At 40.1% G+C, this 60,948-nt stretch overlaps 14 non-coding genes across 14 annotated transcripts; 4 read left to right on the top strand and 10 right to left on the bottom strand.

Moving 5' to 3' along the window:
• The first annotated feature begins 876 nt into the window (after nt 1–876).
• LOC131702273 (small nucleolar RNA U3) lies at nt 877–1,091 on the top strand. The gene has a single exon (XR_009309425.1). It is a non-coding gene; the product is annotated as a small nucleolar RNA U3 (small nucleolar RNA).
• Nucleotides 1,092–6,466: 5,375 nt separating this feature from the next.
• trnas-aga (transfer RNA serine (anticodon AGA)) lies at nt 6,467–6,548 on the top strand. Its single transcript has one exon. It is a non-coding gene; the product is annotated as a tRNA-Ser (tRNA).
• Nucleotides 6,549–6,714: 166 nt separating this feature from the next.
• On the bottom strand, nt 6,715–6,788 carry trnai-aau (transfer RNA isoleucine (anticodon AAU)). The gene has a single exon. It is a non-coding gene; the product is annotated as a tRNA-Ile (tRNA).
• Nucleotides 6,789–7,081: 293 nt separating this feature from the next.
• Nucleotides 7,082–7,163, bottom strand: trnal-cag (transfer RNA leucine (anticodon CAG)). The gene has a single exon. It is a non-coding gene; the product is annotated as a tRNA-Leu (tRNA).
• Nucleotides 7,164–8,279: 1,116 nt separating this feature from the next.
• On the bottom strand, nt 8,280–8,494 carry LOC117434575 (small nucleolar RNA U3). The gene has a single exon (XR_004549073.1). It is a non-coding gene; the product is annotated as a small nucleolar RNA U3 (small nucleolar RNA).
• A 3,864-nt stretch (nt 8,495–12,358) lies between these two features.
• Nucleotides 12,359–12,440, top strand: trnas-aga (transfer RNA serine (anticodon AGA)). The gene has a single exon. It is a non-coding gene; the product is annotated as a tRNA-Ser (tRNA).
• A 166-nt stretch (nt 12,441–12,606) lies between these two features.
• On the bottom strand, nt 12,607–12,680 carry trnat-agu (transfer RNA threonine (anticodon AGU)). The gene has a single exon. It is a non-coding gene; the product is annotated as a tRNA-Thr (tRNA).
• A 293-nt stretch (nt 12,681–12,973) lies between these two features.
• On the bottom strand, nt 12,974–13,055 carry trnal-cag (transfer RNA leucine (anticodon CAG)). Its single transcript has one exon. It is a non-coding gene; the product is annotated as a tRNA-Leu (tRNA).
• A 1,116-nt stretch (nt 13,056–14,171) lies between these two features.
• LOC117434565 (small nucleolar RNA U3) lies at nt 14,172–14,386 on the bottom strand. Its single transcript, XR_004549070.2, has one exon. It is a non-coding gene; the product is annotated as a small nucleolar RNA U3 (small nucleolar RNA).
• Nucleotides 14,387–18,173: 3,787 nt separating this feature from the next.
• On the top strand, nt 18,174–18,255 carry trnas-aga (transfer RNA serine (anticodon AGA)). The gene has a single exon. It is a non-coding gene; the product is annotated as a tRNA-Ser (tRNA).
• Nucleotides 18,256–18,421: 166 nt separating this feature from the next.
• On the bottom strand, nt 18,422–18,495 carry trnat-agu (transfer RNA threonine (anticodon AGU)). Its single transcript has one exon. It is a non-coding gene; the product is annotated as a tRNA-Thr (tRNA).
• Nucleotides 18,496–18,788: 293 nt separating this feature from the next.
• On the bottom strand, nt 18,789–18,870 carry trnal-cag (transfer RNA leucine (anticodon CAG)). Its single transcript has one exon. It is a non-coding gene; the product is annotated as a tRNA-Leu (tRNA).
• A 1,118-nt stretch (nt 18,871–19,988) lies between these two features.
• On the bottom strand, nt 19,989–20,203 carry LOC131702268 (small nucleolar RNA U3). Its single transcript, XR_009309422.1, has one exon. It is a non-coding gene; the product is annotated as a small nucleolar RNA U3 (small nucleolar RNA).
• A 2,255-nt stretch (nt 20,204–22,458) lies between these two features.
• On the bottom strand, nt 22,459–22,673 carry LOC131702272 (small nucleolar RNA U3). Its single transcript, XR_009309424.1, has one exon. It is a non-coding gene; the product is annotated as a small nucleolar RNA U3 (small nucleolar RNA).
• Between the last annotated feature and the right edge of the window lie 38,275 nt (nt 22,674–60,948).

Raw genomic sequence — 60,948 nt, 5'->3', positions numbered from 1 at the left:
CAGACTTTTGACATAAGCTATAGTAATATTACTACTGTGTTTGTTCAGAATATGCGTGAATCCTGAAAACGTCTTGCTAATATGTGAACAAAGCCAGCATTCACTTTATTGATCACCATGTGGATTATCCGCTACTGGAACACAGATGATTGTGTTAAAGATGTGAATAGACTTTCAATGTACACGTTTTAGAACTAAACGTTTGTTGAGACAGTTCAAGCGCTGTAGCAGTGTTTACCTATTTCATGGATGTTTGCCTTTTCGTCTTACTCTGGAAAAAATAATAAAAGCAATAGAAAAAAGTAGGCAAAACAATTTTTGAGAACCGCATTTGGGTGAAAAATGAACATTTTCAAAACACATTTGTAAAGGCATTGGATTCTATTATGGTGTTTCCGAGCTGTTGAACGTTTCTCATTATATACAGGTTTACTGGCTTGACAGAAAGGCGATTGACAAAAAGAATGCCTCGTCCCTGCGTGGGATTGAAACAGCAACGTTTTGGTTAAGCCGAACGCGCTCACCGATTACGTTGTTTTATTAGATAACACCCTCGGAGCCCAACAGAACACTGTATGCATATAACTAAAATATTTACGGTTCAAATGGCAATCGTATTCATCAGATTTTAAGCACACACTTGGTGGACTTTACACTGCAAATGAGGCAACTGGCTCGTACTTTTAAATCATACGAGAAACTTGAACCCAATTAAGCTTTTAACCGCCTGCAGTCTGGAATGAGTTTGAAATGTTATTGTAACACCTCACTGGGCTACAGCAATTGCATTATATGAAAGTGCTCCTGTTTATTTGTCACCGGCACAGCTACCGGTGCCACTCAGAGTTGGAGGGAGACGGTCGGCCAGTTGCACATAAAACAGTACTTTCAGGGATCATTTTTATAGTTATTTGCTAGCGAAATGCATTTCTAAAGTGTTTGGACTCGCTATCCACGAGGAAAGGTGAGAGTGTTCGTTTTTGAGCATGAAGGAGACAGCGAGTGTTGTTTTTGGCTAACTGCTCGCTGTTATTGATGACCGCTCCAGTGTTCCTTAGGGGGCTGGAGGAAGCGGACACGTTCTGAGTTGGTATCTTACCAAAAGGTACAAAAGACAAACTACAGTTGCAAAGCACTGCTGCTTTTTCGATAATTGATTAAAACTATCAAACAGACTGAAAACACGGATCGCATTAATTGCGATTGGTTTGATAAAAAATAGGCTTACATAACAGGTATTGTGTATAGACAATGTCATATACACAGAAATGAACACGGACAGTGTTTATTAAGGGCTGACTCATTTATATGTTTGAGAGATCTAGGTGTACTGGACAAATCTACTGGATTTTTTTCCATGTCGTAATTGTGCCGCCTGTGATAATGCGTTTGCGTTTTACAAGCCATACAACGAAAAAAGAGCAGAGTGTCTTACAAGTGATGACCTGTGCTTCAACGCATGTCATTTATTTGTTTTTTTGTCCTTGCCATTTGCAATATGTTGGTAAAACTACTAGACAGTTACGATTGCGCATTAATGAGCGAGCATAAAAGTAGCTAGACATTTTGTAGATGCCAAACATTCCGTTTCAGATCTGAAATACCGTGGCAATCAAAAATATTTCATACCCGAGGAGGTGATAATCTCGATCAAAAACTATTACAATGTGAATCCAAATGGATCTTCTATCTCCATACGGTACAACCCAAGGGATTAAATGAAGAGCTAGGATTATGATGTTTTATGTGATATAATGTGCAACCATACTTGTCTTTCATAAGAGCTGAAAATAAATTATAGCACTTTGAGATTATGTCTGTTATTAGCAGATTGTTTATAAACGTACTCAAATATGTTACAACTTTTCTGTCTACGAAATATATCTGTAACATTTATGTAATGCCTTTGTGGTTTTTTGATGAAGTTCATTTGCTAACAGACTGTTCTGATTTTGTTTCAAACCGTGAAGCGATCGCTCTGTTTGCCGTATATTTTCTTTCTGTAAGAGGAGTGTCCTTGTGATTCCATACAGAATGCGACAAAACGGGTCGCCCTCCTTAATAGAAACAGAAAAAGAATAAGTACACGCACACGCCAGGTGATTTACTGCGTCAGACATTGGAGGTTCAGCAGTGTGCTGCAGTGTTGTGCAAAGTTGTCGGTGTAAGTCAGGATGGCCAAGCGGTCTAAGGCGCTGCGTTCAGGTTGAAGTCTCCATGGAGGCGTGGGTTCGAATCCCACTTCAGACAACTCTTCTTGTTAATTTATTTCTAAAACGTCCACCGAATGCTTGGAAATTTTACTTATTTTTCTTGTTAGTATTCAAATCACAGGTTTTTAAATGAGAGAAAGTCACCGCAAGCCCGCACCCTCGCCACTTTCTTCACACTGTTAAACTGCCTCATAAAGATCAGGCCTCTAATTATGCCTTTCCAATACTTTGAATGTTTTATTGTTCAGTTTAACATATCTTGGTAGAATCAAAATGTCCGCAGGACTTGTTTTTCTCGGGTTTTAATAACAAGCTTCGTGTGTGGCCAGTTAGCTCAGTTGGTTCGGGCCTAAACCGCCCTAAACCATTTCCCATTCATTCTCTATGGTAGTGCTAAACCACTGCAGATGTAATACTGCTGCCGCCGCTACACGGTTTTGGCGCTGTTGTGCAGGTCTGTGCCTAAACAAAAGCTCCCGCCTCGAACTCTGCAGAGTGAGTACAGTGAGTGAGATATCAACAACATAACATGCACGCATAGCTCGGAGTGAAACATGTAAGAATGTGGTTATTGTTGTTGTTGTATGAGTAAGTAAACTTAAAAAGGAGCTATTCTAACTATATTTATATAGCGAATAAAAACGTAATATATAAAGATATAAAAATCCTTAATTTCTGTATACTGCAGTTTAACCTCCTCTGAAAAACACTATATAAATATTTTTTTTTTCCCAATTTGAAATGCCCAATTATTTTTTTTTTTAAGGCTCAGCTCACCGCTACCACCCCTGTGCTGACTCGGGAGGGGCGAAGATGAACACACGCTGTCCTCCGAAGTGTGTGCCGTTAGCTGCCCGCTTCTTTACACACTACGAACTCACCGTGCAGCCGCCTCAGAGCTACAGCGTCGGAGGACAACGCAGCTCTGGGCAGCTTACAGGCAAGCCCGCAGGCGCCCGGCCAGACTACAGGGGTCGCTGGTGCGCGGTGATCCGAGGACACCCTGGCCGACCTAACCCTCCCTCCCCCCGGACGACGCTCGGCCAATTGAGCGCCGCCCCCTGGAAGCTCCCGTCCACGGTTGGCTGTGGAATAGCCTGGACTCGAACCGGCGACGTCCATATATAAAACATATTCTATATACATTTTATATTCTTAAAAATCATTCTTCTATAAACATCACAACTTTCTCACGTAGCTCGGAGTGACAGGTAAGAATGTGTTTATTGTTATTATTGTTAATTATTATAGGAGTGAGTAAATGTCAAAAAGGAGCTATTCTAACTATATTATATAAAACTAATATTGTTTCCAAATACCGTTAATGTGGATTGAATGTGGTTATAACTGATTTTATATTATTATTATTTGTTTGCTTAGCAGGTGCCTTATCCAGGTTGACTTACAGTTACAATTGTAATTGCAATACTTTACAATAACTTAAGTGCAAGTATAACCATGTAAATATCGTTTAAAAAGCATTATAGACAGTGTAGGTAACTGAAAGTTTTAAAGTGTAAATATAGTTACAAGTAAAAGCAAATGCAATATAATTACAATTAAAGCAAATGCAACCTGGGCAGATACAAAGAAGTGCCAATCAGACAACTGCAAGAACAAAACAAATATTTGCTGGCTAGCTTTTCTGTGTGTTTGATTTATAGTAAGTTCCTAACCAGTGTGAAGAGAGTTTCTTAATGTACAAGACATGTCATCTCACACGAGGACCACAAAGCAAAGCTCAACAGTTCAGGCAAAGCAAACAGCGCAATGATATCTCTTATTTATACAACAGACAGAATAACTTATACAACTTATATAGTAAACTACATCACGCTGTTTCTGTTTTTTCCTTTTATCTACCAGCAAGTCCATCTCTAGGGTTGGGGTTAGAGTTATGTTTAGGAATATCTGAAGGAATTCATGTTATGTCTGTTAATGTACTGGCCACACATTTTTTATTTATTATTTTAACCTGTTTGTTTTTATCAAAATTTAAAAAAGAAAACAAACCAAGAAAAATAAAAAAAATAAAAGTCAATCAATATCGGATCCAGAAGATTAATTCTAAATACTTGATAAAATAAATAAAAAAGGTGAAAAAGAATAATATATATATATATATATATATATATCCAAAAATATATAGTGACATATAAGAGGAAGTATAAAATTAATGGACCTTAATTAACCACTCTTCAGATTTAATCAGTTTCAATCTTTCCTTTCAACTTTTAGATTACTCAGTATTTATATGTAGCATTATATATTTTAATTCAAAAAATGAAATATAGATATTTAGTATCAATGTTTAAATAGCTAATAAGACAGGGTTCAAACAGAGAGACATAAGGGAGACCACATCACAAAGAATCATATCAGTAACACAAAGGACTTGGGGAAAATTAAACAGTGACAAAACAATAAAAATAAAAATTCACACGAAAAAAACAAACAAAAAGTGTTCACACCAAAAAATATATATAAATGTTACTACTAAGTTCAAAATATCAAATATAATCAAAGTGATAAAAAAAAACAGTGAGAAAAAAAGAAAGGGGATAAAGGAAATGTGAAGGGAATTATTAACTGACAGAATCCATATAATCCATCTCCTCTCAGGAAATCTGTTTTTCATTTAAACCTAGCTTTTCTATTTGTTTGATTTATAGTAAGTTCATAACCAATGTGAAGAGAGACACGATTTTGCTATCGAGACAGCATTCTTTTCGTCAATCGCCTTTTTGTCAAGCCAGTAAACCTGCATGTAATGAGAAACGTTCAACAGTTCGGAAACATCACAATAGAATCCAATGCTTTTACAAATGTGTTTCCAAACTGTTAGTTTTTCTCCCAAATGCGGTTCTCAAAAAATGGTTTGGCCTACTTTTTATTATTAGTATTACTTTTTCCAGAGTAAGAGCAAAAGGCAAACATCCAGGAAATAGTTCAACACTGCTACAGCGCTTGAATTGTCTCAACAAACGTTTAGCTCTAAAACGTGTACATTAAAAGTCTATTAACATCTTTAACACAATCATCTGTGTTCCAATAGCGGTTAATCCACATGGTGATCAATAAAGTGAATGCTGGCTTTGTTCACATATTAGCAAGACGTTTTCAGGATTCACGCATATTCTGAAAAAGCACACTAGAATATGGTAATGAAAGGACAGGAAAATTACTGGTTTATTGGCTCTGGTCTTGTCTCATCACCTTGATTACTGTCCGTAAGAAAGTGGCATTAATCAAAAACCTAATTATGTAAGGTTACTAATGCGCAAATACGCAACATATTTAAACTTCTTCACAATCTTAAATCTTCCCACATGAATTTCAAATACTTACTGACAATTACGGCCCTTTCCCAATGTAACACTCGGCTGTGTTTGAACACCATCGATGGCTTGGATATGATGTATTAAACCACGATACTATTGTTCCCACTTTCTTTAGTACTACCAAATGTGCTTTTCGTGTCAGCCGTTGTGGCCTCATGGATACGGCACTAGCCTCTTAAGCCGGGGATTGTGGGTTCGAGTCGCATCTGGTGTGTGTTTTTGTTATAGCAGGCTGTGTGGTCTAGTGGTTATAGAAAAAAAAAAGGCTTGTAACCAGGTGGTCCCCCGGTTCAATTCCCACCTCAGCCACTGACTTATTGTGTGACCCTGAGCAAGTCACTTAACGTCCTTGTGCTCCGTATTTCGGGCGAGACGTAACTGTAAGTGACTCTGCAGCTGATGCATAGTTCACACACCCTAGTCTCTGTAAGTCGCCTTGGATAAAGTCGCCTTGGATAAAGGCGTCTGCTAAACAAATAATAATAAAAATGAACATAATTATGGTATGTTTTATTGGCATGTGATATTTTGTAGATCTTGTTATCTGCTAATTCCGCTCACGCTAGCCAGAACATGCTCGAGTACTCTGGCAGCAGCCATGAAGCAAGTCCGTTTTTCAGTTGAAATAAATAACTACTTTGTTTTTGTGTACGGGGGTGTTTTGAAAATATCTTTTAAATAGCTACGTATTTTGAAATAAAGATGTATTCATTATTATGAACGTTAACAGAAAGTATATTGTATTTACATTTCCCACGTCTGCTTGCCTTGTACAAATCGGACAGAGTTTCAACAAAGGCATTTGACTTCGGTTCATTAGTTAGCCTATACTGCCATCTACAGCATTACAGCGGTTGTCGTTTACTTCTTTTGACTTCTTTGGGATATTTTCACAAACAACTGTGTGAGCATGTAGTCGTGGCCGAGTGGTTAAGGCGATGGACTAGAAATCCATTGGGGTTACCCCGCGCAGGTTTGAGTCCTGCCGACTAGGTAAGCTTTGTTTTTAATTGTATGTGTTCATTGTTAATATATGTTTAAAGCTGAGGAAGTCTGAAATATTACTGGTTGTACTTCATACCGCTGCGGTTCATTTTGTTAAAGAATGTTCATTTTGGCACCATTACAAATGCTGTGGTTTCTTTAAAGAAGAAAAGTCATGGTCCATACGGGGATCGAACCCGCGACCTTGACGTTATTAGCACCACGCTCTAACCGACTGAGCTAACCGGCCACACACGCAAAGCTTGTTACTAGAACCCGAGGAAAATAAGTCCTGCGGACATTATGCTTGTTCTACCAAGATGTAATGTTAAACAACAATAACACATTCAAAGTACTGGAAAGGCATAATTAGAGGCCTCATCCTAATGAGGCAGTTTAAAAGTGTGAAGTATGTGGTGAGGTGAAGGCTTGCGGTGACATTCTCTCATTTAACGACCTTGTGATTTGAACACAAACAAGAAAAACAAATCAAATTACCAAGCATTCGGTGGACGTTTTAAGAAATAAATGAACAAACAGATTTGTCAGAAGTGGGATTCGAACCCACGCCTCCAGAGAGACTGTGACCTGAACGCAGCGCCTTAGACCGCTCGGCCATCCTGACTTACCCCGACAACTCTGCACAACACTGCAGTACACTGCTGAACCTCCAATGTTTGACGCTGCAGTAAATCACCTGGTGTGTGCGTGAACTTATTTTTCTGTTTCTATTAAGGAGGGCGACCTGTTTCGTCGCATTCTATATGGGATCACAAGGACACTCCTCTTACAGAAAGAAAATATACGGCAAACAGAGCGATCGCTTCACGGTTAGAAACCAATCAGAACAGTCTGCTAGCAAATTAACTTCATGAAAAAAAACACACAGGCATTACATAAATGTTACAGATATGTTTCGTAGACAAAAAAGTTGGAACATAATTGAGTACATTTCTAAACAATCCGCCAGTAACAGACATTATCTCAAAGCGCTATCATTTCTTTTCAGCTCTTATGAAAGACAAGTATGCTTGCGCATTATATCACAGAAAACATGACAATCCTAGCTCTTCATTTAATCCCTCGGGTTCTACCGTATGGAGATAGAAGATCTATTTGGATTCACATTGTAATAGTTTTTGATCGAGATGATCACCTCCTCGAGCTTGAAATATTTTTTGTATGTCACGGTCTTTAAGATCTGAAACGGAATGTTTGGCATCTACAAAATGTCTAGCTACTGGTGAATGGATATCTTTTCTCCTAATTGAACTTTTATGCTCGCTCATTAATGCGCAATCGTAAGAGTCTAGTAGTTTTACCAACATTTTGCAAATGGCACGGACAAGAAATCAAATAAATGACATCAGTTGAAGCACAGGTCATCACTTATGAGATACTGTACTCTTTTTTCATTGTATGGCTTGTAAAATTCTTAGTTTCAGACGCATAATCACAGGCGGCACAATTACGACATGGAAAAAATCCAGTATATTTGTCCAGTACACCTAGATCTCTCGAACATTTAAATGAGTCAGCCCTTAATAAACACTGTCCGGGTTCATTTCTGTGTATATGACATTGTCTCTACACAATGCCTGTCATGTAAGCCTATTTGTATCAAACCGATCACAATTAATGTGATCCGTGTTTTCCGTCAGATTGGTAGTTTTAATCAACCATCGAAAAAGCAGCAGTGCTTTGCAACTATAGTTCGTCTTTCTTACCTTTTGGTAAGATACCCACTCAGAACGTGTCCGCTTCCTCCAGCCCCCTAAGGAACACTGGAGTGGTCATCAATAACAGCAAGCAGTTAGCCAAAAACAACACTCGCTGTCTTCTTCACGCTCAAATACGAACACTCTCACTCTTCCTCGTGGGTAGCGAGCCCAAACACTTTCAAAACGCATTTCACTAGCAAATCACTATAGAAACGATCCCTGAAAGTATTGTTTTATGGGCAAGTGGCCGACCGTCTCCCTCCAACTCTGAGTGGCACCGGTAGCTGTGCCGGTGACAAATAAACAGGAGCACTTTCATATAATGCAATTGCTGTAGCCCATTGAGGTGTTACAATAACATTTCAAACTCATTCCAGACTGCAGGCGGTTAAAAGCTTAATTGGGTTCAAGTTAAAGTACGAGCCAGTTGCCTCATTTGCATTGCCTGCCTTCCTCCTTTGCACTGTGACGTCTATCAAATGTGTGCTTAAAATCTGAATACGATTCCCATTTGAATCGTAAATATTTGGTTTCCATTTTAGCTATATGCATACACACTGTTCTGTTGAGCTCCCAGGGTGTTATCTAATAAAACACCATAATCGCTTAGCACGTTCGACTGTTAACCGAAATGTTGGTGTTTCAAGCCCACGCAGGGATGATGCTTTTTGCATTTCTTAATCGCATTAGAAAATGGCACTATAATACGTTTTTATTTCCTCCAATTACACTGAAGAAAAAATGTGCTGTTTTTCTAATTCAAAAAAATAATTAAGAAAAAAAACCTAGTCGTGCTGTTTGCAAAAACCCGGTATAGAAGCAGGGACCTTTACAGGCTAACGCTCTCCCAACTAAGCTATTTCAGCTTGACACGATTTTGTTATCGAGACAGCATTCTTTTCGTCAATCGCCGTTTTGTCAAGCCAGTAAACCTGCATGTAATGAGAAACGTTCAACAGTTAGGAAACATCACAATAGAATCCAATGCTTTTACAAATGTGTTTCCAAACTGTTAGTTTTTCTCCCAAATGCGGTTCTCAAAAAATGGTTTGGCCTACTTTTTATTATTAGTATTACTTTTTCCAGAGTAAGAGCAAAAGGCAAACATCCAGGAAATAGTTCAACACTGCTACAGCGCATGAATTGTCTCAACAAACGTTTAGCTCTAAAACGTGTACATTAAAAGTCTATTAACATCTTTAACACAATCATCTGTGTTCCAATAGCGGTTAATCCACATGGTGATCAATAAAGTGAATGCTGGCTTTGTTCACATGTCACACTACTTAGTTAGGACACTCAGAACCCCCAAAATATATAGTCGCCGACTACGCCACCTGGTGGTAAGCGCCAGGACTAACTAAAAATAAGTTTAAACCTATAATTAACAAAATCAATAACCCACAATAAAACACAAGTTCGTTAGTGATAGTTGGGATATGGACCAGTAGCAACACCACAGAGAGACAGACAAGGCTTAACTCAGTTAAAACAATATTTATTAAATATTTAAATAAATATTACATAAAAAATTTAATTAAAACAAGAAAAAGCAAACACCCACTGGATGGCTAGGGTGTAAAAGTAGCAACACAATAGGCACCCACTAATTAGCTAGGGTGTAAAGTATCAAGAAAAACAGAAAAGGAAAGAAAAAAAAAAGATTCCCCCACAATGTTGCCAGCACCAACAACCTCTTCAAGAGGAGGGAAGGAAGAGCGGAGGAGAAGCACACGATGGTCAGTAGCAGCACCCCAATCACCAAGCAGGTAGGTCGGGAATTCTAAATAAATATAAAAACAAAAAGAGAGACAGCAGCAAAACCCCAAAACATAAAAACCTTGCCTTCTTCACGGTAACTAATATACAATAATTAAAACAGAATAAAATACTGGGTCATTTGCTCTAGAATAACTTATGACACGCCTACAGAAACACCAAAGAACTCCAACCACAATCCAGCAGCAATAATCAACAAATAGCTATATTGCTATAGTACAGTACCAAACTAAAACATTTAGTGGTTCACTTTAAAGTAACATATTCCACACCCACAGAACGCCAGAGGACTCCAACCACAATCCAGCAGCAATAATAAAATAAAACAAACAGCAGCTATATCACAACAGTACAGTATTTCCTTTTCTCTTTCTTCCCCACCAGTCACTGTTTCACAAGTTTCAGGCAGGCTCCGATAATACCACAATGCATTTATAGCACAGCCTACTAACAAAACAAGAAAAACTTCTTGCCACTATACCCGAAACCAATTGAAGAGAAAGAACAATAGCGGCTGAAAGCGAAACCAACCCCAGCAAAACACCGTCAGCTTCGCAACAAAATATCTCCGATCACGGTAAAACGTCCAACTCTGCATCTACCAAACGTCCCTGCTTCAGCTGTCCCAAGCAAAACTGAGCTGCGCTCCCGATCTCCGGATACGCTTGCCTTTTATAGTACGTGGTCCTTAACCCAATAAACCACCACTTAAAGAGGTTAATGGCCCTACGCTAAACTACAACACATTGAAATTATTAGTCGCAGGTTGACAACGTCACTGCACCTTCAGCATCACAGCTACAACAGCAATGTGAAAAAATAAACAAACAAATATTAAATTCTCAATAACAAAACAATCCATCGTGAAAACATAAATCAAATAAATCCTACAATGTGATTGTGTATACTACAACTCAAATATAAAAATGAACAAAAAGGGTTCTAAAAAAAACGTGCACATTTACTTTACGATCCCGTAGCCGACTCAGCTGTTGGCTCGCAGCACGTAAAGAAGATAAAACACAGGTATGTCCATTTCTTTTCGTTACCAAATTACGATATAATAGTGGGGTTAATAGATAAATATAGACTACAAAGACAGTGTTGAAACATTCTTTTCTTTAAAACTAATATATGGCAGCTGACAGGGTACTTATTCCTTTGTATTCCTGCCTCGTGCAACACACATATTAGCAAGACGTTTTCAGGATTCACGCATATTCTGAAAAAGCACACTAGAATATGGTAATGAAAGGACAGGAAAATTACTGGTTTATTGGCTCTGGTCTTGTCTCATCACCTTGATTACTGTCTGTAAGAAAGTGGCATTAATCAAAAACCTAATTATGTAAGGTTACTAATGCGCAAATACGCAACATATTTAAACTTCTTCACAATCTTAAATCTTCCCACATGAATTTCAAATACTTACTGACAATTACGGCCCTTTCCCAATGTAACACTCGGCTGTGTTTGAACACCATCGATGGCTTGGATATGATGTATTAAACCACGATACTATTGTTCCCACTTTCTTTAGTACTACCAAACGTGCTTTTCGTGACCGCCCTTGTGGCCTCATGGATACAGCACTAGCCTCTTAAGCCGGGGATTGTGGGTTCGAGTCGCATCTGGTGTGTGTTGTTGTTATAGCAGGCTGTGTGGTCTAGTGGTTATAGAAAATAAAGGCTTGTAACCAGGTGGTCCCCCGGTTCAATTCCCACCTCAGCCACTGACTTATTGTGTGACCCTGAGCAAGTCACTTAATGTCCTTGTGCTCCGTCTTTCGGGCGAGACGTAACTGTAAGTGACTCTGCAGCTGATGCATAGTTCACACACCCTAGTCTCTGTAAGTCGCCTTGGATAAAGGCGTCTGCTAAACAAATAATAATAAAAATGAACATAATTATGGTATGTTTTATTGGCATGTGATATTTTGTAGATCTTGTTATCTGCTAATTCCGCTCACGCTAGCCAGAACATGCTCGAGTACTCTGGCAGCAGCCATGAAGCAAGTCCGTTTTTCAGTTGAAATAAATAACTACTTTGTTTTTGTGTACGGGGGTGTTTTGAAAATATCTTTTAAATAGCTACGTATTTTGAAATAAAGATGTATTCATTATTATGAACGTTAACAGAAAGTATATTGTATTTACATTTCCCACGTCTGCTTGCCTTGTACAAATCGGACAGAGTTTCAACAAAGGCATTTGACTTCGGTTCATTAGTTAGCCTATACTGCCATCTACAGCATTACAGCGGTTGTCGTTTAATTCTTTTGACTTCTTTGGGATATTCTCACAAACAACTGTGCGAGCATGTAGTCGTGGCCGAGTGGTTAAGGCGATGGACTAGAAATCTATTGCGGTTTCCCCGCGCAGGTTCGAGTCCTGCCGACTAGGTAAGCTTTGTTTTTAATTGTATGTGTTCATTCCTAATACATGTTTAAAGCTGAGGAAGTCTGAAATATTACTGGTTGTACTTCATACCGCTGCGGTTCATTTTGTTAAAGAATGTTCATTTTGGCACCATTACAAATGCTGTGGTTTCTTTAAAGAAGAAAAGTCATGGTCCATACGGGGATCGAACCCGCGACCTTGACGTTACTAGCACCACGCTCTAACCAACTGAGCTAACCGGCCACAAACTCAAAGCTTGTTACTAGAACCCGAGGAAAATAAGTCCTGCGGACATTATGCTTGTTCTACCAAGATGTAATGTTAAACAACAATAACACATTCAAAGTACTGGAAAGGCATAATTAGAGGCCTCATCATAATGAGGCAGTTTAAAAGTGTGAAGTATGTGGTGAGGTGAAGGCTTGCGGTGACATTCTCTCATTTAACGACCTTGTGATTTGAACACTAACAAGAAAAACAAATCAAATTACCAAGCATTCGGTGGACGTTTTAAGAAATAAATGAACAAACAGATTTGTCAGAAGTGGGATTCGAACCCACGCCTCCAGAGAGACTGTGACCTGAACGCAGCGCCTTAGACCGCTCGGCCATCCTGACTTACCCCGACAACACTGCACAACACTGCAGTACACTGCTGAACCTCCAATGTCTGACGCTGCAGTAAATCACCTGGTGTGTGCGTGAACTTATTTTTCTGTTTCTATTAAGGAGGGCGACCTGTTTCGTCGCATTCTATATGGGATCACAAGGACACTCCTCTTACAGAAAGAAAATATACGGCAAACAGAGCGATCGCTTCACGGTTAGAAACCAATCAGAACAGTCTGCTAGCAAATTAACTTCATGAAAAAAAACACACAGGCATTACATAAATGTTACAGATATGTTTCGTAGACAAAAAAGTTGGAACATAATTGAGTACATTTCTAAACAATCCGCCAGTAACAGACATTATCTCAAAGCGCTATCATTTCTTTTCAGCTCTTATGAAAGACAAGTATGCTTGCGCATTATATCACAGAAAACATGACAATCCTAGCTCTTCATTTAATCCCTCGGGTTCTACCGTATGGAGATAGAAGATCTATTTGGATTCACATTGTAATAGTTTTTGTTCGAGATTATCACCTCCTCGAGCTTGAAATATTTTTTGTATGCCACAGTCTTTAAGATCTGAAACGGAATGTTTGTCATCTACAAAATGTCTAGCTAGTGGTGAATGGATATCTTTTCTCCTAATTGAACTTTTATGCTCGCTCATTAATGCGCAGTCGTAAGAGTCTAGTAGTTTTACCAACATTTTGCAAATGGCACGGACAGGAAATCAAATAAATGACATCAGTTGAAGCACATGTCATCACTTATGAGATACTGTACTCTTTTTTCGTTGTATGGCTTGTAAAATTCTTAGTTTCAGACGCATAATCACAGGCGGCACAATTACGACATGGAAAAAATCCAGTATATTTGTCCAGTACACCTAGATCTCTCGAACATTTAAATGAGTCAGCCCTTAATAAACACTGTCCGGGTTCATTTCTGTGTATATGACATTGTCTCTACACAATGCCTGTCATGTAAGCCTATTTGTATCAAACCGATCACAATTAATGTGATCCGTGTTTTCCGTCAGATTGGTAGTTTTAATCAACCATCGAAAAAGCAGCAGTGCTTTGCAACTATAGTTCGTCTTTCTTACCTTTTGGTAAGATACCCACTCAGAACGTGTCCGCTTCCTCCAGCCCCCTAAGGAACACTGGAGTGGTCATCAATAACAGCAAGCAGTTAGCCAAAAACAACACTCGCTGTCTTCTTCACGCTCAAATACGAACACTCTCACTCTTCCTCGTGGGTAGCGAGCCCAAACACTTTCAAAACGCATTTCACTAGCAAATCACTATAGAAACGATCCCTGAAAGTATTGTTTTATGGGCAAGTGGCCGACCGTCTCCCTCCAACTCTGAGTGGCACCGGTAGCTGTGCCGGTGACAAATAAACAGGAGCACTTTCATATAATGCAATTGCTGTAGCCCATTGAGGTGTTACAATAACATTTCAAACTCATTCCAGACTGCAGGCGGTTAAAAGCTTAATTGGGTTCAAGTTAAAGTACGAGCCAGTTGCCTCATTTGCATTGCCTGCCTTCCTCCTTTGCACTGTGACGTCTATCAAATGTGTGCTTAAAATCTGAATACGATTCCCATTTGAATCGTAAATATTTGGTTTCCATTTTAGCTATATGCATACACACTGTTCTGTTGAGCTCCCAGGGTGTTATCTAATAAAACACCATAATCGCTTAGCACGTTCGACTGTTAACCGAAATGTTGGTGTTTCAAGCCCACGCAGGGATGATGCTTTTTGCATTTCTTAATCGCATTAGAAAATGGCACTATAATACGTTTTTATTTCCTCCAATTACACTGAAGAAAAAATGTGCTGTTTTTCTAATTCAAAAAAATAATTAAGAAAAAAAACCTAGTCGTGCTGTTTGCAAAAACCCGGTATAGAAGCAGGGACCTTTACAGGCTAACGCTCTCCCAACTAAGCTATTTCAGCTTGACACGATTTTGTTATCGAGACAGCATTCTTTTCGTCAATCGCCGTTTTGTCAAGCCAGTAAACCTGCATGTAATGAGAAACGTTCAACAGTTAGGAAACATCACAATAGAATCCAATGCTTTTACAAATGTGTTTCCAAACTGTTAGTTTTTCTCCCAAATGCGGTTCTCAAAAAATGGTTTGGCCTACTTTTTATTATTAGTATTACTTTTTCCAGAGTAAGAGCAAAAGGCAAACATCCAGGAAATAGTTCAACACTGCTACAGCGCATGAATTGTCTCAACAAACGTTTAGCTCTAAAACGTGTACATTAAAAGTCTATTAACATCTTTAACACAATCATCTGTGTTCCAATAGCGGTTAATCCACATGGTGATCAATAAAGTGAATGCTGGCTTTGTTCACATGTCACACTACTTAGTTAGGACACTCAGAACCCCCAAAATATATAGTCGCCGACTACGCCACCTGGTGGTAAGCGCCAGGACTAACTAAAAATAAGTTTAAACCTATAATTAACAAAATCAATAACCCACAATAAAACACAAGTTCGTTAGTGATAGTTGGGATATGGACCAGTAGCAACACCACAGAGAGACAGACAAGGCTTAACTCAGTTAAAACAATATTTATTAAATATTTAAATAAATATTACATAAAAAATTTAATTAAACAAGAAAAAGCAAACACCCACTGGATGGCTAGGGTGTAAAAGTAGCAACACAATAGGCACCCACTAATTAGCTAGGGTGTAAAGTATCAAGAAAAACAGAAAAGGAAAGAAAAAAAAAAGATTCCCCCACAATGTTGCCAGCACCAACAACCTCTTCAAGAGGAGGGAAGGAAGAGCGGAGGAGAAGCACAAGATGGTCAGTAGCAACACCCCAATCACCAAGCAGGTAGGTCGGGAATTCTAAATAAATATAAAAACAAAAAGAGAGACAGCAGCAAAACCCCAAAACATAAAAACCTTGCCTTCTTCACGGTAACTAATATACAATAATTAAAACAGAATAAAATACTGGGTCATTTGCTCTAGAATAACTTATGACACGCCTACAGAAACACCAAAGAACTCCAACCACAATCCAGCAGCAATAATCAACAAATAGCTATATTGCTATAGTACAGTACCAAACTAAAACATTTAGTGGTTCACTTTAAAGTAACATATTCCACACCCACAGAACGCCAGAGGACTCCAACCACAATCCAGCAGCAATAATAAAATAAAACAAACAGCAGCTATATCACAACAGTACAGTATTTCCTTTTCTCTTTCTTCCCCACCAGTCACTGTTTCACAAGTTTCAGGCAGGCTCCGATAATACCACAATGCATTTATAGCACAGCCTACTAACAAAACAAGAAAAACTTCTTGCCACTATACCCGAAACCAATTGAAGAGAAAGAACAATAGCGGCTGAAAGCGAAACCAACCCCAGCAAAACACCGTCAGCTTCGCAACAAAATATCTCCGATCACGGTAAAACGTCCAACTCTGCATCTACCAAACGTCCCTGCTTCAGCTGTCCCAAGCAAAACTGAGCTGCGCTCCCGATCTCCGGATACGCTTGCCTTTTATAGTACGTGGTCCTTAACCCAATAAACCACCACTTAAAGAGGTTAATGGCCCTACGCTAAACTACAACACATTGAAATTATTAGTCGCAGGTTGACAACGTCACTGCACCTTCAGCATCACAGCTACAACAGCAATGTGAAAAAATAAACAAACAAATATTAAATTCTCAATAACAAAACAATCCATCGTGAAAACATAAATCAAATAAATCCTACAATGTGATTGTGTATACTACAACTCAAATATAAAAATGAACAAAAAGGGTTCTAAAAAAAACGTGCACATTTACTTTACGATCCCGTAGCCGACTCAGCTGTTGGCTCGCAGCACGTAAAGAAGATAAAACACAGGTATGTCCATTTCTTTTCGTTACCAAATTACGATATAATAGTGGGGTTAATAGATAAATATAGACTACAAAGACAGTGTTGAAACATTCTTTTCTTTAAAACTAATATATGGCAGCTGACAGGGTACTTATTCCTTTGTATTCCTGCCTCGTGCAACACACATATTAGCAAGACGTTTTCAGGATTCACGCATATTCTGAAAAAGCACACTAGAATATGGTAATGAAAGGACAGGAAAATTACTGGTTTATTGGCTCTGGTCTTGTCTCATCACCTTGATTACTGTCTGTAAGAAAGTGGCATTAATCAAAAACCTAATTATGTAAGGTTACTAATGCGCAAATACGCAACATATTTAAACTTCTTCACAATCTTAAATCTTCCCACATGAATTTCAAATACTTACTGACAATTACGGCCCTTTCCCAATGTAACACTCGGCTGTGTTTGAACACCATCGATGGCTTGGATATGATGTATTAAACCACGATACTATTGTTCCCACTTTCTTTAGTACTACCAAACGTGCTTTTCGTGACCGCCCTTGTGGCCTCATGGATACAGCACTAGCCTCTTAAGCCGGGGATTGTGGGTTCGAGTCGCATCTGGTGTGTGTTGTTGTTATAGCAGGCTGTGTGGTCTAGTGGTTATAGAAAATAAAGGCTTGTAACCAGGTGGTCCCCCGGTTCAATTCCCACCTCAGCCACTGACTTATTGTGTGACCCTGAGCAAGTCACTTAATGTCCTTGTGCTCCGTCTTTCGGGCGAGACGTAACTGTAAGTGACTCTGCAGCTGATGCATAGTTCACACACCCTAGTCTCTGTAAGTCGCCTTGGATAAAGGCGTCTGCTAAACAAATAATAATAAAAATGAACATAATTATGGTATGTTTTATTGGCATGTGATATTTTGTAGATCTTGTTATCTGCTAATTCCGCTCACGCTAGCCAGAACATGCTCGAGTACTCTGGCAGCAGCCATGAAGCAAGTCCGTTTTTCAGTTGAAATAAATAACTACTTTGTTTTTGTGTACGGGGGTGTTTTGAAAATATCTTTTAAATAGCTACGTATTTTGAAATAAAGATGTATTCATTATTATGAACGTTAACAGAAAGTATATTGTATTTACATTTCCCACGTCTGCTTGCCTTGTACAAATCGGACAGAGTTTCAACAAAGGCATTTGACTTTGTTGAAACAAACAACTGTGCGAGCATGTAGTCGTGGCCGAGTTGTTAAGGCGATGGACTAGAAATCTATTGCGGTTTCCCCGCGCAGGTTCGAGTCCTGCCGACTAGGTAAGCTTTGTTTTTAATTGTATGTGTTCATTCCGAATACATGTTTAAAGCTGAGGAAGTCTGAAATATTACTGGTTGTACTTCATACCGCTGCGGTTCATTTTGTTAAAGAATGTTCATTTTGGCACCATTACAAATGCTGTGGTTTCTTTAAAGAAGAAAAGTCATGGTCCATACGGGGATCGAACCCGCGACCTTGACGTTACTAGCACCACGCTCTAACCAACTGAGCTAACCGGCCACAAACTCAAAGCTTGTTACTAGAACCCGAGGAAAATAAGTCCTGCGGACATTATGCTTGTTCTACCAAGATGTAATGTTAAACAACAATAACACATTCAAAGTACTGGAAAGGCATAATTAGAGGCCTCATCATAATGAGGCAGTTTAAAAGTGTGAAGTATGTGGTGAGGTGAAGGCTTGCGGTGACATTCTCTCATTTAACGACCTTGTGATTTGAACACTAACAAGAAAAACAAATCAAATTACCAAGCATTCGGTGGACGTTTTAAGAAATAAATGAACAAACAGATTTGTCAGAAGTGGGATTCGAACCCACGCCTCCAGAGAGACTGTGACCTGAACGCAGCGCCTTAGACCGCTCGGCCATCCTGACTTACCCCGACAACACTGCACAACACTGCAGTACACTGCTGAACCTCCAATGTCTGACGCTGCAGTAAATCACCTGGTGTGTGCGTGAACTTATTTTTCTGTTTCTATTAAGGAGGGCGACCTGTTTCGTCGCATTCTATATGGGATCACAAGGACACTCCTCTTACAGAAAGAAAATATACGGCAAACAGAGCGATCGCTTCACGGTTAGAAACCAATCAGAACAGTCTGCTAGCAAATTAACTTCATGAAAAAAAAAACACACAGGCATTACATAAATGTTACAGATATGTTTCGTAGACAAAAAAGTTGGAACATAATTGAGTACATTTCTAAACAATCCGCCAGTAACAGACATTATCTCAAAGCGCTATCATTTCTTTTCAGCTCTTATGAAAGACAAGTATGCTTGCGCATTATATCACAGAAAACATGACAATCCTAGCTCTTCATTTAATCCCTCGGGTTCTACCGTATGGAGATAGAAGATCTATTTGGATTCACATTGTAATAGTTTTTGTTCGAGATTATCACCTCCTCGAGCTTGAAATATTTTTTGTATGCCACAGTCTTTAAGATCTGAAACGGAATGTTTGTCATCTACAAAATGTCTAGCTAGTGGTGAATGGATATCTTTTCTCCTAATTGAACTTTTATGCTCGCTCATTAATGCGCAGTCGTAAGAGTCTAGTAGTTTTACCAACATTTTGCAAATGGCACGGACAGGAAATCAAATAAATGACATCAGTTGAAGCACATGTCATCACTTATGAGATACTGTACTCTTTTTTCGTTGTATGGCTTGTAAAATTCTTAGTTTCAGACGCATAATCACAGGCGGCACAATTACGACATGGAAAAAATCCAGTATATTTGTCCAGTACACCTAGATCTCTCGAACATTTAAATGAGTCAGCCCTTAATAAACACTGTCCGGGTTCATTTCTGTGTATATGACATTGTCTCTACACAATGCCTGTCATGTAAGCCTATTTGTATCAAACCGATCACAATTAATGTGATCCGTGTTTTCCGTCAGATTGGTAGTTTTAATCAACCATCGAAAAAGCAGCAGTGCTTTGCAACTATAGTTCGTCTTTCTTACCTTTTGGTAAGATACCCACTCAGAACGTGTCCGCTTCCTCCAGCCCCCTAAGGAACACTGGAGCGGTCATCAATAACAGCAAGCAGTTAGCCAAAAACAACACTCGCTGTCTTCTTCACGCTCAAATACGAACACTCTCACTCTTCCTCGTGGGTAGCGAGCCCAAACACTTTCAAAACGCATTTCACCAGCAAATCACTATAGAAACGATCCCTGAAAGTATTGTTTTATGGGCAAGTGGCCGACCGTCTCCCTCCAACTCTGAGTGGCACCGGTAGCTGTGCCGGTGACAAATAAACAGGAGCACTTTCATATAATGCAATTGCTGTAGCCCATTGAGGTGTTACAATAACATTTCAAACTCATTCCAGACTGCAGGCGGTTAAAAGCTTAATTGGGTTCAAGTTAAAGTACGAGCCAGTTGCCTCATTTGCATTGCCTGCCTTCCTCCTTTGCACTGTGACGTCTATCAAATGTGTGCTTAAAATCTGAATACGATTCCCATTTGATTCGTAAATATTTGGTTTCCATTTTAGCTATATGCATACACACTGTTCTGTTGAGCTCCCAGGGTGTTATCTAATAAAACACCATAATCGCTTAGCACGTTCGACTGTTAACCGAAATGTTGGTGTTTCAAGCCCACGCAGGGATGATGCTTTTTGCATTTCTTAATCGCATTAGAAAATGGCACTATAATACGTTTTTATTTCCTCCAATTACACTGAAGAAAAAATGTGCTGTTTTTTTAATTCAAAAAAATAATTAAGAAAAAAAACCTAGTCGTGCTGTTTGCAAAAACCCGGTATAGAAGCAGGGACCTTTACAGGCTAACGCTCTCCCAACTAAGCTATTTCAGCTTGACACGATTTTGCTATCGAGACAGCATTCTTTTCGTCAATCGCCTTTTTGTCAAGCCAGTAAACCTGCATGTAATGAGAAACGTTCAACAGTTCGGAAACATCACAATAGAATCCAATGCTTTTACAAATGTGTTTCCAAACTGTTAGTTTTTCTCCCAAATGCGGTTCTCAAAAAATGGTTTGGCCTACTTTTTATTATTAGTATTACTTTTTCCAGAGTAAGAGCAAAAGGCAAACATCCAGGAAATAGTTCAACACTGCTACAGCGCTTGAATTGTCTCAACAAACGTTTAGCTCTAAAACGTGTACATTAAAAGTCTATTAACATCTTTAACACAATCATATGTGTTCCAATAGCGGTTAATCCACATGGTGATCAATAAAGTGAATGCTGGCTTTGTTCACATATTAGCAAGACGTTTTCAGGATTCACGCATATTCTGAAAAAGCACACTAGAGTATGGTAATGAAAGGACAGGAAAATTATTGGTTTATTGGCTCTGGTCTTGTCTCATCACCTTGATTACTGTCCGTAAGAAAGTGGCATTAATCAAAAGCCTAATTGTGTAAGGTTACTAATGCGCAAATACGCAACATATTTAAACTTCTTCACAATCTTAAATCTTCCCACATGAATTTCAAATACTTACTGACAATTACGGCCCTTTCCCAATGTAACACTCGGCTGTGTTTGACCACCATCGATGGCTTGGATATGATGTATTAAACCACGATACTATTGTTCCCACTTTCTTTAGTACTACCAAATGTGCTTTTCGTGTCAGCCCTTGTGGCCTCATGGATACGACACTAGCCTCTTAAGCCAGGGATTGTGGGTTCGAGTCGCATCTGGTGTGTGTTGTTGTTATAGCAGGCTGTGTGGTCTAGTGGTTATAGAAAAAAGGCTTGTAACCAGGTGGTCCCCCGGTTCAATTCCCAATTCAGCCACTGACTTATTGTGTGACCCTGAGCAAGTCACTTAACGTCCTTGTGCTCCGTCTTTCGGGCGAGACGTAACTGTAAGTGACTCTGCAGCTGATGCATAGTTCACACACCCTAGTCTCTGTGAGTCGCCTTGGATAAAGGCATCTGCTAAACAAATAATAATAAAAATGAACATAATTATGGTATGTTTTATTGGCATGTGATATTTTGTAGATCTTGTTATCTGCTAATTCCGCTCACGCTAGCCAGAACATGCTCGAGTGCTCTGGCAGCAGCCATGAAGCAAATCAAATAAATGACATCAGTTGAAGCACAGGTCATCACTTATGAGATACTGTACTCTTTTTTCGTTGTATGGCTTGTAAAATTCTTAGTTTCAGACGCATAATCACAGGCGGCACAATTACGACATGGAAAAAATCCAGTATATTTGTCCAGTACACCTAGATCTCTCGAACATTTAAATGAGTCAGCCCTTAATAAACACTGTCCGGGTTCATTTCTGTGTATATGACATTGTCTCTACACAATGCCTGTCATGTAAGCCTATTTGTATCAAACCGATCACAATTAATGTGATCCGTGTTTTCCGTCAGATTGGTAGTTTTAATCAACCATCGAAAAAGCAGCAGTGCTTTGCAACTATAGTTCGTCTTTCTTACCTTTTGGTAAGATACCCACTCAGAACGTGTCCGCTTCCTCCAGCCCCCTAAGGAACACTGGAGTGGTCATCAATAACAGCAAGCAGTTAGCCAAAAACAACACTCGCTGTCTTCTTCACGCTCAAATACGAACACTCTCACTCTTCCTCGTGGGTAGCGAGCCCAAACACTTTCAAAACGCATTTCACTAGCAAATCACTATAGAAACGATCCCTGAAAGTATTGTTTTATGGGCAAGTGGCCGACCGTCTCCCTCCAACTCTGAGTGGCACCGGTAGCTGTGCCGGTGACAAATAAACAGGAGCACTTTCATATAATGCAATTGCTGTAGCCCATTGAGGTGTTACAATAACATTTCAAACTCATTCCAGACTGCAGGCGGTTAAAAGCTTAATTGGGTTCAAGTTAAAGTACGAGCCAGTTGCCTCATTTGCATTGCCTGCCTTCCTCCTTTGCACTGTGACGTCTATCAAATGTGTGCTTAAAATCTGAATACGATTCCCATTTGATTCGTAAATATTTGGTTTCCATTTTAGCTATATGCATACACACTGTTCTGTTGAGCTCCCAGGGTGTTATCTAATAAAACACCATAATCGCTTAGCACGTTCGACTGTTAACCGAAATGTTGGTGTTTCAAGCCCACGCAGGGATGATGCTTTTTGCATTTCTTAATCGCATTAGAAAATGGCACTATAATACGTTTTTATTTCCTCCAATTACACTGAAGAAAAAATGTGCTGTTTTTTTAATTCAAAAAAATAATTAAGAAAAAAAACCTAGTCGTGCTGTTTGCAAAAACCCGGTATAGAAGCAGGGACCTTTACAGGCTAACGCTCTCCCAACTAAGCTATTTCAGCTTGACACGATTTTGCTATCGAGACAGCATTCTTTTCGTCAATCGCCTTTTTGTCAAGCCAGTAAACCTGCATGTAATGAGAAACGTTCAACAGTTCGGAAACATCACAATAGAATCCAATGCTTTTACAAATGTGTTTCCAAACTGTTAGTTTTTCTCCCAAATGCGGTTCTCAAAAAATGGTTTGGCCTACTTTTTATTATTAGTATTACTTTTTCCAGAGTAAGAGCAAAAGGCAAACATCCATGAAATAGGTAAACACTGCTACAGCGCTTGAACTATCTCAACAAACGTTTAGTTCTAAAATGTGTACATTGAAAGTCTGTTCACATCTTTAACACAACCATCTGTGTTCCAGTAGCGGGTAATCCACATGGTGATCAATAAAGTGAATGCTGGCTTTGTTCACATATTAGCAAGACGTTAGCTGTAAACAAAACTACCACTTGAGGGTGCAGTGCATAGAAAAGGAATAAACATTGAAGCTTCCTTTCCTGTGTTCTGGTCCTTGGATGATCATCTGGGAGGGTGGTCGGTGTCACAGAATCTCAAAAGAACCTGTAGAAAGTGTGGAAAACGGGTGGGTTAACATTAGCACACATAGTTAAGTGTTTGGTTTAGTATCACCTGGTCAGCTCTGTACCTCTTTGGTGCGTTAAAGCATGTGACAACAGCACAACATGTTTGCAATAAACTTGCATTGCCATACATGGATCAGCATGTCTGCAGAGCAGTAAACTTGCATTGCCTTACATTGATCAGCATGTCTGCAGAGCAGTAAACTTACATTGCCATACATGGATTTGCAAGGCTTTGATTCTTTGCAGGACTTCTTACAGGGAGGGAGTTGGTCGAACCTGAAGCCAAGAGACGAGCATCGCAGCCCACATCCCCGTCTTCTTCCCAGGTGCACAGACGAGAACAAGTAGGCAAAGTTCACCTGGAGCACATTGTTCCTTGGCACCAGCTCTGCATGTCTGCAGTGTCATGTTATGGCTAAGTGTGTCTGCCATTAAAGTTGGGCAATCTTTTGAAACTGGTACAGAGCTGCTGTGTGGCATAAAGAGCACAGCGTGTAACCTTTCAGCACAGGTACAGAATAAAACAATGCGCCACACAGAGCGCTGGAATGAAAAACATGAGATTGCAGGGAAAGACTTGGTTTTCTTGTATTGAAATCAACACATTAATGAATGACTCATAGATCCAACAGAAATATTTTCCTAATTTTCCAACACGTGCACTTTGTATTCATGTTATTTTTTTTTATTTTAATTTCTTTACATTGTAGCATGATCTCTTAGCAGGGTACAGGCTGGTGCTTCCTGTCAAAGCTTGATGGATGAACCTCAATAATATTCAACTAAAGATCTGATGCCCCAATCACTCAGCCCCTCCTGGTCCTCTCCCAAACAGATGTTGCCAATCTTGCCTAACCATGGTAAAATGTGATCTGTTTTGTATGATCTAAGCTGGAATTAAGCCCTTGCCTGTCAATTAATTAAGGATTGTTGTCCTACAGTGATGGCAGGGAAGCATTTGAGTTCAATCATGAAATATAAGTTTAGTAGTCTCCAGCCTTCCTATAGTTTTCTAAATAAATACTTTGGAAGTGGATGACCTTTTTAATTTTTGTTTTAAAAAACTGCTAGCCTTCAAACCAAACAGTTTGTTTAAAGAAGGTACACTTAGAATAAACTTAAGAAGTCAAGCACAGTGGACAAACGTTTTGGCCAGTGCCTTCATCAGTGTAGCTTGCATTGAAAGAAGACAAGGAAATGAAGATCTGGTGCCTTGCCAGTTTTCTTCTCTTGTGGAGGGAGTGTTTTCCTCAGGCTTGTTCTGTACACAGAAGCCCATTCGACACACTTATTCAGGTTGCTCAGAGCTTTTCTTTAAACTAACTGCTGCCTTTTCCAGTTATGCTATCTTGAGCACCACAGATCCAGTGTTTGCATTTCAGTTTACTGCACTGTAAAGTGCAGTACAATAACTTAGTTTGTTACTGTGGTTAAACACATCCAGAACTCAAGACCATTGCAGTTCCTCCCAGTCAATATAATCATTCCTCCCAGTCTGAATAATCATTCTCTTGTGGTTCAAGTAACAGCTGATGTCTGATAGAGTATATACTGTATCTGCATAGGTAACAAAAATAACTTCACACCACCCTCAAAAAGGTTTCTCTGTGCAGTTTTCCCCATGGTTTTATTATGCATTTACAATAGTTGTTTTGTGTGTTTTTTGTTTTTTACTGTGGTATGCTTTTATAAGGGCATATCCATTTGGGACTTTCTCAGCTTCTCTATAAACATATCGGACAGAACCCAGGGGGGCAATGCACTTCTCTGAGAAATCTACCAGAGAATCTATTGCACAAGTCAATGAAATCAGAACAAGGAACACACTCTTTATCTTCAGAAAGAGGATCATAAATCTAATACATCTTAATGCCATGACTGTCGAACATCAACTCAAAAGGGTGGATTGTTATTGACATGAACACATTTACTGTTTGGAGCAAAAACAACATTTGAATTAAAATGTGTTCAAGCTAACGCAAATGTTAAGCAAACTGTAATAAAGCCCAAAACAACACAGCCGCTTCAAAAATAGGAGGCTCGAGACAGCCTCCTGTTTTCACAAAGTCATGATCATATACCTGAAAGAGAGATCCACCCAGAACATCACAAAGGAGGTGATGGGGGGGAGAATAAAAACAGTGTCAGATATGCTGAAAGATCTCATTTAAACCTGTTTATGAGAAAAATAATCTGTTGGAGATGTGTTTACCCTTCTTCTTGCATTATTAATAAAATAAACTTTTTCAGAGGGTAGTGCTCAGGTGGCACAGTGGTAGCTAAGGGTGTTTGGTTTATCTAGAGATGCAGCTATCATTGGCTCTTTCTTACTTACTTTATGCTCTCTTACACATAACTATCTGATAAGCTCTCCACTTTTGTCTGTGCTCAGCTATAGTTGCAGCAGATCACCTTTCCCTGGCAGTGAAGTGTCTGAAATATAAAGTCAATAGGGTGCAATATTTTGTACTTGTCTATAGTAGTTGCCACTGCAAAATTGTGTGCTTTTTTCAAAACTGTTTTGGGTGGTTTGTCATGATAAGAGTTTACTAATTTGGAGTAAGGTGTCCTCAATCGGTTTAAGGTATTCTCGGTTGCTTTTCAAATCACTGAGGCGAGCCAATCAGGTTGTAAGATTTTCATCAGGACTGCCAGAAGGCTTCAGAAGAGATGGCGTCCAGTCCACCTGTTCTGAGCGTATTGGAGTGCTAGTCAACCCCTCAAGTCATATTAAAAACATTGTGCCTTTCATGTCTGCCATTTTCTATAGGCAGCTCAGACATCCTTGTTCTGTCACTGACACACAGAAACGTAAAGTAAAGCATTCTGACAAGATGGAGAACGACACTGTGAAAATACTTATAGAAATTAGATAAATGCACTGCCTATTAAATGTGTGACTAGAAGTTCAGTATACAAATAAAATGTGAATTTGTATAATACTTCTTCTTAAAGAACATTCATATTTTAGTGGTGTTCTGGAAACCTTCAAATTTAGGACCACACCCTGCATGGAACCCTGCATACTCCAGGATGTATTTCCTCAGAAAGACCAGTTTGTTATTTCTTTATTTATATTATCAAAGCACCGTTCAGGCTAAGAGAATGGTTAATAAGCACTGTTCAAAAAGCGATCCTTTAACAGTTCTGAAAGCTTTGTGAATAGAGACCAGTGTGCCGGATATCCTCTGTTCTCCACTCTCCCTCACTGTCTCCCGACCCCCGCTCCCCATTCCGGCTTGTTATTACCCTGCACAGAACCAATAGCTTCTGTAAAACTTTATCAGCTCTCCAGCATTTCTGCTACTGTTTTAATGAGTTATCCCGAGGCTAGGGTGAGTAAACTCTGCTGTCTCTCTCTGGTTACTAATTTATGTGAAGTGGTGTGAACTTGAATCTGTTTTGTGGTCCACTGTTTGAGAAAGTGTTAAAACTGATTCAGCCCAGAAAGCCTGCAGGCTGCAGACTGAACCTTTAAATCACCAGGACGCTTTCAGGTTTTATCTTGCCGGATTGTCAAGGGTTACAGATATTTACAGGTATTTGGCTTGTTGAGCAAATATCTTAATCAAAGACACAAACTTCAGATTGAGCGAGGAACAGGTTTCAGCTTGTTTAACACACATTTTTTGTTTAATTATTTGATTACCATATGTGGCGGAGTGTCCCTGCGACACGGATAAAAGCGCTGCATCTTTTATTATATTTAAAACCCCCGTGAGGATGCATGACTGATCAGCTACTGATTATTTAAGTAGCTGACAGTCATGCATCCTTACCAAACGCGTGCAGACTCTGGCCGAGGGGTAATAAGATAATTAACAACTAGTTAACCCCTTGGCCGGAGTATAAGAAGCGGCAGCTGTCCGTTCTGTGGTTGTTGAGTGTAGAGAGTACGAGGAGTGGAGAGAAAGAAGGACATTTAAAAACAATTGCTAAAACATGCTGGAGTATCCAGCATGACACTTACTTGTTTGTTTGTTCATTCGTTTGGACCTTGTGCCCTTTGGTTTCTGTTTTGTTGTTTTTGTTTGAATCTTTTATTTTGTTTGTTTATTAAACACGCTGAGTGCTATTGCACTCAGCTTCACCCGCCCATCAACTGTCGTGATTCAGTTACTTCATGGTCCGTGACGTCATCAACCTCACCACACCGAGCCATCCTGTCACACCATACTTTTTATTTTATAAACTTTAATTATTATTATTGATCTAATTTCACCATTTAATCAGGAATTTGCTTTTGCAGACATCTTGTACTGAAATAAATAAATGTGAAGTTCTAAAAGAGAGCAGATGTGCTTATTCAGAGAGACCTGTGTTCACAAGGGAACATGCTAAACATGCTAAAGCTGGATATTTTGGTAACACTTTAATAATGGTTGCATAATGAGAAGTGTTAATTCATGCAGGAAGGCTTGACTTATAAACATAATCAACATCATTTGTTAGAAAGGAACGTGGAATGAAAGCGGGTAATTAACTCCACATGAATTAACAGGGCTGAATTGAAAATAAATGACTGCAGAGCATAAGACCTTCAGGTGCTATTCCTGTGGTATCCAGCTGGAATTCATTATGCATTTCTGGCCCTGGAAATAAACTGCTACTATTCTTTTTTTTAGTGTCAATTCTTTTTTTAGTGTCAGCAGCTGGAATTTTTTTATGAAATATAAGTATCAGCCCCCCTCACTCCCCCTGTTTAGACTGAATGTGTCGACGGCAGCGCTGTCAAAAATCCATCTAGAGACATCTCATTAATCATGAAGTGTGATCCTCATAATCTGGGAACATTGCAACAATAGGTCCGGCTGGGCAGTTTCTGTCACTGTTCCAATTTATATTTTAGTTTTGTTTATAATCCACTTGCTCGCTCACTCTGCCGAACACCCACCCCGAGTGCAGAGAGCTGCAGGCTTATATGCAGGTGACCATCTCCCGATTAGCAACAAATGAATCACTCTGCCAGAACACAAAATACAAATAATAAAACAAACACAATACACAAATACAATAAACACATTATAATACAAAATAATAAACTGCACAGGGGCGGAGGGGTACCCCGTTCTAAAAATAAACAAAAACATTTGTTTTTTTTTTAAATAACAAAACTAAACTAAACAAATATATTTATGGTAGGGCTTTTCCCTGCCCCCTTTTCATGTACAGGGCTCCTGGCCCTATTACAAGAACCTTAATGCAACAGGAAGCAGTTCAGATCAGGGTGATCTTTGAGGATGGGGTCAAAGGTTGTTGCGGACATGATGCTGCCAATCGCTTTGCATCTGAATCCAGGAAGACGGGTCAGAAGCCGTGCTGGAGTCAAACTAGGATGAAAGGCCAGGCTTTTGAAACTAAATGAGCTGTGTCTGGGGTAGGTTCAGATGGTGGAGTATTGCATGGCCGTTGCAACCGTCAGAGCCACTGTTTGTATCTAAGTAAATCACCCTTGTAAAACGTAGCTGTTTAAACGTGTCTGCTTTGCCATTGTTTTAGGAGGGAGCTTTTATTTGGATACATCCTTTTGATGTGCAGTGCTCACCAAAAAGGCTTCATGGGATGATCTGATGGCAAGTGAAAATACAGGCTGCAATCTGCTGGGCCTTATTTCCCAGCTGATTTTATGACCCTGGAACCAATACTGTTGTGATTATGTTGAAAAAGATATCGCAGGAATGCGGGAAACATAGGAGGCTGCAACTGTAAGTACAGTAGTGTTTGTGAAATGCAACGCAAGCATTTGGTACAGAAATGGTTAAACCCAACACTTATGACAGCCCCACGTCAATCATACAGTTTGTAGTTTTGTGGCATTCTTTTACTGTTTTTATAACTGCTAAACCGTCTCCTCTAAGTTCAGATTTAGCAAACGTAAGAAAATCATTGCCTCAAAGGTCAGCTCTGGTTAAAGAGAAATTAAATAGTTTTTGCTATTTCATCTATGCTACATGAGATACACCTGATTCAGCAAATCTTTGTGCCAGTTGTGGATTATGGTGAAGCAGCACAATATGATGTCATAAAACAGTACAAAATCCATGGATATGTACTTGAGTTAAAGCGAGCAACACATACTTGTGCAACCGTGTTTGGAGAAGTGGACAATGGTATGCTGAGACTCAAGTGTTTATATGCATGAATGAGCAGGTCCCTGTTTATTTGCCTGTAGACCAGGTAGGTGCTAGTGAAGGGTTGATAAATTGTGTTTGGTTAAAGGGGGAACGATGGACTGTTATTGTAGCCTAGCTTTTGCCTTCAAGACCCCTTGGACTGTATGTTTGGGAATGGATATCTCCTGGAGTATATTAACCAAACAAAGACATCTCTAGGTAAAGAGATAATGAATATGAAGTAACCTTAAGTATGAAGGGTCAGAATTTAAGGCTGTCGTTGGCTCTGTTCTGCCGGAACTTGATTATCAATTTAATGCAGCGATTTTTAAAAACCTTTTAACTGAACCGTGCCAGCATTTTTGAAATTGCTCTTAAAAAGAAAGTTATCGTGAACGCGTGTTCTCTTACACCTATTTGCTCCGTTACACTGTATAGTTCTGTTTTATTATACATACATTGTAACAGATGTAGCAGGACAGGGGGGGGCTGAAATATAAAAATGTTTGCCAAGGTAATTGCTTTGGTTTAATTGAATTGTTTTATTATTTTGTTTAATTATTAATTATCACCTGCACTTGGCAATTATTGAATTCGAGCCAGGTGCAGGGTATAAAAGGGAAGCAGACTGCTTCCCAATGCTTAAAAATAAGACACAAAGCACGGTACCACTGCTGTTCAATTATCCAGCTTTAATTTCTGAAACAGATAACAATAATATTTGTTTTACAGGCAGTCTCACTCTTATTCACTCAGCTACACTGCACTATCAGGTCTAATGTACTAACCCAACCACCACATAAACAGGTTGAAAACGCTATGCAATTCAATCACAATTTTCTTTACTTCTTATTTTCAAACGTGACAACTAACATCAGAAACTAAATAAACTCACTTTTATGTTGTTATATCAATAGATCTGATTACATTTATTGCTAAGATGCCTCTGATATAAACTAATTAATTACAAAAACCCCATCCGATCCCATAGAGATACCATATACCATGTTTACATCCCACTAGGCCCTGTTACTATTTATATTTATTAATTCCGTTTCCCATATGAAATTACATTACCTAACAAAACGAAATTGCTAACTAAACTACATATTACTGATATTGGGACCTTTTGGATAAATCTCTTACCTGAAACAGATAACAATGATATTTGTTTTATAGGCAGTCTCACTCTTATTCACTCAGCTACACTGCACTATCAGGTCTAACGTACTAACCCAACCTCCAGTGTACCTGCTGTTGCTCCCTAGTGGCTGGAGGACGTCATAACTACCTTATATTATTATATAAGAGATTCAGGTTACTTTCCTCCACAGGACTACTCACTATAATAACCCAAGCAAAAATACGTTATGGGGGGTGCCTATTCTAAGGTCCCTACATTTATACCTCTGGGTCACGTTTTTAAAGGGGCACGAACCCAAGGGTACGGCCAGCTTGGTCACAATATGTATTCAATTCATACAAAGAAAATTACATTGCATCCTGCAATGCGCTGTAAGATAACAGATATCATTTGCAGCACTAACCAACTGTTCCCAATCAATGAGCGGAATGGAGAGTACTTATGTGTCAGTATTTCTGGGCCACGGTTAGTGTGTTGGTTTAAAAAAAGTTTCCTTTATGGTTCCAGTGTGATAATTTAAGGGTGGTAAGGTAAATAAATCTGACATCATGACTCCAAATAAAGTCCAGGCTGATGTAAACTTATGGAAACTATAATAAGATCCAAAATGGAAAATTACCTCTATGGTAACAATATCCTGGGAGACAGTCAGCATGGTTTTATGAAAGGGAGATTGTGTCTAAATACCCTTCCTCACCAACTATGCTACCCAGCTCCTGGTCCAGGCCCTGGTACTCTCCCGCCTAGACTACTGCAACTCCCTCCTGGCTGGCCTCCCTGCGTCCGCCACCCGTCCGCTCCAGCTCATCCAGAACTCTGCTGCCCGCCTGGTGTTCTCTCTGCCTCGCTTCGCCCACGCTACTCCACTACTCCGCTCGCTCCACTGGCTCCCGATCACCGCTCGCATCCAGTTCAAGACTCTTGTACTAGCCTACAGATGCCTTGACCAGTCTGCACCCAGCTACCTCCAGACCCTCATCTCTCCCTACACCCCCACTCGACCTCTCCGCTCTGCCTGCACTAGAAGACTAGCTCTACCACCGCTACGCTCCCCTGCCTCCAAAGCCTGCTCCTTCTCCACCCTTGCTCCGCAGTGGTGGAATGACCTTCCTACAGATGTCAGGACTGCCCAGTCCCTGACCACATTCCGGCGCCTCCTTAAGACTCACCTCTTCAAAGAGCACCTGTAGAACTCCTCTGTTTGTATCCTGGGACAATATCACCCTTCATGTAAATGTGCTTTATTTTGCTCTTATCAGCCCCTATTTTACTGCATTTAATCCTGTACTTCAGAATACTGTAATCTGCCAAGTTTTTAACTTGTAGTACTTTGTATTTAATCACATCCTGATGTAACTATCACTATTTAATCATATCCTGATGTAACTATCACTATTACCTGCTGTATTATTGAATTGTGGTTTGTCAAACTTGTACTTTGCTTGAACAAAAGTTATTGTATTTCTTGCTCTTATTGTATTACTTGTATTGTAACGCTTGAAATGTTTTTGCTTACGATTGTAAGTCGCCCTGGATAAGGGCGTCTGCTAAGAAATAAATAATAATAATAATAATAAATAACCTGCTTGACTTTTTTGAGGATGCAACATTGAAAATGGATAACTGCAAAGCATACGACATGGTCTATTTAGATTTCCAGAAAGCTTTTGACAAAGTCCCGCATAAAAGATTAATTCTCAAACTGAACGCAGTAGGGATTCAAGGAAATGCATGCACATGGATTAGAGAGTGGTTAACATGTAGAAAACAGAAAGTACTGATTAGAGAAGAAACCTCAAAATGGAGCGAGGTAACCAGTGGTGTACCACAGGGATCAGTATTAGGTCCTCTGCTATTCCTAATCTACATTAATGATTTAGATTCTGGTATAGTAAGCAAACTTGTTAAATTTACAGACAACACAAAATAGGGGGAGTGGAAAACAGTATTGCAGCAGCAAAGTTCATTCAAAATGATCTAGACAGCATTCAAAATTGGGCAGACACATGGCAAATTACATTTAATAGAGAAAAGTGTAAGGTACAGCACGCAGGCAACACAAATGTCCATTATAAATATATGGGAGATACTGACATTGAAGAAGGATCTAGGATTTAGTGGTGGACATTTTTAGCTTTTTGCATGCATGGCCTAAGGGCAAGACCTGTCATAACCATAACTGTATTGAAGTGTTAATGCTGTTAAACCTGTGAAGGCACTGGAATGTTGATAGTATGCCGGTGTGGAATAATGACTCCGAACAGCCCGAGTGTTTTTAGCCTATTTGGTAGTTGATTGGAGTTTGAGACGTGCACAGAATAGGCTATATTGCGATGCTGGTTTCTCCCTCGATCTCTCTCTGTGTGTTCCCTCCCCTGCATGGACATTGTGTGTGTGTGTGTGTGTGTGTGTGTGGTGTGGGTGTTTGTACTTTGTGGTATTGTTTTTATTGTGACAGTTTAATCATGTCTTTGAATGTGTATCTCCACTTTATTGCTGGGTAGCAGCGTTGTTGCATTTGCACTTTAATACATGATCTAATTCATGTGAACCTTGTTTAACTGCTTGAAATCTTGCTACCTGTTAAGAGGTGAATGGAATTGTCTTATTATACTAGTACCGTTTTAAACCATGTGTTGCTATTGGAAGTTTACAATAAACAAATGCTTGTTAAAATGTATCAGATTTTCTTGGTGACCTTGTTCCTACATTTGTTAGATCTGTCATCTGAATAAAAAGAACCTAAAGGACCTTCTTTAATTTGTTTGGTGCCTTATTGCACTGAACTGGCGTAGTCAGGCTACATTAGTACTTTTACAATCAACACTTGCTACATCTTGTGATATTTTGGAATTAAAGGCAGGTTTGTTGTGCGCTTGTATGCTTTCGTGACCTTGCAGGTGTTACACAGGAGCTGTGCAAAGCTTTGCGGAGGTGATAGCCAAGAGGAAGGCTGTCTTCATAAACAGACACTTCAACTCTATGGAGTGTATGGGCTCAAACGGGGCCTTCGTGAGAGCCTCCAGTACAGTATCAAGGCTCCAGCCACTCGGGGAGAACGACCCTCCTTGTAGGGCGTAATCACCGAGCACCGTTGAGAAAACAGCTTGCCAAGAAATGCGCACCCAGAAATACAGAATCAACAGGGGAGTGGTGGCAGAAATGGCCGCCAAATACACCTTCAATGTAGAAGGTGACTGTGACAGAAATAGAATGATCTTTGGTGGTAAATCTCCCTCCGACCTGTGAGGGCGCTAGGTAATGGGAACAGAGTACCCTGGTCTGGCCTGACACTTCATTCCTAGGGTTAAAAGGAAGTCAGTCATCTAGAAAGGGGGCTTCAGTGCACTAATTAATCGACCTGGAAGGGAAATGATGTGGCAGCTGCGGATTGGAGGAGCGGCTGCAATCGTTTACCAAGGGGTCATGGGTGACGGAGGGGACGAAGCGACGTGATCTGTTCCTTTGTTGTGGTTATGCAAATGAACATAAAGGACAGGTATTCTGTGTTAAAAGAACATGAGTGTTTTGTTTGTTTTAGTCAGCCTGTCTATATGGTCTTGTTTGTCTTGTGTATTTAGACTAGGCGGCTAAACACCATCTGGAGCTGTCGCCCACGCCAGCACAAAACCTGGACAACAACGGACTAACTGTTCACTTAATAACATTGTAAATTCACTACCAGCACTACAGCACTCACTGGGAGAGGTGACCATGTTTGTGTTTGTTCATTGTAAACCGGACTGCAACCCATCTTCATTTACTGTGCAATACACATTGGGTATTGCCAGCTATCATTGTTTGATTCTGTTTGGTCATCAGAACCCTGGTTTAAAATAAACAGAAACCTTTTTCACCCGTACTTTGTTTGTCTGTCGTTTTTTGTTGGATTACTGCACTGCTCCAGCATGTACCACTTACCACTTTGCCACAGTGACCTACTAGCATCAAGCAGTTCTTGCAAAAACTGCAAGTTAATTGGCATAGGGCAAGAGGCTGGGTCATGACCCTTAGTCAGACATGAGTTCTGAAAATATCTCCACTTGTAGACGTATAACATAAGAACATAAGAACATAAGAAAGTTTACAAACGAGAGGAGGCCATGCAGCCCATCTTGCTCGTTTGGTTGTTAGTAGCTTATTGATCCCAGAATCTCATCAAGCAGCTTCTTGAAGGATCCCAGGGTGTCAGCTTCAACAACATTACTGGGGAGTTGGTTCAAGACCCTCACAATTCTCTGTGTAAAAAAGTGCCTCCTATTTTCTGTTCTGAATGCCCCTTTATATAATCTCCATTTGTGACCCCTGTTCCTTGTTTCTTTTTTCAGGTCAAAGAAGTCCCCCGGGTTGACATTGTCTATACCTTTTAGGATTTTGAATGTTTGAATCAGATCGTCTTGTAGTCTTCTTTGTTCAAGACTGAATAGATTTAATTCTTTTAGCCTGTCTGCATACGACATGCCTTTTAAACCCGGGATAATTCTGGTTGCTCTTCTTTGCACTCTTTCTAGAGCAGCAATATCCTTTTTGTAACGAGGTGACCAGAACTGAACACAATATTCTAGGTGAGGTCTTACTAATGCATTGTAGAGTTTTAACATTACTTCCCTTGATTTAAATTCAACACTTCTCACAATATATCCGAGCATCTTGTTAGCCTTTTTTATATCTTCCCCACATTGTCTAGATGAAGACATTTCTGAGTCAACATAAACTCCTAGGTCTTTTTCATAGTTCCCTTCTTCAATTTCAGTATCTCCAATATGATATTTATAATGCAAATTTTTATTGCCTGCATGCAATACTTTTCTCTATTATTTTTTTTTAAACACCTTTGCTGCTTCAACAGTGTTTGCCACTCCTCCAATTTTTGTGTCGTCTGCAAATTTAACGAGTTTGCTTACTATACCAGAATCTAAATAATTAATGTAGATTAGGAATAGCAGAGGACCTAATACTGATCCCTGTGGTACACCACTGGTTACGTCACTCCATTTTGAGGTTTCTCCTCTAATCAGTACTTTCTGTTTTCTACCTGTTAACCACTCCCTAATCCATGTGCATGCATTTCCTTGAATCCCTACTGCGTTCAGTTTGAGAATTAATCTTTTATGCGGGACTTTGTCAAAAGCTTTCTGGAAATCTAAATAGACCATGTCGTATGCTTTGCAGTTATCCATTTTCAATGTTGCATCCTCAAAAAAGTCAAGTAGGTTAGTTAGACATGATCTCCCTTTCCTAAAACCATGCTGGCTGTCTTCCAGGATATTGTTACCATATAGGTAATTTTCCATTTTGAATCTTATTATAGTTTCCATAAGTTTACATATAATAGAAGTCAGGCTTACTGGTCTGTAGTTACCTGGTTCGGTTTTGTCTCCCTTTTTGTGGATCGGTATTACGTTTGCTATTTTCCAGTCTGTCGGTACAACCCCTGTGTCAAGAGACTGTTGCATGATCTTGGTTAGCGGTTTGTAAATAACTTTTTTTCATTTCTTTGAGTACTATTGGGAGGATCTCATCCAGCCCAGGGGATTTGTTTATTTTAAGATCTCCGAGTCCATTTAACACTTCTGCCTCTGTTATGCTAAAGTTATTTAAAATTGGATAGGAACAGGTCGACATGTGGGGCATGTTGTCCGTGTCCTCCTTTGTAAAAACCTGTGAAAAGTAATCATTTACTATATTTGCTATTTTTTTTTCTTCATCTATGATTTTGCCATTTGTGTCTCTTAGACATTTAACCACCTCTTTGAATGTTCTCTTGCTGTTATAATATTGGAAAAATATTTTGGAATTGGTTTTAGCCCCCTGAGCATTATTGATTTCTATCTCTCTCTTGGCCTTTCTAACTTCCTTTTTGACTTGTGTTTGCAGTTCCAAGTACTCTTTCTGTGTGCTTTGTTTTTGGTCCCTTTTAAACGCTCCGTAAAGTGCCTTTTTTCGCTGAATATTTTTTTAATTGATCTATTAAACCATTTTGGCCATTTTGTTTTAGATTTAGATTTGTCTACTTTTGGGATGTAATTGTTTTCAGCTATCCTTTTTCTGTGGATGTTTTTTCTATTTTACTCCAATCTTCTTCTATTAGAAGGTTTCATACCTTCATAGTTTGCTTTTCTAAAATTGTAAACCTTAGCTTTAGTCATTACTTTTGGGGTTTTAAAAAATATTTCAAATGAGACCATGTTGTGGTCTGAGTTTGCCAATGGCTTTCTGACCTCTGTTTTAGTTATTCTGTCTTCATTATTTGAAAAGACTAAATCAAGGCATGCCTCCCCTCTAGTCGGTGCCTTGACAAATTGCGTTAGGAAGCAGTCATTTGTCATTTCCACCATTTCAATTTCGTCCGTCGTGCCCCCCATTGGGTTTTCCCATTTTATATGGGGGAAGTTGAAATCCCCCATTAGTATGGCTTCTCCTTTTCTACATGCATTTCGAATGTCATTGTATAACAGATTATTTTGCTCAGCGTCTGAATTTGGAGGTCTAGAGCATGCTCCTATTATTATGCCCTTTGAATATGTGTTCATTATTCTGACCCATATTGATTCTGCAACGTAATGGAGCCTGCACTAGCGTTCTGCAATGTGCTCACGACTGTGTCAGATAGTCCTAGGGCTGACCGGTGGTCCCGTTTAGGGGCCGGGCCCATAATCGGAGCCTGTCTGGTTCCGGATGCTAGAGAGTGCCTTTTACCTGACTGAGGAGATCCAGGGCTGGCTTTGTAGGAGCTGGCACAGTCGAAAACCAAATTCTCCTGGACCACTGGGGGGCCACTAGAAGAACTGTCTCCTTCTCTAACCGGACCTTCTCTACAAAGGCCGGGTGCATTGTAAAGAATCTTCCTGGGGCACTCCACTGAGGCGAACAGATCGACCTGCACCTTCCCGAACCTTTCGCAAATACACTCCACCACATGAGGGTGGAGCCGCCACTCTCCAAGGGGGCCAGGATAGTGTCCACACACTTTGAAAACGTACGAGGAGCTAAGGTAAGGCCAAATGGCAGCAAGGAAAACTTGTAAAAGCTTCCCTGAAAGACACTTCCTGCTGGAGTACCAAGACCTGAAGGAGGTCTGTCACGGATGTATTCATGACCCCTCGGAAGGGAGGATGCCCCATGTGGAACTGTAGCACGTAAACATTGTACACGGTGAAAAGCAGCGCAGATGACACAAAAAGCCTCATCCCCGAGGGCCAAAGTGGCGTGCTGGACACCCAATCACAGCACACACAGGGTATGCCTATCCTCCTGGGATATTTTCGCCCTACAGGACGTGCAAGCATGGAACCAGGATATGCTTGTCATCACTGTTCTAATACCACCTGGTATACGAATCAAAATAAGAAAATGTAAGTAAGCAAACAGCTGAACAGACATCGGTTTACAACATACAAATTTATAAAACTGTAACAATAGCAATACATTTTAAACTTTTCAACAGCAGTCGGTTTATTCTCAGATGCGCTAAAGCAACTGAACAGCGTAGATAAACTTAGAAGAAAACGTTTTACAGAAGTGCACAGCACAAGAAGGTATAAAAAAAGTTAAATTTATTTTCCTTTTTTTCTTTTTTTCTAGAAAATGGTATTTCTTTACCTTGAGTCTAAGGCTGTTCACAATCAATACAGATAATGCGCTTCTCCACGGCACCTTTCTGCACAGGGCACAGCTGTTCGAAGTTTTATTTTTATTGCACTTGCCAACTTGGCATTGGCGTCTTGCAGCTCTCAGAGGGGTTGCCAGCTTGAGCTGTGGGTACACGCTTGGCAGTTTCTCTCTGTTCCAAATGCTTCTTGCAAAGTTCCTGTGTTAACTGTAAAATATATTCTCTGCTTGGTTAATTCTTCTCTGTGCATTCTTTGTAAAGTACCGAAGAGTTGATGGCTGCTAGGTCCAATACATTGTAAAACACGTGAACAGTCCACCGTTGGGAGCCAGCTTTCACAGAATACTTCCGTGCCATCTGATCCAAACATCAATTTCATATTTAACTCCACGATCTCTGGTATTTATTTTCACTAGTCCCAATGCTAATTGACTGAACAAAGCAACACAGCTGGCAAGCAAGCGCCAGCCTTTCAAAAGGCTGATTGATAAACAATAGATTGTCAGTCATTCACTCAGGCAGAGAGGAGAGACCAATCTAATTACAGCTAAACAGGTAAATAAAAATAATAAAGTAGAATACCATTCTGTATAATCACAATCCAATTGTTTTATGTGTGGCCATCAATGTGACAGCTCCCGGGGCTTTTAGGAATAATGTAATATATCTCCTTTATTTCTGCACTCCCGCGTTTCATGTATTGTGAGAATATTTAATACATACGGACAGAAAGGTACACAAACAGACAGCCCCATATGTGTTACACGACTGGAGAAAATTACATTTTAAAACCAAAAACTGCCAAAATGACCGCCGTGGGGCTTCTAGTGTTAATCCCTCGCTAGGCGGGACAGAGGACATCACCCCAGGAAGGGGCCTATCGGCAGCTTTGATATAAAGAGCTCAGTGAATACCTACCTAAGGCAGGCATATCCCCTAAGTATGTTTTGGTGGTTGTCATCAAATTGAAAAGGAACCATATTTTCACAAAATGTCACTAGTAATCTTCAAAAACAGTACTTAACGCATAGCTAATTTACATATCAACCCCCACCTTTCCCATTCATTTGCATGACGTCGGGTGAAAAGCCCAGTTTACTCAAGTAAAATAAACTGAGCAAATGGAAGCTCCAAAAAGCATTTTACATGAGACAATTTTCTTAAGCAAATGTCTCGAGCTAAAAAAAAAAAAAAAAAAAAAAACATGCATGGAAACTCCACCATTGACTGCTTATGCTTTTTTTTTTGGTGTGCAATTTTTATTTTCATTTTTATATTAAATTTATTTTACTGACTTTAAAGTGTGGTTTAAGTGTGTTTCTTTAAAGTTTTGATATTTTGACACTGTCCCTATAAATCGCCCGACATGGCTGTGGGTTTCCATAGTAACTGTAGTGCTAATTCTTAATTGGTCCAGGTGTATAAAAACACATGCAGATCAAACAAAGATAAGGCTACCTGATTTTGTGACTTGTGGACTGAGAGCTGAGAGTGTGGCATCCTGAGAGCTGAGAGCCTGACAGCCAGCCAGCCTGAGAGCTGAGAGCCTGACATCCTGAGACCTGAGAGCCTTATAGCCTGAGAGCTGACAGCTGAGACCCTGACAGCCTGAGAGCTGAGAGTCTGAGAGCTGACAGCTGAGAACCTGACAGCCTGAGAGCTGAGAGCTTAGAGCTGAGAGCCTGACATCAAAAAGAGCTGAGAGCCTGACATCCTGAGAGCCTGACATCCTGACAGCAGAGAGCTGAGAGTTGAGAGCCTGAGAGTTGAGAACCTGACTTCCTGAGAGCTGAGAACTGAGAGTCTGACATCCTGAGAGCTGAGAGCCTGACACCCTGACAGTCTGACATCCTGAGAGCCTGACATCCTGAGAGCTGAGAGCCTGACATCCTGAGAGCCTGAGAGCTGAGAGCCTGACGCCATGAGAGCCTGACATCCTGAGAGCCTGACATCCTGAGAGTTGAGAGCCTGACACCCTGAGAGCAGAGAGCTGAGAGTTGAGAGCCTGAGAGCTGAGAGCTGAGAGCACGGTTTGGCAAATTGTCGTTTGGTAAGATTGGTTGTTTAAATTTTATTACTTTTTGTGTGCGTTGTGTATTGGCTTGGGCGCTAGGCTTTTGTGATAAGTTTTGCTATTCATATTGAATAGGTTGTTCCGCTCTATATATTGTTGTTTTTGCCAAGGTAAGCCCAGTGCGCTCTGACTGTGGCAGCTGTTTGTATTGGTTTAGTCTAAATAAAAGATAACAGGGTTTCTTTGTTTTAATTTTGAATGTAGTTTTAATGCCTCCTTTTTAGTTATTATCTCCTCTCGGTTTAAACTTGAATGATATCCATACTGTGTGTGTCAGTCCTCCTGTGAAGTAGTGTTTGTTTACAGGTGCAGGAATAGCGTCTTTTTATTAGTATGTATTAGTTTATTATTATTTTTTATGGAATACCAGATTTCTATTAGGCTATTTTAACCTGATTGTATATGAATGAGATAGTGTTCATTTGAGTGTTTGTATGCAATGTATGAATGTTTGTATTTAAAGTGCACAGTGGTGCTTTGTTTATGTTGTTTTTTGTTTGTTGCTATTTTGAAGTGTTGTATTTATAGCAACAGGGTGCTTTATTCATATTTGTACTGTTTTTATGAAAGCCATGTTTTGTTATTTTGAATTGTTGTATTTCAGTTATGATATTTTGTTTGCATTTTGATTATTTCTGTGGAAGTCGCTGCTTGTATTTTTTAGGATTGAAACACATCATTTAAAGAACCATAGTTCTTTATTTCTGGTTGGATTGCTCCGGTGGAAATCACTAACTATTACTAATTTGACGGCTTGAGTTTACATCATCCTTGTTGTATTTGGATCACTTACGGAAGCTATTTGTTGCTACATGCTACTATCTTGAGGTGTCTGACTAACTTTGTGAAGTACTATTCATGAGTACTGTTTTTTTCTTTCTTGTTTTAACCTGTTATACTGTGATAAAATATAGTCCTTGTTACTTTTTATCTTTGTGTCACCCTTTATACACTGGTTCCTCTTGATTGGTAAAAGAACCTGTGTTTATTAGCGGTCAATAAACCTACTTAATTGGTCAACTGATTAATCAATCTAATCTATATTGATAACAAGGGGTTCTTGCCTCCTGTGTGTCTCCATGGATACCGGGGGGGGGGGGGGGGCTACTCTTACTTCGTGAAGGCAGCTTGCAAACAGCCAAATGGAAACCAGGCATACATAACCCATATCAACGTACTTGTCATCACACATTGTTACTGTAGGCCACTGATGCAAAATATATTTTAATATATGGTAGAAAAGTATGATCCTTATATTTTTCATATATAGAAATTGGCCCCTTTTTATATATTTAAAATATATTTTACTCTGTAATCCATAAATTTATTTTATAGGTTGAAAATTTATGGTGTGCCATATATTTTCATTAGTCTGCAATCCATATAAAATAAATATATGGATTACAGACTAAAATACATTTTAAATATATCCGATATATATCTCAGGGGCCAATTTCTATATATGAAAAGTATAAGGATCATAATTTTCTATCATATATTCAAAATATATGTTTTTTTATTATTATTATTATTATTTTTTAAATTATTTAGTCGTTGCCAATTATTTTCTACCCAATTTGAAATGGCCAGTTATTTTTAGGCTCAGCTCACCACTACCACCCCTGCGCTGATTCGGGAGGGCAAAGATGAACACACGCTGTCCTCCGAAGTGTGTCAGCTGACCGCTTTTTTTCACACTCCGGACTTACCATGCAGCCACCCAAGAGCTACAGCGTTGGAGGACAATGCAGCTCTCGGGCAGCTTACAGGCAAGCCCGCAGGCGCCCGGCCAGACTACATGGGTCGCTGGTGCACGGTGAGCAGAGGACACCCTGGCCAAATTGAGCGCCGCCCCCTGGAAGCTCCCATCCTCGGTCGGCAAAGGAAAGACTATAGAGTGCATCCTGCACTCCACATGGAGCACCTTTACTGGATGCGCCACTCGGGAGCCACTAAAAATATATGTTTGTTCCATTAGGGAATTAACAATCATTAATTCCATTTTTAAAAATAAGCAATTACAACTTTTTTTTTTTTATATATACAAAACATTTGTTATAACAGAATGCAGAAAGGGCAGGCGCCTGTAGACTTGTTCCAAGCAAGGCAAACCAGGGAGCAAGTAGGGAATGAGTACGAGCATCCCAAAAAAGTGTAGAAAAGTGTGCGGCACATTTATTCAAGACAATGTTTACACAGAAGCAAGACTCTGAAGACTTGAACACTTTGACATGACTAGCGTGTTCAGCTGTTTTATTTCTGCTTTTAGAATTCCTATGCAGGTTGTAAATCACTCCTATTTGATGCCTTGTTGGACATTCTTCAGTGGCTTGTCATTTTGCACTCTTGGTCGTTTATCTCTGTTAATTAGCATACTCTGCCAGATCTTCACTCCTCTTTACATTACTTTGATCAAAGCTTTTGGTCCTACTTACAGAGCTTAACTTGCGAGCTATTTAAAGAAAGTATTTATTATTATGTTTTTTTCATAACTCACAAGTTAACCTCAATACGCCCTCTAGTCTTGTGGGCGGAACACGGAACTGCACGTAAATATTATATTACATAACGCATTTTTAATATTATTACAAAAGCAAAAGAGAAAAAAGCTGACTCGATATCAAAATCGTTGTTTACCTACCGTCAAACAGCGAAGGAATTTTTCGAATCCGTCATTTCACCGCTGAGATATCCCATTCACAATGTGTCTAGTACCCCCTTGCATTCAAAACAAAAGCAATCGACTAACTTGCGTTTTGCTGCTCTGGTCTTACAACCTTGATGACGGTAAAGTCTCCCTCATCACGTTGTAGGGGAGGTCACAAGCTTTCCATTCATACCTTTACTTTGTTTGTAGCCCAATCCATCACAGAGTAATCGATGTGCAAACAAACATGCCCACCTCTTGAATGAGATAAGGGGAAAAAAAGCCTTTCAAAGGCAAATGCATGTGGCAATGGCTAGCCTGTGAGGTGCCAGAAGATAACATCCCTTTTAGAACTTAGTATATCAATTGACATAAAGATTTACACAATGTTTATTTTTGGAGAGGTTTGGGGACCCTTGGGCTTAGCTTTGTAAAAACTCCTGTAGAATTTGATCCCTTTGTTCAAACAGTTCCAAATTTTTACCCAGTAGATTAGACATGTTGGTCACTGAAGCACTGGAAAAAATATGGTTCTTTTCATATGCTACAAGTTGAAAAAATGACTATAGAACAAAAAAAAAAGAAAAGCGTTTGTTGTTTTTTTATGTATTTTTTCTGGATATCTCCTTCCAGTGTGGTACTGAGTAAGACTTTTATCACACCTGAGGTTTTAGTCTTGATGCCCAAGGGGTTACCTTGAATTCAAGCCCTGAACCATGCCTGTGCTGTCTATACTTTGGAAGATATTGTGATTTATTTAAGGGCACAGCCCCCCAGGCGTAAATTGTCTGTGAGGGGCTGGGGTTTTGACAGGTTAAAGCTTGAATAGTGAGAGTTCCACCCTTCGGCAATTTTTAAAAAAGAAAAACATTATTTTTCCCAAGAAGGTGTGGGTTGGAACCTCACTGCTAATGCATATGTTTGTTCATTTATTTAATTAAAACATCCACCGAATGCTTGGTAATTTGACTTGTTTTTCTTGTTACTATTCAAATCACAAGGTCATTAAATGAGAGCAAGTCACTTCAAGCCTGCATCTCACCACTTCCTTCACACTGTTAAACAGGCCTCATCATGATGAGGCCTCTAATTATGCCTTTCCAATACTTTGAATGTGTTATTGTTTTTTCACACATCTTGGTAGAACAATCATAATGTCAGCAGGACTTGTTTTTCTCGGGTTTTAGTAACAAGCTTTGAGTGTGTGGCCGGTTAGCTCAGTTGGTTAGAGTGTGATGCTAATAACGCCAAGGTCGTGGGTTCGATCCCTGTATGGGTCATGTTTTTTCTTCTTTAAAGAAACCACAGCATTTGTAATGGTGCCAAAATGAACATTCTTTAACAAAATGAACCAAAGTGATATGAGTTTTAAACATGTATTAACAATGAACACATACAATTAAAAAAAAAGCTTATATAATTGGCAGGATTCAAACCTGCACAGGGAAACCCCAATGGATTTTTAACCACTCAGCCACGATTATATGTTATCATAGTTTTCAGAGAAAAAGTCCTTATTGTCAGAAGCAAATGACACCCGCAGTAATACTGTAGATGGAAGTTTATGTTGCACATCTTTTATGGAGGATATTCCATGCCAAAATGTAAAATAAATAATTGAATCAATCAATAAATATCTAAAAATAAATAGACATGTGTTTATGTATTAATTTCTTTAGCAATGTCCATTTCTACATTTCACTCTGCGCTTTTACATTTCTGAGAACACATTTCCTTTTCTGCTTTGCTTCTTACATTTCGAAGCCACCTTCTTTTACATTTCACTTTGACAAAAGCACTTCTGTCACTCAGAGCCAGTGGGCGGTATCAATTACACTATTGGCTAATCCAATAGCTCATGGTAGTGGCATTCGATTATTTTATATTTGTAATTCAGCTACTATTGTTTATATTAGCTGCTGGACTTTCTGGTAAAATAGCAAAACCACTGACCCATTAACTTCAGTGGATGTTATATTATGCACTTGCTAATGCTTTTGTACTTTACTGCCTGGGACTGAAGCTTTTTTATGTCTGTGATCCATGTTGCATAATTTTGTGCCCTTGATTAAAATGAACATTAACAACAGTAAGATTTAATTATCACTCGCATGTGATTTCTGTCATAGCCTCATGCCCAACTATGATCAGCAAAGAAAAAAGCTGACAAAGTGTTCAAATAGGTTATTATTATTTGTTTATTTAGCAGACACCTTTATCTAAGGCGACTTTCAGAGACTAGGGTGAGTGAACTATGCATCAGCTGCAGAGTCACTTACAACTACGTCTCACCCAAAAGACAGAGCACAAGGAGGTTAAATGACTTGCTTAGGGTCACACAATGAGCCAGGGGCTGACGTGGGATTTGAACCGGGGACCTCCTAATTACAAGCCCTTTTTTAACCACTGGACCACACAGCTGTAGTGAGATTAGTTTTTAAACATGATATTGTATTTGAATAAAGTGTAAGAAATAAAATAAGACTCGTGGCATACAATACAGGTTCACTCACTGTGGCGATGCTGCTGCATACTCTCCACAAGAATTCTCTACTGAAATGTTTCTTCTGGGGACACTAAGCAACCCGATGGGATTTGACATCACCCAGTGAAGGGACATGTGATCCCTGCAGCTCTGTAAAGCTGTGAGAGCATCACAACTGCAAACAGTCTACCAGAAATGGGGAAAGGCACAGATCTAACACAGGGGTGTCCAAAGCTGGCCCTTCCACTCCTGCTCTTTGTTCTGTAACCTCTGCCTAGAAGTTACAAAGATAATAAAACCTTCAAGTCCCCCTCAAATTAATGAAGGATAACAGAGACAGCAATGCAGTTAAAAACAGAGTTTTTATTATAAAGTAACACAAGAATTGAATGAGGTATCAGACAGAATCTTCTTTACTAGCTAACAAAGATATGTTTATGCTCATCCGATGTGCTGATAATGTAAACTGTTGCTCTATTAGAACCTCCCTCCGACCACACACCAACCAGGTAAGCTTCAAAATAGAAAAAAAAGAATTAATACACACACAACAGGAACAAAGTGAACATGTAAAGTAACACAGCAAAATTCAAAAACAAACAAAACAAACCCCAATGCAATGACTTAAACCATAATAAATAACGTGGACTCAAACTCAGTTTAAAGTGACAATTTATCCCGATTGATAACAGTCGAAGGAACAAAGTTCAAACAACCAGAGTAAAGCAATCTTCGATAGCTCTGATAAAAGGTATTCAACGAGAATCTGTCTAATCGTGATGTTAAGTCCGTGAAACAAGGCACCATGGAAGCATGCACTAGTAAAAGAAATAAAAAACACAAAATAATTAAAACACTATCAAACGAAACAACATACAATAAATACCATTCAACAATAAAATACAAAACAATGGTAAGAGAAACAATGGCTGCACTCCAGAATTCTCCAGACGGTGCACACAAACAGAAACACCCGTCCAAGTCGCAGATGGAACTCCGATCGGAAAACACAACAGACAGGAGGAGAGGATTAAAAGAAACTAAGCAGCCTTTTCTGAATACAACCAAACCTGGTGTTTTATAGGTGAAAGCAATCAGGTGATAATTAATCACTAATCTAACTAGTTAAGGCTAAGCCACCTTCCCAGGGTCGTAATGTCCCACCTGCTACAGTTCCAACCCTGTTCTGAGTTGTTTAATTGAACCAATTAAAGCTCCATCCAGGCACAGGAGCAGCACTTTATAGAAGTGAACCTCTTCAATGTGGAGTGGAATGGCCTCCAGGAGCGTGATTGGACGGCGCTGATCGAACAGCATTCTAAAGAGGCGTGGCAGTGGCTGCACATCTAGCAGGTGCCTCAGGAGCAAGCACAGTTATGTCCTTGTTGACATAGTGGTTGGGCAGCTCCCCTTGGTTAAAATATGAATCTCAAGCACATTGCTGGTGTTCAGTACCAGGTTCTGCAGGATGAATAGGCAGCTCAATGCTGCTTGCTTTGTAGGATTACCTCCAAATCCCAGATCACATTCAGATGGAGAATCATCACACAGGTTGGATCACAGCTTGTTGTTCTCCTCAAGTGTGTGATGGGGTGTGGCAAAGTGCCCCGCCCCTGTGTGCATTTGTGTGTTCTATGTTGTATATATGCGTGCGTATGTTAATGTTGGTGTATAGATTGGTACACGGGATATAAACGGGTCTGTGTTTCACGTGTGTTTAAATTGTATATTTGTATTTAGGCACGGGATTGCACATCACGCACGTGCATTTAAAATATAATATGTGAACACGGGGTTTCACGTAATGAATTCACGTGCTGGGATTCAAGTGAGTAATTAATTAGTAATTGAATCCCAGCACAACAGTATATATAGATGCACGTTTCTTGCACTAAGGGGTAGGTGTTCGGTGAGTGGAGAACGGGATTGGAGACGGAGGTGAAATAATAATAATAGTAATAAAAGTAAAAGTAGTAGTTAACGTGTTTTCACTCACCGTGTTTGTTTGTCTCCGTGCACCGTTTGTCTGTGTAGTCCGTTTTGTTTGTCTATTTATTTTGGCGTGTAGTGCCGTGTCCTGTTTTGTGTACTGTTTAAAACCTTTTATTTGTTATTAAACGCTGAGTGCAGCCATTGCACTCAGCTCATCACCATCACCGTCTCTGTGTATTCCTTTTCTGGTCTGACGCCACCCACTCTGGCCGTCTTTGTGACATGGGGACACATTCCTGCTCTAAGAACTCTTCTTTAATAGGAACACATTCCTGTTCAGGGACTTCTTCATCTTTAACACATGTCAGCTCTGTAACCTGTATTAGACTTGCACAGCACTCCTGCTCAAAGGACTCCTCTTGTGTGTAAACTGCTTCTATCTTTGGCTATTCCTGTGCTTCAGATTCAGGGATAGCGTGGCTCTCTATGGGATCTTGAAATATGAAAGGCTGGTTATCTAATTCATCTAATTGATTTTGAAGGTGCTTCCTCATTATTATTGATTGGTACTGAAATGCATAAATGAAAATAAAGTAAAAGTTAGGAAATCTCATCTTGCAATGAACAGGTAAACAGGTGCCTATGATGTCATGTATGGTACACTCACATATTTCTTCAACTTTGCCTATGATTCGTATCAAATTGGCTTTATACTGGGATTGTTTGTATCTGAATATCTCCTAGGTAGCTCAAAGCAACCCACGAACACATGAGTGAGTCTCAGTGGGGCTGACAGACCACCCCGTATTGTATGAACTATCCTTAAGAGCACAAAAAATAGAAACTGTGTTCTCAGCACTGTATTGGTGAATAACTGTAGAACTGTATAAAAACAATATATGCTGTGTAATAACCGCAAACAGTTTCTCGCATTTTTAGATGGCAGTTTGTGGCAAAGTGGTTAATAGTGTGCAGGTGATTAAATAACAGACAAACAATTGTAATCCAGGTGAAAAGGTTTGCTTTTATTTGTTTTATCCAGTGTCTGACAGCGAAACAAACAGTAAATAATAATGCTGGTAAGTGATACAGAGGTGTGTATTACGTTTATAATCCCCAAGCTTGTCCCGAAATAATAGTCCCATTACTGTATCCCCACATTGAACACAAAACACATACACAAGTCCCTTTAGTGCGTGAATTAGTGATTGTGGTACAATACAAGTTACTGTGAAACAAGTGAAGTGCTGTTCCGGGTTTGTGCTGGCCTCTAGCGACAGCTCCGGAACGTGTTAGCTGTCTAGTGACACAAGTAACAAACAGACAGTACAAAACAAAACACACACGGTTATCTCCACAACAAACACAGGTCCTTCCGGGTCACTTTATAATAACCAAAACGAAGGAACAGATAACATTGCTTCAACCCCTATTTATACCGTCACTCATGACCCCTTGGGTAAATTGTTAGCTCATAACAAACAAATCATTATTTCAGCAATTAAAAAAAATATATTCTGGAGTTATTTTCACAGACCCTGCTAATATTAATGAAACTTTCAAACAATTGTATGAAGAACGATTTAGTTCATCTACACACCTCACTTCAGACACATTTGACTTGTTTTTCAAAGACCTTCTTTAAACCATGTACGCACATATGATAAACTAACACTAGATAAACCAATTACAAGAGATGAAATAAAGAAACAATCAGCTCATTACCAATTAGCAAGGAAGACCCCTGGAGATGATGGTTTCCATCACAATTCTATACATTAAGAGATTCTGACATGTATTTCAAGAGTTCGATTTCTCCTTTAATAGAAATACCTTACCCCCATCTATACAGCAAGCACTAATAACGCTGATTCCCAAAACTAATAAGGACCTCTTAGATTGCCCTAATTGTCACCCAATTTCTTTCTTTCAAGCAATTCAAATTCTAACTTTCTGATTTATTGAGATCTTTTAAAACTTTCTAGATTGCAGTCCTGATGGACTGGTGTTATACAACACCCACGTGCCAGATACCCTTATTACTTGAAGTAATAGCTATGAAATTACAGAATCTGTATCTAGTTTAAAACATATCTTTATTATACAGGTGGTGTAGTGTCATTCATGGAGGGATTGATGGGTTTAGCCGGCTGATTGTTTACCTTAAAGTTGCCACCAACAACTGAGCCTCAACTGTGCTTGAACACTTCATAGCAGCTGTCAATCAGTATGGCTTACCTTCCCAGGTGAGATCAGATAAGGGGGGGAGGGGTGTAGACGTGGAACACTTCATAGCAGCTGTCAATCAGTATGGCTTACCTTCCCAGGTGAGATCAGATAAAGGGGGGAATGTAGATGTGGAACACTTCATGGTGAACAGCAGAGGGGAGAACAGAAGTTCACACATCACTGGACGAAGTGTGCACAATCAGAGGTACATTTCAAATGAATATTACACTCAGTGGATGACTCCTCTCTATTTGTCTGTTGTACTATATTCTCCATTTAACTGACCTTCAGGAGCTTAAAGCTATTACACCGAAGCAGACTGGTGTTGAATACTGGTGTTGAATACTGAATGTATGTCATTTCATTGTCAACAAAGTATTGTTTATGACAATAGATGGTATTTTTTATTTATTGGTAATTTGCACCCTGGCTAAAATGTAAGTTTAAGTGTAATCCAGGTATTTCACATGATACGGTACACATTTCCTGACATGTTGAAAGAATTAATAGCTGTAAGAAAGCTTGATGGTCTATAATTAACAGAAATACACTAAATTATGAATCTTAAATGTGTACTAAAGTTAACGTCTGTTTTGTGGTGTTCAATACACAGCATCCATTCTTACCTTTTATCCCATCAGATGATTTCTGTGACTAGGTGTTGGAAGTAAGGCAAAGGATAAACTGTAAGTATCGAAACAAGGTCTTGTTTATGCACTTTCTTTGTATAGAATTGAACGGTTATGGAGGGATGTCTTTGGTAGTGTCCTGGATCTGTTTCATCAGATCTTCTACAATTTGGAGGCTGAAGGACTGCTCAATCCAAACAATGAAATACGTCTGTATGCATTGCACTGGGCTTTCCTTCCACGAGTCCAGAAGCACTTCCGTTTCTTCAAAGAAGGCTGCAATAACCACAAGCTTAGAACAGAAGGCAACCAGTCTCCAGTCCAGTGACGGCTAAGATACAACCAGGAATGGGCCAGATGAGATCCATCTCAGGTAATAGATTTTCTATCGAAAGAAACATTGACAGGTCACAATCAATGAAAATGATAATTGCAGTGAACATTTTCACTTAATAGAACTTAAGAAAATGCTAAATCAAAATTTGAAAGCATGTGATTTGACATTACAAGTAAATATTCTGTCAAAGAATTTGAGTTATCAGTTTTAATAACACTTCAATAAATATTGCAATCAGGCCAGTAAAATGACTAAGCTTTAACATGTTCATTTGCGTCTTTAAAAATGGTTGTTAAACCTGGTGTCTGAGAATGAAGTACAAACTCCTTCAAATAAAGCTTTACTGCTGTTACAATATATTTTTTTATGTTTGCTCCATCTAATAAAGTAATTATCCCTTACAGCATATACTACTGAGTGTCTTAGTAACAGGAAAAAAAAAAATCTATCTCCAGTAGACAAAGGCTACCTTTCTGAGAACCAAGAAACTTGGCTTGTGAATCACTTCACTAAACAGTATAATTAACTAGAACCATACGAGGTGCTACAAGGAGCCAGAAGAAATTCCAAAGAAATAATTTGTGTTTATTTCTAACGTAAAACAAACAGCTGTGCACTTTGATGCTCTATTGTAAATAACATGGAATGTATATAATTAAAAAATATCTCAATTAGCAGTCATAAAACAAAAAACACGGAAATGCCAAATATACAAAACCATTTGAAACACTGTACTGTACAGTCATGCTCGTTTAACACAAATACTGTAGTCAGAACCCAGCGTATTTAACTGTACTTATTATCAATTTCCTCATAAAAAAAATAAAAAATACTTAGGACTTAGGCTAGACATTTGCAGAGATGCAGAATTAACAATCAAATTGTTCTTGCAGTTTAACAGTAGATTTATAGAATCACTTAAATTTAGTAAATAATATACCAAACTAGGCTACTATATGGTTTCATTCACAAGTTGTAAAAATAAAACAAATGGATGCAAACTTTATTTAAGCGATCACCAGCACCAAATCAGCTGACAGCATTTTGAATACATTTTTATGAACACAACAAACAGCGTGATTACGAAAAACATTATTTAAAAAGTAGCCTAACATACTGAAATTTAGCTGGCTGCACAAATATGCACTCAAACCCTATTAAAAAAAAAAGTTACCCTTCACAAAACAGGGTACGAACAGCTGCATGTCACTAGAATATTTAAATTAAATACGGTGCTGTATGAAGTTGCTATTTACGCTGCAACTGGAAGTAGACTACAGAATCCGCGTGGATTAAACCGAAAGAACCTGAACAGACCACGGATGCTTTCTGAGAAAACCGCATTACTCATGGAATACGAGGTAAATGCTTAGCAACACAAACTAGTTCATCAGGATAAAATCAGAATAAAAACATATATATATATATATTTTTTAATGGATCCATATTCTAATAACGCTCCTTTGGGTTCAAATGCTTAAATAGGTTTAACATTTGCACTCAATTGTAACATTTAAACTATAGGCTACATTTATGTCTCATGTTCATGATGCTGTATACGCGGTATGCTGTATGTAATGACAACAGCAATGACTAATCACATGACAAATGCTCCAGCAAGACTCCCCAGAATGACACTACCAAAATAATTACCTTTGGAGAGTTTCTGTGATCATAAACTAGGAGACTTTTCATTTACAAAGTCACAGAACCTGTGACTCACTGAAGTACATATTTTATTTTTTTATAATACCTGGATATTAGTATATGTTAAACAAAAAGACAATGTAAAGGTGTCTTTGCTTAGGTCACAGGTCAAATCTAAATGTCTAGAGGAATTTAACATGAATGTTCACGTAACTAATCACATAACAAATGCTCCACCAAGACTGCCCAGATGGACATTACACTGGAAAAAAAAAAATCTCTGTGCTGGACTGTAGCTATCATGCTTCATGGCGTACGTGCCAACGTAGACACAATCATAGACAAAACAAGAACACTCTCATTGCGCTCACTGTCACTCAGGTCACTCTTTCCACTATTGTCTATAGACGTGATATAGGTGTTGCATAATTACTACTGTTACTTCCAATGCAAAAGTTGGCACACTTGCAATATGGCATTGCCACATATCTATCTAAGACCACTGGTTTACCAAATGAGAATGAGGACCAAACTCTGCTTCTTTGTCTTGTTATTGTCATATGAGTTCCTAAGAACAGCTGACGGCACACTATTCTGCATACCAATAAACACACCCAGGTAATTACCTTCTGGGCAGTCTTGATGGAACATGTGCCATGTGATTAGTCATTTCTGATTTATTACTGATGTTTAGGCATAATAGGGGTGAGTTAAGTTTGCGTGCAACCTTAACGTCCCATTTCCTGACTTTTGTGATTTTGAACTGCAACCTTAACGTTATTTTAACACATTTTTTGTTATTCAATTTCCATAGTTTTTTTTTTTTTTACTTGAATCTACTACAGTATAAATTTCTAAAGTCCTACACATGTGGAAGGAAATATGTTGTACAGCAACCCATGAAGTGGAGACCACACAAAAAAGGCAACCAGCCTGGTATAATGCAGGTGAAACAGGACTGTTCTAAGAGATCTAAAACACTGCATCCCAACACATGTTTTTGTTTTTCAGCCAGGGTCAGGGGCATAAAAATGTGAGATCAGCGACTGAAATGTGTCAACTGGCTTATTACAGTCTTTATGAAAAAATCTGTCCCTATGCTCATGACTTTATCATACACTACAGCAATCCAGTAATGAGACCAGCTTTGTTTTTGTATGCAAAACTCTCTAACTGCAAAAACATGCAAAAACATATACAGTATACTACTCCATACAGCATACAGTACCATGAACATGAGACATAAATGTAGCCTATAGTTTAAATATTACAATTGAGTGCAAATGTAAAACTTATTTAAGCATTTGAACCTGAAGGAGCGCTATTAGAATATGGATCAGTTAAAAAAAAAAAGTTTTTATCCTGATTTTATCCTGATGAACTAGTTTGTGTTGCTAAGCGTTCACGTCAGTATTCCATGAGTAATGAGGTTTTCTCAGAAAGCATCCGTGGTCTGTTCAGGTTCTTTCGGTTTAATCCAAGAAAACCCTGTAGTCTACTTAGAGTAAATATAAATAGCAACTTCATACAGTACCGTATTTAATTTTCTACTGACATGCAGCTGTTCATACCCTGTTTTGTGAAGGGTTTGTTATCGGTAACTCTTTTTTTTAATAGGGTTTGAGTGCATATTTGTGCAAAAACTGTTGCAGCAGCAAAGGTCATTCAAAATGATCTAGACAGCATTCTCGGGAGGCGACGGCAGCAGTGGACCCTCAGGAGGCGATGGCAGCAGTGGACCCTTGGGAGGTGATGGCAGCAACGGACCCTCGGGAGGCAAACTCGGGAGGGGAGCCCCTGGCCATGGAGGTCGGCAGCGGGAGCTCCACTTCTCCCTCGTACCCCGCAACTGGTGGCTCCACAGGCGATGCGGAGCAGCAGGCAACCCCAGGCGATGCGGAGCAGCAGGCAACCCCAGGCGATGCGGTGCAGCAGGCAACCCCAGGCGATGCGGAGCAGCAGGCAACCTCAGGCGATGCGGAGCAGCAGGCAACCCCAGGCGATGCGGAGCAGCAGGCAACCCCAGGCGATGCGGAGCAGCAGGCAACCTCAGGCGATGCAGAGCAGCAGGCAACCCCAGGCGATGCGGAGCAGCAGGCAACCCCAGGCGATGCGGAGCAGCAGGCAACCCCAGGCGATGCGGAGCAGCAGGCAACCCCAGGCGATGCGGAGCAGCAGGCAACCTCAGGTGATGCAGAGCAGCAGGCAACCCCAGGCGATGCGGAGCAGCAGGCAACCCCAGGCGATGCGGAGCAGCAGGCAAACCCCAGGCGATGCGGAGCAGCAGGCAACCCCAGGTTATGCGGAGCAGCAGGCATCCTTGGGTGTGCGAGGCAGGCATCCTTGGGCGGTGCGAGGCAGGCATCCTTGGACGGAGCGAGGCAGGCATCCTTGGGCGGAGCGAGGCAGGGATCATTGGGCGGTGCGAGGGAGGCATCCTTGGGTGTAGCGAGGCAGGCATCATTGGGCAGAGCAAGGCAGGCATCCTTGGGCGGAGCGAGGCAGGCATCCTTGGGCGGAGCGAGGCAGGCATCCTTGGACAGAGCGAGGCAGGCATCCTTGGGTGGAGCGAGGCAGGCATCCTTGCGCGGAGCATGGCAGGGCAGGAGCAGTCCTTCCCATGACGGTGGAGGTGGAACCAGCAGGTATTCACCCTCTGCTGGTTGAGGTGGGAGTGGTAAGCCATGGAGGTGGAGGTGGCGGAGGCAGAAGCAGCTCCTGCTGCTCTGCTCCTGGTGGTGGAGGTGGCAGAGGCAGCTCCTGCTGCTCTGCTCCTGGTGCTGGAGACAGTGGCGAGGGCTCCTCGCTCTCTGGCTTTGGAGATGTCAGTGGTGGGACCTCTCCCTCTGGTGCTGGAGACGGCAGCAATGGCTCCTCTCCCTCTGGCGCTGAAGATGGCAGCGATGGCTCCCCTCCCTCTGGCGATGGAGACGGCAGCGAGGGCTCCTTTCCCTCTGGCACTGGAAACAATGGCAAGGGCTCCTCTCCCTCTGGCGCTGGAGATGGCAGCGATGGCTCCTCTGCTTCTGGCGCTGGAAACAGTGGCGAGGGCTCCTCTCCCTCTGGCGCTGGAGATGGCAGCGATGGCTCCTCTCCCTCTGGTGCTGGAGATAGCAGCGATGGTTCCTATCCTTCTAGCACTGGAGACGGCAGCGGGCCCCCTCCCATGTCTGCAGTCAGGTAGTTCAGCACCATGGCTGCGATGTCTGGGAGGGATGCTGGGTGGTGTTGCTGTTCCCAGGCCTCCCAGCGCTCCCCATCTCTCGCCCACAGGAGGTTGATCACAGCAGGGAGGGCCTCCATGATATCCCTCTCAGGCTCCGCCAGACAGTCCCAGATCCCCTCTGAGGAGAGTGGACCAGTCCGTGTTGGAGGATGCAGAGGCAGCTTCTGCTCAACATTCAGAACATTCAGACTCCTCCCTCTCCTGCTATGGAGGGGGGTGGTCGGGTGCTACATGCCCGACCCGCCAACAGTGAAGCACCATTCTTCACCTTTCAGGCAGGTGAGGCAGACATCCAGTCTGGTAGAGACGCGGCAGGACTGCTCTGCTGTGGCGTGGCCTGCTGCTGCTTCTTCCTCCGGCCGCTTCTTCCCATTTTTTTTTTCTTTTTTTCAAACACAGAAATGCTTTTAAAAAAAAAACTAACCAAAAAAAAAACGCCCTTTGCTTTCCTGGTCTGGCTCCTGGAGGCGTTGTTTGTCCCACGCAGGACACCATATGTGACCAAACTGTTGTTGGCGTGTGGGTGGTGACATCACGGACCAGAAACAGAAGCCAAAACAATTAATGACGGGTGAAACTGAATGCAACGACGCTCAGTGTTTTATTAAATATATAAAACAAAAGGGTTAAACAAACACAAAACCAACAGACACTCTCCTCTTTGCGCAGATAGCTGCAGGCTTTTATATTCTGGCCGAGGGGATAACTAGTTATTAATTAATTATTACCCCTCACCCATAGCCTGCACGAGTTTAGTAAGGATGCACGACTGTCATCTAGTTAAATAATCAGTAGCTGATCAGTCACGCATCCTCACGAGGTTTTTAAAATACAAAAACAATAAATTGGCTTTCCCCGTCATATAAACAATAAATAATTAAAAAATAAATAAATAATAAACAAAGGGGTGGGACACTCCATCACACATGCTTACTAGCAACTGAAACGGGAAATAAATTGAATCTCTACTATTAATTTATTTAGCAGACGCCTTTATCCAAGGCAACTTACAGAGACTAGGGTGTGTGAACTCTGTATCAGCTGCAGAGTCACTTACAATTACAGCTCACCCGAAAGACAGAGCAGAAGAAGGTTAAATGATTTGCTCAAGATCACACAATGCATCAGTGACTGAGGTGCGATTTGAAGTGGGGACTTTCTGGTTACAAGCCCTTTTCTTTAACCACTGGACCACACAGCCTCCTATTGTGGTTTAGTTTCAAACGTTTCTATTTAAGTTGTATTCATTTTTTTCATTTTTGCTCAAATTTCCATTTGTATTTATTACTGTTAATGGAATCATTTCTTTACCGTTTTTGTCCATTTCAGTTTTCTTTAATGATTATAACCTTGGTTTGGATCACACTTCAAATAGAAAGGATCCATTTGCAACAATTCGGTCTGCTCCTGCAGTGACAGCTATAGTTATGAAACGCATGGGTGTCTGTCGGTTAATGACTGGGTAGAATGTAGGTGACAGAGGCTCACAGGAGAGGTAAGATTGGGTAAAAAGAGACCTGACAAACCTAAGACAGGCCCGTCACGCTGCCCAGGTAAGCATGTTTGAACCCTTGGTGTTTGTTGCTGTGGCCAGGGTTCAAAGGGGGGATTATGTAAGGATTGAAACTCTTGCCTATGTATTGCCCTGGCCTTGTAGGGAGCAACTGGCTATTCATAACTTAGCGTGCAGGTGTGACCTTGGAGGAATGATAAAACCAGTTTCTGATAATAAGCTATCTTGAGCCGATGTACAAACCATAAACAAGTCAATTAAAACTGGTTCTACAACCATTTACTTTAGGATGGTGTCACAGAATGCCTAATAACACTACAAGTAGAACATGAAGAGGGGCAGTGTCTGTTCCAGTTAAATGGCACAAGCTCTTAATGTTTAATCAGCCTTTGTTCCTTTCCATTATGCAACCCGTTGCTGATGTTGCCCCTTTAAATGGTAAATAAATCATTGAAACTGTCTGCAAACATTGTGTGATTTTCCTGTGTTTAATGTAAGTTCTGAATGCTGGGTTAATTAACTCTTAAAATCAAGCTGTACATAGCTGGTTTACATCAGCAGTTTGCAGTCATCAGCCTTGTCGTTTGACCTTGTGATGCATGGATATAGCGCTTTGCTGATCATGAGAATTTAGCAAAACTCTTAAATGTAACTTCTTGTTATCTGGGTTTCTGCTGACATTGGTGAAGTTAAGAAGAAACGCAGATGTTAACTATTAATCTGCTTTGTCTCACACCATGCATCTAGGGAAATAAGACCAAATTTGGTCAAGGAAATAATGTAAGATAGCTGTATATCTGTGCTATATGAAGTAATTTATTGGTGCAGAAACTAACATCTCTGTACCAGGGCTGCTCAGAATACCATCAACTGAGGCCTGTGTGTGTAATCACTGTTGTATTACCTTTGATTTGCTGAATAAAACTATTTTGATTGCAACCACCTGAAGACTGTCTTATTAGTTTTTATAAGAAATTAAATCTCACTAAAGAAAGTGGGAACAATAGTATATTTTACTACATAATATCCAACCCATCACTGGTGTTCAAACACAGCAGAGTGTTACATTGGGAAAGGGCCGTACTTATCAGTAAGTATTTGAAATTCATGTAGGAAGATTTAAGATTGTGAAGAAGTTTAAATATGTTGCATATTTGCGCATTGGTAACCTTACATAATTACGTTTTGATTAATGCCACTTTCTTACAGACAGTAATCAGGGTGACGATACAAGACCAGAGCCAATAAACCAGTTATTTTCCTGTCCTTTCATTACCATATTCTATTGTGCTTGTTCAGAATATGCGTGAATCCTGAGAAAGTCTTGTTAATATGCGAACAAAGCCAGCAGTCACTTTATTGATCACCCTGTGGATTAACCGCTATTGGAACACAGATGTTTGTGTTAAAGATGTTAATAGACTTTACATGTTTTAGAGCTAAACATTTGTTGAGACAGTTCAAGCGCTGTAGCAGTGTTTAACTATTTCCTCGATGTTTGCCTTTTGGTCTTACACTGGAAAGAATAAAAAAGTAAGCAAAACCATTTGTTGAGAACTGCATTTGGGAGAAATTAACAGTTTCGAAACACATTTGTAAAGGCATTGGATTCTATTATGGTGTTTCCGAGTTGTTGAAAGTTTCTCATTATATACAGATTTACTGGCTTGTAATGTTATTGTAACACCTCACTGGTCTACAGCAGTTGCATTATATGAAAGTGCTCCTATTTATTTGTCACCAGCACAGGTACTGGTGCCACTCAGAGTTGGAGGGAGGCATCTGCAACTGGCACATAAGAGAATACTTTCAGGGATCATTTCTATAGTGATTTACTAGCGAATGAGAAGTACTGGAAGCTTGTCAAAAGACTTGAAAAAAGGTCCAACTTTCAAGGAAGTCTGCTGCTGGGATCTGGAGCATGTCAGCGAAACCGGGAGTGTGGAGGCACAATGTGATTCGTTTCACATTGTGTGGCAAGATTGAAGAGAATTACTGGAAAAATGGAAACGTTTTTACAGTGATACAGCGCTAAAACAGTGAACTGCCGCTGAAACATTTTATGGTTGAACCAGTGGCTGACTGGGAGATTAAGGTTGTCACTGTGCAGTTTTATAATGAATCAGTGTATGAAAATGACATTGAAACCTGGCTAAAGAGACATTGTAAAGAGATGTCGGCTAGCCGCAAAATTGTAGACAAACACATTTATGGAATGGAGCCCATCAGTGGCTTCTACAACTGTTTGAAGACCCAGAGGAGATTGGGTAGGGTACGCCACCTTCTGAGCAATGTGACTTTGGTTGGAGTCCATGGGTTCATTGCCTACTATGAGATGCCAAAGCTGTGACGAAACTGTGGGCAACTGGGTCACCTGATTGTGTCCTGTACTGTGATGAAATGGAGGAACTGTGCAGGGACTCATGCAACTGCTAACTGCAAAAAGGAGAAAAGATGTAATCTGTTTGGGAAAGAGGGACACATACTTAGGAACTGCCCAGAGCTGTACGCCAGTGTTGCTAAAAGACAGAGTACAGGCCAGCAGGAGGGTGTCAAACGGGAGGAGGAGGCTGGAGAAGAGGGAACGGTGCAGCAGCAGGAGGCAGCTGGTAGTCTAAAGCAGTGGTGCGCAAACTTGTGGCCGCACACCCCTGGGGGGCGTGGAATGTCACTAAGGGGGGCACGACTAAAGAGGCAGTTCTGTTTTTAAAAAAAAAAGATAGAACATTTTAAATAAATACATAAATGACTGCTAATTAGGCCAAGTTCTTACCTTTCAAATGAGCCGTTGACAATTACTCTAGGTAGGACTTGTAGAACCGGAGAAATTATGTTTGAAGTGGCGAGTGTGTCAGTGAAACTGCAGTGAACAGTGCCGATAAGTGTAGAAAAAATATGTCCACCGGATGCGAGCTTGCAAATCAAAAATAATTAAAACTATTGATTTAAATGGATTAATGTACAACACAAGCGAAGCGAGTGGCGTGAATGAAGCGAGCAAATATAGAAATACATTTGTTTTATTTGTATTTTGCTATGCGCTGTTCGCGTCGCAATGGACCAATCAGAAATAAGGTCAAAGGTAGCGGCTGTCAGACTGTCAGTGTCTCGCTCACGCAGAGATTACCACAGAAATAAAATGTATGCTAAAAAAGGGGGGCGGCATTTAAAAACTTTGCGCAACACTGGTCTAAAGGATGACCTCTACATCGCTGAATATTCCACCAGCGAGTCTGGTGACTACGCAGAGGAAGAGGAGGAGGAGGAGGATATATCTGATGCTGATTCACAGAGGGAGGTGATGCTGCGGAGCCCGAACAGCAAGCTGTGGAAGGAGCGCACACAAAAAAAGAGTCAGGAGGGCTAATATTGCTTCTACTGCTGGAAAGCAACAGAGAGCAGAGAGTTCACATGTGCAGGTGGGGACTCTGGCTGTGATTAACAGTCCAGTCACCCCAACTTGGGGTGTAGAAGTG

This window comes from Acipenser ruthenus, chromosome 29 (assembly GCF_902713425.1).
Source record: "Acipenser ruthenus chromosome 29, fAciRut3.2 maternal haplotype, whole genome shotgun sequence".
In the NCBI taxonomy this organism is placed as follows: domain Eukaryota; kingdom Metazoa; phylum Chordata; class Actinopteri; order Acipenseriformes; family Acipenseridae; genus Acipenser; species Acipenser ruthenus.
This window is presented reverse-complemented; position numbering and strand designations above follow the sequence as displayed.